Consider the following 72,089-nt stretch of genomic DNA (forward strand, 5'->3'; position numbering starts at 1 on the left):
AAAAAATCTGAAAAAGAAACGCCAAATCTGAGATAGATTGGATATCAATCACTGCAGCTACAAATTAATTTCAAATCATCATAATCTCTACTGGATGAAAGCGATTAACTGTTCAAAAAAAATCTAGCTTATGTCTGTTGCTGCTTCCTTATTCTTCTAATTTTTGTTCCATCTAAGTCTACAGCCTATTGGAATGTGTTGCCCACACTTGGGTTAGGACCTTGATTCAGTTTGCCAAACATTCCTAGAAATACCCTCACTGAGACACCTACAAGCCTCTTAATCTTATACAACTCTTAATCCAATCAAGTTGACAATTCAGATTAACCATCACAGTGTCCAAATTTGATTGTGTTGAATGTAAGCTCTTCACTATTATCAAAGACTCTACCATTATTCATTCATTTTAACAGTGTTTATTCAGTCTATACAATGTGAAAACCACTTCCCTTGACCTGAGACCATGCTTAAAAATTAATGGAAGAATAAGAGGTGAATATCAAACAAAAGGGAAAACAAAATGAAAAAAAAAAATTAGAAGATTGGAAACTAGAAGAGAAAAATATTCAATGTTTCGATTGAGATTTATAGTTTGGGAGTAAATAACTGAAGAACAATTTTTATGTAAACAAATAAAATTATATCTCTGTGACTAAATAACTAAGCTGAATCTTAAAGCAAATACATTTCCAATCATGTAAAATAGAGAAACAGCACTCTGTAGAGAAGGCACAGTATGTATATTGTTCCTGAGTTGGGAAAATGATGAATATCTGAGCCAATGAAAGAAGATTTTTTTCACGGACCATAATATGTGTCAGAAAGAATTATATGAAATAGCACTGAGGAGATAATCAAAAACCAGACATATAATGGAGGGTCTGACAGGCCATATTAGGGAGTTTGGATTTTATTTTGAGGAATTTGGGAACATGTGTGCAAAAAATTAGAAAAAAATAACCCTATTCTTGTATTTGTACCTTTTCCACATAATTTTGTCACTCTTCCTATCAAGAAATGGAGACAATTCCACTTCCTTTGAATCTAGAATGGTCTTGAGCCAGATGAGTCCCTAGGACTCAAACTCATAATGTACTTTAACATTGTCTTCCTTGATCTGCTACAATTGTCATGGAAATATTAATCAAATAATTCACTGGCTAATAAGACATGGAACACAGCCAAGACAGCTTGTTTGTTCCAGGAAAGATTCTGAGAATCTTGATTTATAGGGCTTAATCAAGATAAACAGAGACTCTTAGACTAATCAAAGATGACCACAGATGCATAAATGAGATTTCTGGATCTAGTATTGGACAGTAGAAACATATTATAAAATAAATGATTGTTATTTTAAGCTACTTGTAATTTATTGCACAGCAAGCAATAGCTTACTCAAATATAATAATTATGTACAAATATGTATAATAATATATTTAATGTTTTTTAAAAATTTTGCTGAGGTAAGAAGAATGAATTAAAATGGCAAGATAAAATGTCATTTATATTTTAAGAATATATGTGAAAAATTATGTTTTATTTACTTATTTACTTACTAGACTAATGGCCACAGAAAAAAGAAAAGGGAAGAGATTCAATATGCTATTTTAGTCAAGATTTTCTCATGGAATGGATACAGGGTTTTGGAAATAGTAGTATATAAGCTTAAGTGCTAAAATTTGAAAAATTGAGTATGTGAGGGTGCTAATTTTTACCTTATAAACACAATTTCAAGAAAAACAAGTAAAAGGAATGAGATAGGAAAGACCAAAAATTTTCCTTTGGATACCATATAAATTAGTTCCTCTTTAACCTCAAAGAACACATTCCAAGAGCTCCAGTGGATGTCTGAAAACAGGTAGTAACAAACTCTTTATATACCATGTTATTTTCCTATAGAAGAGTCCTATAAATTTACCTTATAAACTAAACACAGTAAAAGACTAACAAAAACAATTAATTTAAAAATGAACAACACACTGTAATAAAAGTTGTGTGCATTTTTTTCTATTTCTTTCAACTGTCACAAATTCATAGTGTATACAGTATGGATAATCTAGATAAAAAGATGATTCATGTCCCAGACTGGAAAGTGAAGGTTGGTACAATATTTTATCACACTACTCAGAATGACAACTTAAAATTTATTAAATTTATTTCTGGAATTTTTGATTAATACTTTTGTATGTCAGTAACTGAAACCCACAGGAAGTTACTTTCTCCTGTGAGATTAGTTGTGGTTTGCTTAAGGCAAGACTGAAAGGGTATTAATAGTGGCTGCAGAGAGAAATCTCCATGAATCTTTAAGAAACTTAGCAGTATTTGACTGTTTTTGTTAGGTTTTTATCTCTGCAATCAAATGCCTACCAAAAAAAAAAAAACTTAGAGGAAGGAAAGTTTATTTGAGTCTCACAGTTTCAGAATCTTAGTCTGTAGAGAGTCAAATCCATTGCTCTGGGTCCAGGGTGAGGGAGCAAAGGGACTAGTGGAGGAAAACTGCTCAGATCAAGGCAGGGTCAAGAAGCAGAGGCAAATAAAAAAGGGGAAGAAGCTGCAGGGTACACACCGTGACCTACTGTCTCCAGATGCATCACCTGCCTACAATTACCACCTAGTAAATCCAGTAAATCCTTTAAATGTAGTGTGAACTGTTTGGATTTTGGCTCTCATAATCTAATCATTTCACCCCTGAGTGAAATGCATCAACAGAAGCTTTTGGGGAAAACCTCAAATCCATAATTGTGATCTTTTGGAATCATAAGTTCTAAATGCTAGAAGAAAAAGGTAGTTATTATCCATTATCCTGTCCTGTTTGAACACTTTCAGCAATAAAACCTTTTTATCATGTGACAGTATTTTTGTTTGTTTTTTTTCAAACAACCTTATTTGGTGGCTTTCTTAAAATTCTTTGGAGGTCAGCTTAATAGTTTTATCACATATGAACAAGGTCTGTGTTATTTCTGTTATTTCTTGTTCTTGTGCATTCTCTTTTTTATGCCTTTCAACTGTCACAAGTGCATAGTGTATATATTATGGATAATTATATACATTTCATATATATATGTATATATATGTGTATATATATATATGTATACACACACACACACACACACATATAGTCTCTTACTGTGTTCTGTATGTATGTATGTGCATATGTATCTATGGTAGGACTTAGGTCGCCTGTGTCAATACTGATATGTGGCAGGGATTATGTTTGTCAATTACCTATCACAACATGATGTGAACATGAAAGATGTATGTTTGTGGCAGTGAACCTTGCATAGCAGACATCTGGGCCATGTTCTGGATTTCAGGTTAATATGTTAGTCACCTTTTTGCTCTTCCAGTCCTTTTGATACAAGCTTCCTAGATTAAATGCCTTTCTACTTGTAGTATTTAACGTTTGATTTATTGAGTTAATATTGAACGTATTTGAATGAAATATGATATAAAAACTTTTCTTCATTACATTGATAAGTCACATGAATGGGCAATGTGAATCTGAATCATCAAGAGGTTGTTTTAGTGAACTTTGCCTTTCAGTAACCCAAATATCCACCCCACAAAAAAATAAAGCAATGTAAAGGAGGAAAAGTTTATTTTGGTTCATGGTTTCAGAGATTTACTCAATCATTTGCTGATTCCATAACTCTGGGACTGAGGTAAAGCAGAACTTCATGGAAGAAGTACATATCACAGGAAAACAGTCAGAATAGGGCAACCAGGAAACAGAGTGTCACTCACCAGGGACAAACTACAACCGCCAAAGTCCTACCCTCAGTTACTTATTTCCTCCATTCACATCCTACCTTCCTACAGCTACTTCCTACTTTATCCATATCAGTGGATTAACCCACCAAATAGTTTGCGCATTTCATAATCTAATCATTTCTTCTTCTGAAAATTCTTGCATTTTTTTCACAATGAACTTCTGGTGGAAATCTCTTATCTAAACTAGAGCAGTGATAATTTATCAAGAATATACATTTATCAGGAATATATCCTGTATACTGTTAGTTGATGTATCATACTTTTAGCATTAAAAATAATATATCAATAGTATTTAAAGAAAAATAATGAAATTAAAATTTATAGTGAAATGTGTTTGTTTTCACACTTTATAAAATTATTTTTTTTCTCCATAAAACTAAACCAATGACTAATTTGGGGGAATATTTAAAATTTTCTGAATGTGAAAAAAATGTTCTAAATGTTAATGCAATCTAAGACTTACTCAAGAGTACATTTGGCGCTAGATCAGACTCTTTAAATGTACCTGTACCTACTTAGAGAATATTCACATGATTAGAATTTGTGCTTATAAAATAGAATTAAGTAAGAAATTTGCACAGATTCTTAACATTGTATATGAAGTATGATTCACAGGTGGCAAACAATATATCCTCATGTACTTTTTTTTTTTTTTTTTTTTTTTACCATCTACAGTTTCTCTCTTCATTCTCTTCATGATCTAATGATTAGAACTATCTCTATGCCAATGGTTTCCCAAACTATTTTTTCTAGATCAGGCATATTCTTGAAATTCAGTCTTAAAAATAAAGTTTCTCTTTTCCTTCAATAAGGAAAAAAGTTCAAATTTTTCAAAAACAACTTCTCTGACCTCTGGAAATTAACCAAAAGTTTATAATTTCAGGAGTATTTATTCAAGAAAATCTGAAATTTCCATCCTCCTCTTCCCAAGTCTGCCATGACCTGGAAAGTCACAATTCTAGCAATACAGTAGGTCTGAAGACTAGAAGCCTATCACACACAAGAGGAGAAAGACAAGGTGTAGAACTCATAATAACATCCCATTTCTAATCAACATTATCTGATCTGTCTAACAGAAGTTTAGGAAAGTCCCATTTACAGGGACTTTCATTTAAGGCATCAGGAGGAAGTTAATGACGTGAATTAGCAAGATAAAATATCCTGTATTGAATTATAAAAAACATTTGATTAAAAAACATAAATAATTGAAAACCCCATGCTTGTTAAAAATGAAAACTTTAGAAAGGCATTTTCTGTCATCAACAGAATGAAGTTCAATGGTCAGGAAAAAAAAGAGTACTTCCTTAAGAAAAGAAAAAAACATATCTCTGCAATCAAAGTTCCTTTTGGGAAGAATAAAGGCAAAGAAACTCTATGATTAAAATTTAATAATCAACCCACTATGAGACTACTAATTATGTACAAATAAAAGGCTTCTATAAGGCTAATTATGTGTGGTTTTAAATTTCATTGTCCTGAGTCTATTCTCTGTTATTATACTTCACTGATTTCTACTCAGTCTTTGTGTAGCTAGGTGCAAAGAACTTTCTTCCTATGTAGAGTCATATCATTTTATAAGGATGAATGTAATTATCACCTAGCTAGAAGCTAAGAGAATTTTTTTTAACCTAACTGGAATGAAGTGACCCAATTAACACCTCAGTAGAAATTTCTGAGTTTTATACATTTTTATAAAATGTTTGAGCCTAGAATAGCTTTGATTGATGGGCTCATTTTCTCAAGAAGTTTTTGTATCATTCTCTTTAACTTCCTGAAATTTCATTTCAAAATCTTTGCTCAACAATTGTAAGTCTTTAAAAATGTATAATCAATTAATGTGCTATTTTGCCCATGAGCCATCCTGCAGTTTTCTCCCTTCATGCTGTTTCTGTCACAGAAACATGTATAGAAGGTACAAAGTTTAGAGCTACCTGCTTACTGTTTATCTCAAACAGAAATAGATGACTATCATATATGCCCATTCTTGTCCATATTCTTTTACTCTCTAAAGGTACATACTTTTATTCTGCATAAATGCACTTAAGATCCGTTTTCTAAACAGGTAAGCAGGAAGCTGTTTTACTCACGTTAATATCTGAGAAGAGAAGATTGCAAGTTGGTAGAGTAGAGAAAGAAGGCATTTCCCACTTGCTTTGCTGTTTGGAATTTGAACAACAAGAGTACGCTTCATAATGAGGTGCATGTCTTAAGAAAAAACACCATAGATTATTATTTGTCTGTTAGAAACCCAGGGATTCTGGTGTAGTGAATGGAGAATATAAGGAACTATGCCTGAGCCTAGCAGGGGCAGTACTGTTATGTCACCACCAACTGAGGAGCAACAACACAGGAGAGAATCATAGTGGACAAATCTAGCACACCAAAATATGCTCTGTGTTTCTAAATTTCTGCATGAAGAACTGAGGTGGAGATCCAGTTCGAGAAGTTTCAGCTGAATTGGCTGAATCATTTTTTTGTTGTTGTTTGTTTGTATTTAAGAGAGAACTTGAGAAACCTTAGCAAATACATTCACTCTGTCTGGGTCATGGCTCACTGTGTGACCTAAAGCACACCTGGCAAATCATAATCCCAAAACAACTATAGGGAATGGTTGCTCCAGAGGAATTCAAGACAGAGGTACAGATGAGAGCACACAAACTGCTTCTGCCTGTGAGACTTGACACAGTGAGGAAATTGCCCAGGTAGGCATGGGAATAGGAGAGTGGCATCCAATTTTCTTTTGAGTTCTGTAGTGCATTTGACCATCTGAAAATGATTGGGGGAAACTGATCAGGTAGGCAGGATTACATTCAGGAATGGAGATTTGGAAGTTCATGTTTGGGTTGTTGGGAGGCTACAGGAAACCTGCCATGCACCATCCATCTGAAGAGGTCATACACACCACCCTAATAGAGCACTAGGAAGACATTAGAAACTCAAATGCCATGTCAAAATTGACATCTACTCTCCCCTAATTTTGGAGGGAGTTTGTCGGGGTCTTAAGCCCCCTTGCTCTTCTCCACCAGCGACAAGGGAAGGGGACACTCTCCAACAAGGTCAGACTGGGATAAGAAGGGTCGACTGAACACCGGCTCCCAGTCCTCTGGGCAGAGGACAATCAGACTCCTTTATAGAGGAAATCACACAGCTTTTATGTAGGGTGGAGGCTAGGCGGGAACCAATCAGTTTAAAGGTCAGCAAGGCAGGGGGTGGTTCACGCAGGCGAGAGTCCCATTGGACTATATGGCAAGCACGAGCTGATCACGTTTGCAGAACTGTGGTTAACCAATCCCTGATGGTGGTCCAATTCATTGTCATTAACTATTGAAACTGCCTTTGAGGCCTTGATCTTGCTCACTCGCCAGGGAGTAAGGAGTCAGCCTGAGTTAGTTAACGTGTTATTAGTCCCAACAGGAGTTGATTGCTCCAAAGTATACACAAAACAAAGGTTCAAAATTCCATTTAGGACTCAACAATAGCAACTAGAACTTCCCATATAGATTTCTGTACCACTTCCAACCAGGAAGAATCAATCTAAGTAAGAAATTCAGAAAATTCCCAGTATAAGTTACTTCCAATTCCTTTCTCCCATATTAGCATTCAGAGAACCTGAGAGCTCTTTTAACCAGCTACATTTTCAATCCACCTCAGCAGAATAGAGTGGAAAAAAAAAAAAAAACCACTAAAAAAGTTGTTTTAATATCACCCAGTCATGACTCTAAGAAGTTTATAGCCCAAGAAGTAAGGGACAAAAGGACAGGTCATAAAAACTCAACTTCAGTAGGAAAATTTAAGTTTTTAAAATAAAAAGATTTCTTTTTCATTATTATCATCATCATTATTTAGCTGTTCTGGCTCTATTTTCTTATTGTTTCATGTATATACATATACACAAGTTACTGGTTTTCATTTTTTCTATTTTGCAATTTTATTTTTATTAACCTTTACTATTTTGTTCTGTTTTTATTAGAGATAGTGACATTTTAGGAAGGGTTGTTTATTTGTTTATTTTTTTTTAACTTTGTTGTTTGACATTGCGTTGTTTTTGTTCTGGTCTACTTGTTTGCTGGCTTTATTATTCTTATTCTCCTCAGCTTTCCTTCTTCATTCATCTTTAAAGCTTTCATGCATGACCTTGCTTTCACTTTCTGCCTTCTTTTCTTTGAATATGCCAACCTTCATTTTGGCTTCCTACCCCAACTTTTTTACCTTTTATTAACCATATTTTAAACATCTTTTAATCCATGCAGGTGGTTCAGAGGAAGCCACACTGTCACAGAAGCTACCCAAGAGTCAATCAAAATATCAGTTCTGCCCTGGAGAACTGATTCTTCAAAGTTGAGATGAGTGGAAGAGCCTTTAGCTTGAAACAAGAGATCTGAATTCTGAAATTAGAAATCTGGCTAACAGTGTGGGTCGGGGTGGGAAACTAAGACCAATTAAATCTCTCAGTCATTCCTTCTAAACAAAGAAAGGGGTGGAGGATAGACTGACACATTCTACTCTCTTCCCTACTATCATATGGTCTGTGACTCCTAGAAAGAAGGGGGGCCTTAGAACTATCCCATCAAGAGGGGTGTGAATCCTTGCAGTGAAACTGGGTACAGACACCCCTAACAATTTTGACCACTTCAGGTCAGAATTTAACTAAATCCCACAAAGAAAACACCCTATTTAAAAAACAAAAAAAGCAAGAAAAATAAACTATCTCCCAGAATATGATGGAAGGAAAATAGTAAGTTTAAAATCTTCCTCAGCCCAGATTCAAAACAATGGAAAAGCAGCTGTCCAAAGAGCGAACAACACTTTAAACCAATTTTTATTTTCCTTATAATTTAATTTCTCAATCAGTTAAAAAAATTCATTTCAGTTTATCACTAGATTAGTGAACTGCTAGAAAACATTTTGAATAAGCTTTTTAAAAAAGATTTATTAGTATAAGATATTGTTCTGAAGTGACTGTAATTACTGAGGATTAGTATCTTCTCTCAATGTGGTGTGAGATGCTGGACATAGTAGTAACTTCAAATTCAGGAAAAATATTGACACCAAGACATTTGCACCACACTATAGAAAAACAGCTCACTAAAAGGTCCCTTATATAAATAAAAATAGAAGAAATAAACATTTTGGACAATGGGTAGAAATGCTAAAAATATAAAAAAATGAAGCTACTCCAAATAGTTCACAACAAAAATAACCCCATTGTCACCACAGTGGAGGAAAAATCAGAATAGGAATTTAGAAAGTTGGTAATTAAAATGTTCAGTGAACTAAAAGAAGATCTAAAGAATGAGCTAAGGGAGAATATACAGGAAGTAAAAGAACATTCAATAAAGTGATAGGGATTATTTAAAAGAACCAAATAGAAATCCTGAAAATAAAATTCTCAATAAATAAAATTAAAAATTAGCATCACCAACAGATTAGAATACTTTTTAAAAAAATTATGTAACATTGTTTGATTTTTTTCTTCTATTTTTATTTTTATTTTTACAGACTGTGTTTTGATTCATTACACAAATGGGGTACAACTTTTCATTCCTATGGTTGTACATGCTGTAGATTCACACCATTCATATACTCACACGTGCACATAGGGCAATGCTATTTGTCTCATTCCACTGGCTTTCCTTCCCCTGCCCCCTGCTGTCCCCTCATTTCCCTGTATGCAATCCAATGTTCCTCCATTCTTCCCTTACCCCTCACCCCCCCAAAAAACCCCATTATGAATCAGTATTCATTATCAGAGAAAACTTTCAGTCTTTGGTTTTTTGGGATTGGCTTATTTTACTTAGCATGATATTCTCCAACTCCACACATTTACCTGCAAATGCCAAAATGTTATTCTTCTTCATGGTTGAGTAATATATACCACATTTTCTTTATCCATTCATCTATTGAAGGACATCTAGGTTGGTTCTGCCATTGAGCTATTGTGAATTGAGCTGCTATAAACATTGATGTGATTGTGTTACTGTAGTATGCTGACTTTAAGTCCTTTGGGTATAAACTGAGGAGTGGAATAACTGGGTTAAATGGTGGGTCCATTCCAAGTTTTCTGAGGAATCTCCATACTGCTTTCCAGAATGGCTGCACCAATTTGCAATTCTACCAGCAATGTATAAATGTGCCTTTTCCCCCACATCCACACCAACACCTATTGTTGCTTGTATTCTTGATAATAGCCATTCTAATTGGAGTGAGATGAAATCTTAAGGGTGATTGTGATGTGCATTTCTCTAATTATTAGAGATGTTGAACACTTTTTCATATATTTGTTAATCACCTGTATATCTTCTGTGAAGTGTCTGCTCAGTTCCTTAGCCCATTTATTGATTGGGTTCTTTGTATTTTTAGTGTATAGTTTTTTAAGTTCTTTATAAATTTTGGAGATGAGTGCTCTATCTGAAGTGTGTGTAGAAAAGATTTTCTCCTTCTCTGTAGGCTCTCTTTTCACATTATTGATTGTTTTCTTTGCTGAGAAGAAGTTTTTTCATTTGAATCCATCCCATTTATTGATTTTTGCTTTCATTTCTTACACTCTAAGAGTCTTGTTAAGGAAGTCTGGTCCTAAGCCAACAAGATGAAGACTTGGGCCTACACTTTCTTCTATTAGTGCAAGGTCTCTGGTCTCATTCCCAAATCCTTGATCCATTTTGAGTTCAGTTTTGTGCAGAGTGGTGAGAGACAGGGGTTCAATTTCATTTTGCTGCATGTATATTTCCAGTTTTGCCAGCACCATTTGTTGAAGAGGCTATCTTTTCTCCATTGTATGTTTTTGGCACCTTTCTCTAGTATGAGATGATATTTATGTGGGTTTGTTTCTGTGTCTTCTACTCTGTACCACTGTCTACCTGTCTATTTTGGTGCCAGTACTATGATATTTTTGTTACTATTGCTCTGTAGTATAGTTTAAATTCTGGTATTGTGATACCTCCTGCTTCACTCTTCTTACTAATATTTGCTTTGGTTATTCTGGATCTCTTATTCTTCCAAATGAATTTCATGATTGCTTTCTCTATGAGGTACATCATTGGGATTTTAATTGGAATTGCATCAAATCCGTAGAGTGCTTTTGGTAGTATGGCCATTTTCACAATATTAATTCTGCCTATCCAAGAATATGGGAGATCTTTCCATCTTCTAAGGTTAGAAGAACTCAAATTATCACTATTTGCCTATGACATAATTCTATATATAGAGTATCCAAAACCTCCACCATAAAACTTCTAGAACTAATAAATGAATTCAGCAAAGTAGAAGGATATAAAATCAACATTCACAATAGCCTCAAAAAAATTAAAATATTTGGGAACCAATCTAACAAAAGAGGTGAAAGACCTCTACAATGAAAAGTACAGAACACTAAAGAAAGAAATTAAAGAAAACCTTAGAAGATAGATTTCTTTGAAGAGAGATTATCTGGTCTTGAAGACAAAGTATGTAATCTTGAAAATAAAAGTGATCGTAAAGAAAAGATGATAAGAGATCTTGACAATAATATTCAGAAATCTAGGATAACATAAAGAGATCAAATCTAAGAGTAATCAGTATAGATCAAGGCACTGAAATACAAAATAAAATAGTACACAAGGTATTTTGGATGAAATAATATTAGAATTTTTTTCAAAACTCAGGAATAATGGAAATCTAAATAAATAGGCATTTAAGCCCCCAATAGACAAGAATTTTAAAACCAGATTCTCTTCAAGACACATTATAATTAAAATTCCTAATACACAGAACTAAAATAGAATTCTAAAATCCACATGAGAAAAAATTGTAGGTCCAATGTAGTGGTAAGTCAATTAGAATTATTATTGACTACTCAGCCAAGACTTGAAAGATAACAGGTGTCAACCAAGATTGCTCTATGCAGCAAAACTATCCTTCACAATTAAAGATGTAATAAAAGCCTTCTGTGAAGGAGAAACTAAAATAATTCACAACCATTAAGCCAGCATTACAAAACAAAATCAGTGAAATATTTCACACAAAAGAGAAGAAAAATAAGATCCGTGTGGTGACTGCGCTCTCCTGGGCTGGGCCAAAGCTGTGCCAGGCGAAGGGCAGACGTGGAGAATGGATGCTCTTCTTGTCCTGCCTGCAGGCTCTCACCTCTCTTCCCCACTGGTTGGTAGTATGTGGAAGGCAGGGGTGCAGAATTAGGCCCCAATCTCTCTCTGTACCCTCGGACATAGCAGAGGCCTCTTGCTTTCCGCCCTCTAGGGACAGCCAGGCCACGTGGGTGGCCCTCTCCTTGTGGAGAAGGGCTGCAGCTGTGTCACAAGTAACAAAAAACGAACAAAAAAGATAAGAAAAATAAATATCAGAGCCAATATATAAATAAATCCAACTAGTAGGAGAGTCAAACCAAAATTAAGTATCAGAAGTAAATCAAAATGATAGGAAATAAAAACTCTTTCTGTAATAATGCAGAATGTAAATGTGTAAATGGTCTAAGCTCTCCAAGCAAAATATATAGATTAGAAGAATGAGTTAAAATACAAGACCCAACCATATTTTATTTATAACAGATTTACCTTACAGGCAAAGAAATCCACAGGCTGAACGTGAAAGAATGAAAAAAGCTATACCATGCAAATGGAGACTGAAAGCAAGAAAAGCTTGCTTGTATACTCTTATATTTGATAAAGTAGGCTTCAAGACAGGATAATCTGAAGGACAAAAGTTACTTCATACTGGTTAAGGCAATCATTTAAGAACAAGATCATAAATAGATATGTCTCTGATGCTGGTGTACCTATATATGTAAAAGAATAAAAAGAACGAGCTAGACTCTAATACAATAATACTGGGTAATTTCAACACACTTCACTCACCAATACATAGGTCATACAGACATAAACTAAGTTAAGACTAAAGACTAAGTTATGGCACCAAAAAATACTATCAATCAATTGGCCATAACAGATATCTACATAATATTCTGTCCCTCAACAACTGAATTCACTTTCCTCTAAACTGACTGTGGCACTGCCTCTAAAAGGGACATATTCTTGGACACAAAGCAAATTTTAGTGAATGCAAAATAATAGAGATAATTCCTTCCTGTCAGATAATAACACAAAAAATCTAAAATTCAGTAACAAGTTTAAAAACAAAAACAGAAATCCTGCTAACTCTTGCACATGTTAAATAGCACGTGTTTGAATGAGCAATGTATCAAACAAAAAATGAGAAGAGAAATTCTTAGAAGAAAATGAAAACAGAGATACAACAAATCAAATTCTTGGAGGCAGTATGAAGGCAGCTTTAAGAGGAAAGTTTATTGTACTGAGTGCTAAAATTATAAAATTAGAAAAATCACAAATAAATAATCTAGGCCTTAGAAATAGATGAAAAAACTAATTGTAAAATTAGTAGAAGGAAGAAAATAATTACGATCAGAGCCAAAATTAATGAAATTGAGTTAATTAAAAAAATAATACAAAGGATCAGTGCAACAAAGAGGTGGTTGCTTGAAAAGATAAGCAAGATTCCAAAACCATTAGTCAAATTAACAAAAAGAAAAACTCATATCAAAAAAAAATAGTTATAAAAAACAGATATCTTCATAGACCCTTATGAAATCCAAACAATCATTTTGAAAATTTGTACTATTTTGAAAATTTATTCACCAAAAAACAGGAAATCCTGGATGATCAAGACAAATTTCTAGACACATATGACATACTCAAATTAAACCATGAAAACATAAAAAGCCTAAACATAACCATATCAGACAATGAGACTGAGGAGGCAATTAAAACTTTCCAACAAAAAAAGCCCAGGTCCAGATGGATTCTAAGTAGAGTTCTATTAAATGTTTAAAGAAGAACTTCTGCCAATCTTCCTCAAAATATTTCATAAGATGGAAAGAGAAGGAGCACTTAAATTTATTCTATGAAGTCAGTATCACTCAAATCTAAAACCAGACAAAGACATGTCAAGGAAAGGAATCTGCAGACCAACATCCCTTATGAACATTGATGGAAAATTATTTAATAAAATATTACCAAACTGCATTAAAAAATACAGTAAGAACATTATAAAGATGATACATGACAAAACCAAAACCAATATCATAGTGAATGGTGAAAAACTGAATGCATTTCCTCTAAAATCAAGAATAAAAAAAGATGCCCACTGTCACTACTCTTATCAATATAATTCTTGTAACTTTAGAAAAAGAAGTCAGACAAGAGAAGGAAATTAAAGGGATGCAAATAGGAAAAGAAGTCAAATTATTCAAAAATCAATACCTTTTCTAAACTTCATCAATGAACCTCTTGAGGAAAAAAATCAGAAAAACTATCCCTTTCACATTAAATTAAATAGAAGTGAAGTTTCATTTGGAAGAACCAAAGACCCAGAATAGCCAAAGCAATACTGATTGAGAAAGAGTGATGTTGAAGGAATCACAATATAAGATCTCAAATTATATTACAGAGCTACAGTAACAAAGACAGCATTGTGTTGGCATCAAAACATATGAAGACCAATGGAATAGAAGACACAGACACAAAATCACATAGATATATTCTTCTGATACTCAACAAAGCAGCCAAAACATATGTTAGAGAAAAAATAGACTTTTAAGCAAATCGTGCTGAGAAAGCTGGATATCCTTCATGTAGAAAAATGAAACTCTATACCTGTCTTTCACCCTGCACAAAAGTCAACTCAAAGTGTTCAGAGACCGAGGAATTAGCCCAGAAAATTTGCAACTGTGTAGATGTTTGGAGGTAAGGGTGTAGATTTTCAGAGACTAGGGATCCCGCTGAGGGTGAGGACATCACTGTCTCCCCCACTTCAGAAATTGGAGACTGGACTCTGAAGGCACAGAACTAATTTTACTTAGGATTGTACAAGACATATATTTTACTTAGGATTGTACAAGACAAGGCACACTATCCAATCAGGTTAACACACTTGTTAAAGCATAACAGAATTAGCCTATAGGTGAGCTATATGTTGAGATAATATAAACAAACCAAGCATACCTAAGTAATTCTGCCCAGCAACAGGTCTGAGACAAAGGACTAGGGGGATGGCAAGCTCTAGCACACAGCATGAGGCAAGGCAGCGTGGGCAAGCTCACATCACAACTTGCTGGGATGCTTGATGAGCAAGGCCTTCCTTCAGCTTGTAGCTCAGCCTCAGCAACTGCAAAAGCCCTTCAATCCATGGTGAGTCTTTACCATTTCCTCGGATTCTCTGTCCAGACTGTTTGGCTTATTTAGACAATAGTGTCAGCAACTGCTGTCAGATAGGCTTGAGGAATGTTCTCTACACAACTGCTAGAAAAACATAGGGTCATAATTTCAACATGTTTGTGCAGGCACTGACTTCCTCAATAAAACCCCTGAAGCTTAAGAAATAAAATCAATATGGAATATGTAGGATGACATCTAATTAAAAACCTTCTGAACTGCAAAGGAAAGGATAAAGCATGTGAAGAGAGAACTACTAAATTGGAGAAAATCTTTGCCAATTATTTCTCCAACAGGGGATTAATAGCCACAACATATAAAGAACCCCCACAATTTAACACCCCCAAACAACAAATTTCACAAATAACCCAATCAATAGATAGGCATAAGACTAAATCAACTTTTCTCAAAAGAAGGAACAGAAATTCCCAAGAAATATAGAAAAAGGTTCAATATCCCTAGCAATCAGATAAATGCAAATCAAAACAACCCTAAGATTTCATTTCACTTCATTTAGCATTGCAATCATCAAGAATACAAAATGCTGCAAAGAATGTGGGATAATGGGTACACTCATACATTGTTGGTGGGACTGAATTAATATAACCATTTTGGAAAGCAGTATGAAAATTCCTCAAAGAACTTGGAATGGAATCATTGTATGACCCAGTTATACCACTCCTTCGTATTTATTCAAAAGAATTACAATCATCATACTGTATTTATACACATGTCAGTGTTTACAGCAGCACAATCCACAATAGTCAAGGTATAGAATCGGTCCAGGTACCTGTTAACAGTTTAATGGATAAAGAAAATGTGGTATATATACACAATAGAGCTTTACTCAGGCATACAGAAGAATGAAATCATGGCATTTGATCATCAATGAAAGGAACTAAAGAGCATTATACTAAGTGAAATAAACCAGACTCAGTAAGTCAAGATCACTTTTTATCATATGGTAAAACTGAAGAAAAGTAAGGGAAAAAATGGGTAGGATGAGAGATCCCACAAAAATAGGAAATACAAGGGAAATCAGTATAACAGAGGAAGAGGGTTGATGGAATGAGGGGGGATGAGAAAAGGGAGAACTGTGCAATGCAAATGAAACTATTATGCCATATAAATTTATAAATATACCACAGCAAATTCCACTTTTATATATAGTTCTAAAACATCAATTAAAAATATATAAATAGAAGGAAGACCAGTAGAGTAGAGGAAGAGGATTAGGGGGAAGGAGGACGGGAGGGAAATCAGCAATACTAGTGTCTAAAATGAACAAATTTTATTCTGTGCCTGTATGGGTATGTCAAAACAAACCCACCATCATATATCATTATATTGCCCTAATAAGAACATTAAAAAACAGAGAAGGAAAATAATTAGAGGAATTCCAATAGAATGCTTATATAAAAAGAGTAATGATATCAGAATTTTGAAATAAAACTAGTTTTGATGTTAAAATCCACAAGTATTATAACCGACTTTTCTATCTAGAGATTATAGAAAGTTAAATAGTTAGATTTCTCCTGAAATGTACCTCAGTACCGTGCAATAAATTTATTTCCAAACACGTTTATCCAAACTTTGCAGTCAGACTTTCTTTTCTATATCACTTCTTGAATGACTGCTTACGTTTTCTCCATTGCACTTAGGAGTACTGGTCAAGACTCAAAGTTTCACTCTGTTTTCATTTATTTTCTTTCACACATCTGTCAAATTTTTCTTCCCTCTTGCTGTTTTTATTCTCTACTTCCTGGATTCTAAATGTCAGTGGTTTTTCTAGGCTCTATCTTTGATTCTACCTCATTTTTGCTTTGACTTTCCAATGATTTCACTTATATGATAATGATCCCCCAAATATTTCTTTGCCCCTACCTCCAAAGAGTCTCAGTATTTACACCTACTGCTTCTTTTATAATAATATAGGTTGTTCTTAGTTCTTACAATTTCATGATAAAAATTCATTTATAGCTGTAAACTTTGATAAATGTAAATTAAAATGCATGTTTTAATTTAAAATTTGTTATTTATAGTAATTATTTGTCAGGGTCTTAGCCCCTTGCTCTTCTTGACCAGAGACAAGGGAAGGGGACACTCCCCAACAAGGCCAGACTGGGAAAGGTAGAGCCCACTGACCGCCGGTACCCAGTCCTCTGGGTGGAGGACAATCAGACGCTTGAGGGAGACCAGTCACAGCAGGAACTCGTTTATTGAGGAAGTCACACAGCTTTTATGTAGGGTGGAGGCTAGGTGGGAACCAATCAGCTTAAAGGTCAGCAAGGCAGTGGGGAGGGGGTGGTTCAGGCAGGCAAGAGTCCCATAGGACTATATGGCAACCAGATGATCACTTTCACAGAACTGATTGGATTGTTAACCAATCCCTGATGGTGGTCCAATTTATCGTCATGAACTTTGAAACCGCCTTTGAGCCTTGATCTTGCTTACTTGCCAGGGAGTAAGGAGTCAGCCTGAGTTAGTTAATGTGTCATTAGTCCCAACAATTATTCACTGAAATATTTATCACTAGAGAACGATAATCAGTCTATTCCAGTGGCTACAACTGAATTCATAACAACCTAGCCACTGTCATCACTCTGATTTAATCTCACATTTCAAGGATTTTCTTGACTGAAAGGTTGTTTTCTTAACGTTACTCGGAAATTTTATCCCCTAGATATCTATGTTAACTCATTACTTCCCTTCAGTTATTTTCTTGAATATCACCCTATACAGTTTGCTTTCACTGCTTCCAGTATAAAATAGAAGGTATTCAACTGCTGTGATTTTTTCTGCTTAGTTCCTGTTCTGTCTCTAGCAATTAAAACAATGAATAGTGTAAAATTTAAAAAAAAAAATAAGGAAGGAATCAAACAAATTGATAAAAGAAGATTTAGTTGATAGCCCTGGAAAATAAAATTTAGTGTGTGTGTGTTTTTAAATGGGTAATAGAGATATAGTGTGAGTGTGTAATCACCATTTACTGTTAAAGGCACAATAATTTTGATATTTTGTTTAATTTCCATTATTCTCTCTTATTATCATTTAATAAAAAGTATATATGAGAAATGTTTTTAATTAAAAACAAATGATAATTTTATAATATTTTCAATTTATCTTAAAATTAAACAAAATATTGATTTTATAATAAATATATGCAGTAATTAAGAAAATTATTTTAAGATTTATAAAATAATATGTTGAATTTCAAGTGTGTTTTTAAGCCTCTGTCAATATGTCATTTTAAATTTAATCTATTTTTTAATCTTATAACATGAATACATTAATATTATTATATAATATGTATTTGTAAGTTGTTTCTGGTTTTTAGATATTTTACTGGTGCAAACAAATTTTAGACAATTTATTTACTGAAAATATCATTTTCATAAAATATTTGTTATCATATATACAGGTAGTCCAGAATCAGATAATTTAGTATGCATCAAGAGCCTGAAAACCTAATTTATGTAAAATAAACCTTAGCTCTTAAATGATTACACTAAATGCAAATATTGGGTGAAAACTGTGATATATTTGAGAAAATCAGCCATGATAAACAGAGGCAATAAGTTTAACACCACTAACAGGCTAAGAAAAGTATTAACAATCTTTCTTGTTCCTGATATGACCTTTGCACATCCTTGGTACAGCATGCAAAGAATGCGGACTTCTTGATGGGTCTGCCTTACTCACTAGAACACAGAGTCTTTTACTTACCAGAAGGCAAACACTCTCTTCAGGGAATCTGGCAAGTCCACGGGGGATGAAATGTCCTTGAGGATAACACTAGGTCATGGAGGTTGTTAGAACTGAACTTTCTTTGTTCTAACTTGTACATAAGGAGCCCCACTGGAATAATAAGACTTTGGAGAAGACTCTCTATGTGGAACTTCCTAGGCTGGATCCTGAAAAGATGTCCTGGGACTCCCCAGTTACATGACTTCAGGCGGTTGGTGTTTTCCCCTCATCTGTTGTATTTTTCTTTCTTTCTCTCTCAACTTTAATTTTTGCTTTCATATTACTGCTAAAGAAAATGCTACCTTGTATACAGTGTCTTTATTGTTTATCAGATCCACCTGCTAAATTCAGTAGCTGCAGACACATGTAGTGCTTTAGTGTTACAATCGCAGGCAGTTTTAATTTATTATTAATTTTTTAATTTATTTTCTTTTCATTTCTTTTAATGGGGTTTCACTTTGTTCCCTTGGCTCATCTTGAACTCCTAGACTTAAGTCATCTTCCCTCCTCAGCCTCATGAGTAGCTGGGAATACAGGCATGCATCACTGTGCCTAGTGATACAGACTATTTTTTGAATTACAAATAAAGTTGAAACATAATAAAAATATTTTCTAAAACCTCAGATGAAACAGGATTTAAATTTTAAATATAGTAAAATAGTAAACATACAGTTTTGCTTTTTGTTAGAACAATTGAAAATTCAGGAAGATTAAATAAAATTGGCAATATCAATGCTCCAAAAGAGAAAATTGGCTTGCAAGTATTTTTAAGTGTCCATAGCTATATAAATGTAAAATATAGCATATAAAATAATTAACCAGTTCTTAGTTTTAATTTAAATATAGTTATCCACAATAAATTTCCAGTCTCAGATATAATTTGAAGGTATTTGTTAATGTTAATGTTTTTTCAAAAACTCTAGATTTTAATATATTATCTTTGGTGTCTGTAATGTCAACTGAAGAAAATTTAAGTGTATACAATTGTATAAGAGAATAAATGTCTTAAAAATGAGCCCACAGAAACTTACATGGACTCCAAAAGAGCTGCACAATAACCATAAATTGATGGTGCTTTTATTCCAAATATTTTTCCTAAAATTTTTTACTGTATAAATACTAATAAACAATCAACACACACAAAGCACTCTGCTATAAGTGAATAGAAAAACACAGATTCTTTGTACCTATAATTTATAAACATTAATGCATTTTAGAAAAGACAATTAGATAAACATAGGTCCATAAATGATCTTTTCCTCAGTAACCAGTTCACAGAAAGTGATGAAAATCTTTTGTATGAAATTATATAAAACAAAATATTTAATCTTGAGAAATAATCATTAAGAATATAAAGAAACTAAAGTAAAATCCATTTTTGGCAATGATTAATAATAGTTAAAACAAAAGACAATAACTTGCAGTCCATCGATCTATATTAGAATCTTATTTTTTTACCCAGGTACATGAGTATCAAATTGTATTGTGTGATATGCAGTTTGTGCAACTGTAGGTCAATCAGTTTTTATCTTATTTAATTTTTATGCTTTATATATGCATGCATGAGCATAGGGGGTTGATTTTAACTCCATCAACTCAAAATACTTGTGATAAATATTTGGATATCACTCTCCTGGTTTGTTTTTTAATGAAGCAGTCTGTGCTTCTAGCAAAGTTGAATTTGTATTGCAACCCATCAAGATTGATAGAAATTATCACAGCTCAAGTAAGTTTGAGGTGATCTTAATTAATCATAAGCCACAAAATATTTGTTCTCCATCCATTTTCTGTATGTATTATAAACCTATGTTTCTACCTGTTACCTACATTAATCTGATATAACTAACTCATATAGGAAAAATTTTGCTTTTTTAAGTTTTTCTAATTATTAGTAAACATATTAAACATCATTGATATTTTATTTTAGATATTTATTACTAATAAGATAATTGTATATTCATATAACACCAAGGGAGATTAACTGGTGTTACATGCAAAGAATTCTGTTGATACCAATTTTTATTGTTCCAATGAGTGAAAATCTATAAAGTCATCATGTAGTTATTTACTTCACTAATCCTTAAAATAAGTAAAGACTGAATTTCCAAATGGCTTCATGAAACACAGCATAGAGATAGGGTTATCTTTGTTATTTAGAGAGTCAAGAGTGCAGAGTTATGAAGCAGATATAGAAGCATACAGTTTCACTTAATTTTACTACAAATGTTCATTAATCTGAATAATTTCCTCTATTTCTCTCCTCTAAGTAATCAGAGGACAAATGCTCAACTTGTAGGTTATAGAAACAAATATGCCTGATAACTTTAAAAAGGGTAGTCTCAGATGAATATTTATGTGCCCTACAACTCATTTTCTTTACGATAGTTGCACTAAGGAATATAGGTAAAAGAGAAGCAAAGTGCTTGCATGCTAAATTTAAAATAATCTAGTAGTCCAATCTTTATTACAAAGACCCATATACAGGAAGGGGTCTATGAACTACATTTTGTTACTGTGGTAGATATGATCTTTAATATAGATTTACACAGATTAAGAATGGAATGATATTTGTGTGTGGATCACTTTATTGGTTTTGTTTTTCTTTTTTTCAGGTTTTTTTTTTTTATTCATTTTTGTTGTAAACAAATGGGATACATCTTTTTTCTCTGTACATGAAGTAGAGGCATACCATTTGCATAATCATAATTTTACCTAGGGTAATAGTTTTTGATTTGTTCTGTTATTTTTTTTCTTCCTCCACCCCTCCCATCCCTCTTATCCCTCTATACAGTCCCTCCTTCCTCCATTATTACCCCCTTCCCACCTCCCATTATGTGTCATCATCCGCTTATCAGTGAGATCATTTATCCTTTGGTTTTTTGAAATTGGCTTATCTCACTTAGCATGATATTCTCCAATTTCATCCATTTGCCTGCAAATGCCATAATTTTATCATTCTTTATGACTGAGTAATATTCCATTATATATATACCACATTTCTTTATTTATTCATCAGTTGAAGGGCATCTAGTTTGGTTACACAATCTAGCTATTGTGAATTGAGCAGTTATAAACATTGTTGTGGCTGTATCTCTGTAGTATGCTGATTTTAAGACCTTTGGGTACAGGCCAAGGAATGGGATAGCTGGGTCAAATGGTGGTTCCATTCCAAGTTTTCTAAGGAATCTCCACACTGCTTTCCAGAGCAGCTGCACTAATTTGCAGCCCCACCAGCAATGTATGAGTGTACATTCTTCCCCAAATCCTTGCCAACACCTATCATTGCTTGTATTCTTGATAATTGCCATTCTAATTGGGGTGCGATGGAATCTTATAATGGTTTTGATATGCATTTCTCTTATTACTAAAGATGTTGAACATTTTTTCATATATCTGTTGATTGCTCATAGATCTTCTTTGGTGAAGTGTCTGTTCATTTCCTTAGCCCATTTGTTGATTGGGTTATTTGTATTTTTGGTGTAGAGCTTTCTGAGTTCTTTGTATATTCTGGAAATCAGTGTTCTATCTGAAGTATGAGTGGCAAAGATTCTCTCCCACTCTGTAGGTTCTCTCTTCGCATTGCTGATAGTTTCTTTTGCTGAGAGAAAGCTACTTAGCTTGAATCTATGCCAGTTATTGATTCTTGCTTTTATTTCTTGTGCTATGGGAGTCCTGTTAAGGAAGACAGATCCTAAGCTGACATGTTGAAGATTTGGACCTACTTTTTCTTCTATAAGATGCAGGGTCTCTGGTCTGATTCCAAGGTCGTGATCCATTTTGAGTTGATTTTTCTGCAGGGTGAGATAGAGGTTTAGTTTCATTCTATTGCATATGGATTTCCAGTTTTCCCAGCACCATTTGTTGAAGAGACTGTCTTTTCTCCATTGCATATTTTTGGCACCTTTGTCTAGTATGAGAAAACTGTATTTATTTGGGTTTGTGTCTGTGTCCTCTATTCTGTACCATTGATCTACCTGTCTATTTTGGTACCAATACCATGCCGTATTTGTTACTATTGCTTTGTAGTATAGTTGAAGGTCTGGTACTGTGTTACCCCCTGTTTCGCTCTTTCTGCTAAGGATTGTTTTAGGTGTTCTGGGTTTCTTATTCTTACAGATGAATTTCATGATTGATTGCTCTATTTCTGTAAGGTACGTCATTGGGATTTTAATTGGAATTGCATTGAATCTGTATAGCACTTTTGGTAGTATGGTCATTTTGACAATATTAGTTCTGCCTATCCAAGAACATGGGAGATCTTTCCATCTTCTAAGGTTTTCTTTCATTTCTTTCTGTAGTGTTCTGTAGTTCTCATTGTAGAGGTCTTTCACCACTTTTGTTTGATTGATTCCCAAGTATTTTATTTTTTTCGAAGCTATTGTGAATGGGGTAGTTTTCCTAACTTCTCTTTCTGAAGATTCATCAGTTATGTATATAAATGCATTGGATTTATGGGCATTGATCTTATATCCTGCTACTTTACTGAATTCACTTATGAATTCTAAAAGTTTTCTAGTGGAATTTCTCAGTTCCTCTAAATATATAATCACATCATAAGCAAATAGGGATAGTCTGAGTTCTTTTCTCCTATTTGTATTCTTTAATTTCCTTGGTCTGTTTAATTGCTCTGGATAGAGTTTCGAGGACAATGTTGAATAGAAGTGTTGAAAGAGGGCATCACTGCCTTGTTCCAGTTTTTAGGGGGAATAATTTCAGTTTTTCACCATTTTGAATGATATTGCCCATGGGCTTAGCATAGATGACCTTTGCAATGTTAAGGAATGTTCCCACTATCTCTATTTTTACTAGTGTTTTGAGCATGAAGGGATGCTGTACTTTATCAAATGCTTTTTCTGCATCTATCACAATAATCATGTGATTCTTGACTTTAAGTCTGTTGATATGGTGAATTACATTTATTGATTTCCGGATGTTGAACCAACCTTATATTTTTAATATATTTTTGTATGCGATTTGCTAAGATTTTGTTGAGACTTTTGGTATCAATGTTCATTAATGATATTGGTCTGAGATTTTCTTTCCTCCATGTGTCTCTGTCTGGTTTAGGTAAAAGGGTGATATTGGCTTCATAGAATGATTTTGGGAGGGTTCCCTCCTCTTCTATTTCATGAAATACTTTGAGAAGTATTGGAATGAGCTCTTCTTTAAAGGATTTGTAGAACTCGGCTGAGAACCCATCTGGTCCCAGACATTTCTTTGTTAGTAGGCTTTTGATGACTTCTTCTATTTCATTACTTGAAATTGATCTATTTAAATTGTGTATGTCCTCCTCGTTCAGTTTAGGCAAATCATATGTCTTTAGAAACCTGTTGATATCTTCGAGATTTTCTATTTTGTTGGAGTATAGATTTTCAAAATAGCTTCTAATTATGTTTTGTATTTCAATCGTGTCTGTTGTGATATTTTCTTGTTCATTCCAAATTTTAGTAATTTGGGTTTTCTCTCTCCTTCTCTTTGTTAGTGTGGCTAAGGATTTATCAATTTTGTTTATTTTTTTCAAAGAACTATTTATTTTGTCAATTTTTTCTATTGTTTCTTTTGTTTCATTTTCATTGATTTCAGCTCTGATTTTAACTATTTCCTGTCTTCTACTAATTTGGTGTTGCTCTGTTCTTTTTCTAGGGCTTTGAACTGTAGTATTAGGTCATTTATTTGTTAATTTTTTCTTCTTTTTATTGAATGCACTCCATGAAATAAATTTTCCTCTAAGTACTGCTTTCATAGTGTCCCAGAGATTTTGATATGATGTTTCTTTGTTCTCATTTACCTCTAAGAATTTTTTAATTTCCTTCCTGATGTCTTCTGTTATCCATTCATCATACAATAGCATATTATTTAATCTCCAGGTGTTGGAGTAGTTTATGTTTTTTATCCTGTCATTTATTTCTAATTTCCATCCATTATGATCTGAAAGAATACAAGGTAATATCTCTATCTTCTTGTACTTGCTAACATTATCTTTGTGGCATAAAATATGGTCTACTTTAGACAAAGATCCATGTGCTGCTAAGAAGAAAGTGTATTCGCTCTTTGTTGGATGGTATATTCTATAAATGTCTGTTAAGTCTAAATTATTGATTGTGTTATTGAGATCTATGGTTTCTTTGTTCAATTTTTGTTCGGAGGATCTATCCAGTGGTAAGAGAGGTGTGTTAAAATCACCTAGTATTATTGTGTTGTGGTCTATTTGATTTCTGGCATTGAGAAGGATTTGTTCGACATACATGGATGAGCCACTGTTTGGGGCATAGATATTTATGATTATTATGTCTTCCTCATTTATGCTTCCCTTAAGCAGTATGAAATGTCCTTCTTTATCCCTTCTGACTAACTTTGGCGTGAAGTCCACATTATCTGATATGAGGATGAATACACCAGTTTTTTTGCTGTGTCCATGTGCATGGTATGTTTTCTCCCATCCTTTCACCTTTAGTCTGTGTGTATCTCTTTCTATGAGATGAATCTGTTGCAGGCACAAATTGTTGGATCTTTCTTTTTAATCAAATCAGCAGTCTGTGTCTTTTGATTAATGAGTTCAGGCCATTAACCTTCAGGGTTTATTATTGAGATATGATTTATATTCCTGCTCATTTGGCTCATTTTTTTTTTTTTTGACATGACTTGGTTTCTTCTTTAGTTGACTGTTCCTTTAGGGTAGTTCCTCCCTTTGCTGATTACATTGTTGTTTTTCATCTCTTCCTCATGGAATATTTTGCTGAGAATGTTCTGTAAAGCTGGCTTTCTTTTTGTAAATTCTTTTAGCTTTCATTTATTATGGAAGGATTTAATTTTATCGTCAAATCTGAAGGTAAGTTTTTCTCAGTATAAAGATTCTTGTTTGGAATCCATTTTCTTTCAGGGCTTGAAAAATGTTTTTCCAGGCCCTTATAGCTTTTAGGGTCTGGATTGAAAAACCTGCTGATATTCATATTGGTTTCCCCCTGAGTGTAATTTGATTCTTCTCTCTCACGGCCTTTAAAATTCTGTCTTTATTTTGTATGTTAGGTATTTTCATAATAATGTGCCTTGGTGTAACTCTGTCATAATTTTGTGTATGTGGAGTCCTACAAGCCTCTTGTACTTGATTTTCCATTTCATTCTTCAGATTTGGGAAACTTTCTGATATTATTTCATTGAATAGATTGTTCATTCCTTTGGTTTGTTTCTCTAAGCCTTCCTCAATCCCAATAATTGGTAAATTTGGCCTTTTCATGATATCCCATAATTCTTGTAGATTCTGTTCATGATTTCTTACCATCTTCTCTGTTTGGTCAACTTTGTTTTCAAGATTAAATATTTTGTCTTCAATGTCTGAGGTTCTGTCTTCCAGGTGTTCTATCCTATTGGTTATGCTTTCTATGGAGTTTTTAATTTGGTTTATTGTTTCCTTCATTTCAAAGATTTCTGTTTTTTTTTTTTTTTTGATATCTGTAACTCTTTATTGAAATGATCTTTTGCTTCTTGTATTTGCTCTTTTAACTCTCTATTTGTGTGATCATTCAATGCCTGCATTTGCTCTTTCATCTCCTCATTTGCTTCCCTGATCATTTTATTTATGTACATTCTGAACTCCCTTTCTGACATTTCTTCTGCTATGCTTTCATTGGATTTTATTGCTGTACCATCTAGGTTTGTTTGGGACATTTTCTTCTCTTGTTTTCTCATATTGCTCAGGTATCTATCCCTCTAGTAGTGAAACTCTGGGATATTGCAGATTTCTTCTATTGGCTAATATTGTCTCTGTAGATTTCCAATAACTCACCTCTCAGCCTTCAGTAGCCTGAAGTATTGGAGGAACTTGATAATGCGGTGCTCCACTAGGAAGTTGCCCATCTAGGGGTGGTGGCCTTCAGGTGGGATATATTCCCTGTCAGTGGGCAAAGGCACCTCCACTTGTTGACTGATGGTCATCCAAAGGGGGACTTGACTGCAGACTGGGGCATGTCTGATCTGGGTCTGTGTCTCTGGTTCTACTGCCCTGGTGGGACAGCCTTGCCCAGCAGGGATGACTTACCCAGTGGGGAAATTTTGCTGGGCAGTTCTCCTCTGAGCAGTTCCCTTCAGTCCAGAACTACCACCTGGACTGGGAAGCCCTCCTCTGCTACGTTCCCTGGGGACCAGATGTACCGCCTGGGCCTTGGACCCTCTTTCTGCATCAAAGCCTTTCGCTGTGTGACCCTCCTCTGCAATGCTCCTGATTGACTGGGTTCTGGGCTCCAGCAGGGGAATCTCAACTGGCCCACCCTACTCCAGGAAGTTCCCTGCATTTCAGGACTACTGCCACAACCTGGACCCAGACCAGTGGGAGAGACTCACCTGATGGCGCTGAGTTGGTCCCGAGTCTCTCAATACTTTTCTTCTTGACTCCTGGGTCTTGTCAAAGGTCCTCTAGCCTCCTGTAGGTGTCTCAGGAAGGGAGCTGCCCTTCCAATGATGATGGCCACGCCCTCAGGTATAATTCAAAATGCCTGCACCAGCCTATAAAGAAGCCTCTGGCTAGCTCCGTGACGCAGGCTGGCTAACTGGTCTGCCGGTTTGCTTCACAATGGCAACAGACCTTGGCATGGTGGTCAGGCAGGGTCGCTCATGATGGCATCTGTCTTCGGCCTGGTGGTTGAGCAGGTTGGCTGCCTGCCGCTTAGCTCCACAAGGCAGGCAGGTTGGGTGCCCACCTGCTACCTCCGGGATGCAGGCGGCCTGACTCATTCGCCAGCTCGCTCTACGACTGTGACCACCCAGGGATGGCACCGTCCTTGGTGCAAGGGTTAGGCAGGGTCTGATCACTTTATTTGTGATATCACATTTACTTAGAAAAAATATAAAGTAGTATGAATAAATAATTGCAAATTTATTAATATTTCTTATTCCTATGCAAAATTTAGCCATTGAATAATTTTGTTTTTATAAATCTCAGAATAAAACAGCAAGAGATGTTTCTCTGCTGATCAATGACAGTGAAATCAAATTGTCTTATTTAGCTTTAAAGTTTATAGAGGAATATTTTAACTTAAAGGTGAAGCAATATAATTTTTGATATATAGAAAGGAAATTTTCTGCATATATGAAACATATATGAACAATGGAAACAATAACAAAGCTTCATTATGAACATTTCCATTGTATCAATTTTTCCATTATCATCTTCATTTTTGATATTTTGAAATGCCATCTTATTCACATATTAATGCAAATTTTATTTTTATTTGAAGAACACTTAAGCTGGATAAAGTAGTAAGACTGATTTCTATGCAATTAACAATGATATTAACATCCTTGGTCATTCATCATACTCAGTCCTGCCATGGACCATTTTTTGACTATTCATATGTATGGATAGACTTAATTGCTCTCTACAAATATGGACATCTAAATTTTCTGATGCACATCCATCAGTCAGAAGGGCTTTTTGTCCCAAGAGGTAAAAAGACAGACTTAAGAGTATAGTATAGCATATACCTTCCTTGTCAAGAGTGATGGGCCCTGTCTTGTCAGTTGTCATACCTACTTCAGGAAACTTCTGTCTTCTATGAGTGTATTTTGCCTCCAAAAGAGAAAAATAAAAGTGTGCAATTATGACAAAAGTGTTGCACTGACTTATCTTTTCCTAAGAGGTTTTAGTTGTATTCAGACTATATAGTAGAGCAAGCAAAATAGTAATGATGCAATTTATTAAAATAATTGCTTTTATTTTCTGAATTATTTAGTAATTCTTTAGCACCAATTATATTTTATCAGTATTTTAAATAAAGTAGTGAATTAATAAATCAATCTTGCATGTGTTCTTAGTTTATTATAACTCCTACATGAATTTCTAGTCACATAGTGTAGTTTCACTTGCATTATTTGCCTACATGTCTTTTCTTATATTTCATACAAACTATATACATACATACATGTAAGTATGTGTATGTACATGTACACATATACATATATGGAATTTGTTATACATAGTAGATAAACACAAATAAAAATTATGTGAAAAATACTATTACCCACAACTTATTCATGAAGAACAGTTTTGGCTGTAGTTCAGAAGCTTATTTGCTACCAAGATATTGTATTTGCATGACTAATTGTGCCTTGCTTTGAACCTTTATGAACTCAGGTTGTTCTAAATTTCCTTCACTGTCTTTTTCACTTCTACTTTTAATTATTAATGCTTTCTAAACCTGCTTTTTATAAAAGCTCACATTTATGTAGGAAAATTAATATTGATGACAAAGATTATATTTACTGAAAACAAATTTTAAAAATTTACCAAATTTAAATTACCTAGTATAATAAGGTATGTGGGAATAAATGGTATCACAGACACACTCAAATTTCCACTTAACAAAAGAAAACAACATCACAGTCTTACAATATGCCATAAGCCAATTCAAAATTGAGTTATTTTTTTAAGAAATTATTTTTTATAGAATGGAATGCATTTTATTTTAATAAAATAATGTGTCAGAAACAGCAACTGAACGGTTCTGAACTGTCCTGTGGCAGAGGTGACTCTCTTCTGGAAAACTCTGATGGGAAGGCGCTGAAGGGATGGCCCAGTTGCTATGGTGATGCCCTGTTCAATAGGTGGTTCTGTAGGGACCTTGAGTTCCAGATGCCAGCTGTTGGGGGTAGAAAGCTGATAATCATAATTAGGCTGCTCATACTTATGACCTTGGCTTTGCTTGCTTTGAAGAAACTTTCCCACAATAACCCTTTTAATATTAAACTTACATAATAAAGGTGCTGAGCTTGCTTGTGGTGGGTTAAGCCCCACCAGGGCTTGATTTTCCCACCAAGCCCATTTTTTTCTCTCTCTTTTGTGTCTATCTTTTCTCCATCTCCTCCTTGCTTGATCTGGTTAACCACCTGGAATAAACTGTCATGCAGGTTGTGATAATAATGCTATGATATCTTTTATATCTGTATGCGTACACATACAACAAAATTTAAATTACTTTCTGTTGAACTTTTTTCCAACATTTAATCTATAATTTTTTTTTTTTTTTTGCGGTGCTGGGGATCGAACTCAGGGCCTTGTGCTTGAGAGGCAAGCACTCTACCAGCTGAGCTATCTCCCCAGCCCTATAATTTTTTTAATATGACAAGGAGATATAGTAACAGAGAAGAGGATACTGTTATTCAAAAGTGCACAATAACATTTTTATATATGATTTTCTTTAACAAAATATGAAAAAATAAATACTTTCACACTATTATAGCACAATTGATGATAATACAGGAAAGTAATAGTATTATAAAAGCAATTTTTATATGGCACTGTAGCAGAATATAATGCTTGACCCTTTTTTACAAATAATTATAAAGTAGCTAAAAATGTGGAAGTATTTAGTGTTCTTTTGGAATCATGTTAGAAAAGTTGATTTTGGAATAGAATTAACAATAAGGAAATGTAATATACTGGTATGATATTGTAATATACTTGAATTTATGTGCAAAATATGAAAACTGGAAAAACTGTTATGCTGAATACTGAAAAAATTGTAATCTACTCTAAAATTATTTTGTCTAATGAAAACTTTATTTATTGCTAATCACCTTGAGTAAAAGTTAAAATTTTGATACCTTAATACTTAAGAAAATCTCAGATATTTTATTATCCTCAAACTGAAACATCCATAATACTTTATACAATTTAAAATTGAGGTACAGAAACCAAATTGAAAAAAAATAATAATAAATTTAGAATATGTTATGCAGAGAACTTCAACAAGATGTTAGAGTAAGAATATCTATCTCATGTTAGTATTTGTTTAAGGATAAAGATTAAAATATGCTTATTTTTAAAATATGAAATTTAGCCCAACATAATAATGGTTATTCATTCTTATTCTGGGTAGTATGTAAGCCCTGCTTGCATATCTGTTTTTATATTTATAGTGAGGAATTATTCTCAACATTGGTCTTATGACTTGTGTTAATCATAATTTTTTTTTACTTCTATAATGGAAATATATCTTCTGTAATAGATTGTGTTACAGGGGATTGTTCATAATCAATAACATCACTTGGTTGTTCGTCAATGTTGTTAAAAGTCCCCAGAGTCAAACATATTTTTTTTTTTTGGTATATTTCATTTAAGCTTCAGTAATGAAAAATCACCAATAAAAATTTTAAGAGTTGATAAAACCTTCTCTCATCCTCAAAATTTAAAATTTATTGAGACTTGGTGAACATTTACAGTTCATATACACAAACACTGATGATTACCCTCCACTGAATTATTTTAAGTAAATCCTATCATAGGATCTGTAGACATTTCAATATGCATCTCCAAACATTGAGGACTTATTAAACTATAATATCATTATCATACCATAAATTAACAATAATTTCTTAATTTATAAACATTGTTCAAATTTCCCTGATTTCTTATTTACTTAAATCATATTCTAAACATAAGCATCACTATGATCATTTTTAGTTTTCTTTTTAGTTTTTGGTTGATTTTTTAATTGACAGATAAAAAGTGTATATATTTGGCATGTACAACATACTGTCTTAAAATATGTATACATGTGGAGTAACTAAATTGAGTTCATAAATATATGCATTACCCTATTGTTATTTTTCAGTTACAGTACTTAAAATCTACTTAGAAATTTCCAGAATGTAATATATTGTTATTAACTATAGCTAATATATTAATTTTCATTTTTCTTATATATGGTTAATATGTAAGTTCTCTAGTTCTGCTTTTTGTTTTTTCTTTTAATTCGTTTTTTGATGAAATTCAGTATCTCTTAAGAGTTTCCCAAATTGCCACATCTTTGCCAATATGAACCTTTTCAAACTGACTTCTGAGGATCTAAAAAGAAGGATCTGAAAAGCTTGCCAATAGACTGACATACTGTCGGTGATTACAGGTAAAACAAGAGGTCTCATCCTTGTCTTGTAGATTTCCTACATCAGACCTGGAGATTTCATCAACAACTTATTGAATGCTATTTAGAGAATATAGCCTAGAAGCTAGAGATGCCCATGAAAAGTGGGTTTGTCATCTTTTTTAGGATATTTACAACATTTTCTAGGTCTGTGGGTTTTTTAATCAGTTATAGGATCAACAAATACCTAATCCACCATTATTTTGATTTAAGATTCTTGAATAGCTTCTTTGAAATTTTAAATACATTTTCTCTAATACTGATGATATTGTTTCCTAAAAATACTAACATAATATCATTTAGTTTCAATTCATGTATGTGTTAATATCAGTATGATTTATCAACCAGCAGCAAAACTGACAAATCCAGAAGAGAGAAGACACAAATGAAACAGGAGTTAACACTGTAAGTCTTATAGGTATCAAAGGATAATTTTAAAATATTCTGAACAACTTAGTATAAATATGACAACTTAGATAAAATCAACTAATTCTTTAAAAACAATATAAAATGAATAATTGAACTAGCCTTACAGCATTTGAGTGAATTGAATACATAATATAATAATACTCCAATGACAGAAATCTCTAGAACCAGATGTTTTTGATGGATAATTATTGTGTTCAAAGAAATAACACCAATTCTTCATAATCTCTTCCAAAGAATACAAGAAACACTTTCTCTTTCCTGTTATGAATCTGTAGTCTAATACCAACACCAGACAGTAACAGTTCAAAAACGAAGTCAATTTCAACTCTACATCTGTCACGAATCTCATGAATATAGACTCAAAAATCTTAACCACAAAATTAAGAAAATAGAATTCTGCAGAATATATCATGACCAGATGGGATTTTGAGGTTCAATATTTGAAAAAAATCAGTCATTTTAATGTGCAACATTAACACCTGACAACAGCAACATAGGATGTGTGATCTTATAAATTGACCCACAGAAACAAAATGAATGGAAAATCTCTAAGTTAAAAAATTAAGTTTGCTTATAGATATAGTTAAGAAATTAATTTGTCCAGTTATTTAGAATATTTCTTTATCATTGGATATCTATAAGATTGAAAGTGCTACCTCTAATTCCCTTTCTGTCTTCTCTCTGATTTGTCAATTTTGCTACAAGTTAATAAATCTTATTGTTATTTTCCAAGAAAGGATTCATGTTTCATTAGTTTTTTTATATTTTTTCCTTTTCTAATGTCATCAATTCTTGCTCATATTTTCCTTCTACTCATTGTAATAATATTTTGCTCTTTTTTTCTAGATATGTTAGGTGGTAGATTATTATCTCACATTGACATGTTTCTCCTTTATAATATTAAATTGAATGTTGAAAATTTCTTTCTCATCACTGCATTAGTTTTATGACACAAATTTTGATATGTTGTACTTAATTCTAACAAAATTTCACAATTGAAAAATTCCTCAGCAATGCATGGTGGCACACACCTGTAAGCCCAGTGACTCAGGAGGCCAAGGCAGGAAGATCAGAAATTTAAAGCCAGACTCAGCAACTTAGGGAGGAATTAAGCAAGATCCTGTCTCAAAAAAGAAGGAAAAGAAAATAGGGGGGCTAGAATGTGGTTCCGTGGTTAAACGCTTTTCACCTCAATTCCTAGTACAAGGGAAAAAAATGATTTCCGTAAGATTTTCTTTTTGATCTATGGATTTATGAATTATTGAAAACAAATCATTCAGTTTACACGTAGAGATTTTCTTGTTTGTTTTGTTGTTGTTGTTTATTTTCTGTTGTTTTTGTTGAGTTTTATTTATAGTTTCCTCTGCAGTTGGGTTTTATTTCCTAGAAAATGTTTTTTCTTAATATATGTTTAGACATATGACATATGCTTAAAAGAATGAGAATTATTCTATTGTTGAATGTAAATGACAATTAGATTCTGCTGATTGATGGTATTCTTCAATTCTTTATATCATTATGGATTTTCTGTCTAGTTATTCTATCAGTTTTTGAGAGAGGAATATTGAAGTCTTCAGCTATAATTATGGATGTTTTCTTCTTTCTTTCTGTCTCTTCTCCATTTCTCTCACTCATAATTATCTTTCCTCTGAAGCTTACTTTAGCTCACATTAATTAATCTACTCCTGCACATATTTGAATGTTTTAGCTTCATCTTTTATCTTTCTCTTTCTTTTCTTCTGTATAAATGGAAAGGAAATTGTCAACTTAAACACCATCAAATGAAGGGTGAGTAAGGAAACTTCATATTGTTAGGTAAGTATGACCTTAGTGATATGTGATATACAAGAGGTATTTTAATTTGTGAACTCCAACCCAGACATGTCAAGTGCTTTCCCCATTCAAGTTAACACTTATAGATTCCTACTAAAAAGGATACAGAAATGGTATGGAAAAGTTGCTTAATGAAAAGAAAACCTCAACATTACCCTATGTTACATGTATGATTACATGAATGGTATGAATCTACATCGTGTACGACCATAGAAACGAAATGATGTACCCCATTTGTGTATAATGAATCAAAATGCAGTCTATAAAATATTAAAAGATAAATACAAAAATTTAAAAAAGAAGGGAGTGTAGAAATTAAAAATTATGTGGAATACTCTTTAAATTATAATTAACCATATTTTCATATCTTCACAGTAACACAAAACCCAGTCACTTGCAGAACAGGTTCATATTACTTAAATACCAGATTCGTCCTTTTCATGGTTTGGATGTGAGATGTCCCCAAAAATCTCATGTGTGAGACAATGCAAGAAAGTACAGAGGAGAAATAATTGGTTTGTGAGAGTCTTAATCCAGTCAGTGACTACTTCCCTGTCAGGGATTAACTGAGTGGTATCTGAAGTGGTAGGGCATAGCTGGAGGAGGTGGGAATTGAGGCTATGCCTTTGAGGTATATATTTGTATCTGGCTAGTGGACACTGCAATCTGTGCTTCCTGATCAACATGTGACTGTTTCCCCTATACCACACTAGCCTGTCATGATGTGCAACCTCACCTGGAGCCTGAGGAATGGTGCTGGACTTCTGTGGACTGAGACCTCTGAAACCGTGAGTCCTTAATTAATTTTTCCTCCTCTGCATTTGTCATGGTTGGGTCCTTTAGTCAAAACAGTCTTTTACTGAACGTTCGGAGGTTACTTATGTATGTATGAAATGAAGTAATTAATATTTTCCTACAGCAGCAACGGCACACCAGGAAAACCAAGAAGAATACAAATTAAGGGGTGTGGTTGGCTTTCCCAGAGCTGCAGTGTAAAAATACTATAGGTGATTCCATAAACATGGATGAGTTTCTTTGCTATAGGAAATATAAATGGAATAAGGAATGAGGTTGTTTTAAAAGGTTATTTGAAGGGAAGAAGGATGGCACCCTGTTTGCATTTAGTTTTCACCCCCTTCTACCACATCACATTCTTCTCTTGCACTGTTTGATGTCCATGGTGTTGTCTGTAAACAGCTAAACGATGAGGGTGTTATCTTTGTATGGGTCTTCATTTGGTGTTTCAAGTTTTTCAATGGCTTTATCATAAACTTTTGGCCAGTGTGCAAGCAAGCTCTGGGTTATTGCAGACCTCATAGCAAATACAGAAATGTTAAGAACAGGTGCAAGCAGATTGTTTGTGTGGGTTACATTTGTTTCTTAGGTCAAATGCCTTTTGCTAAATTCCTTGTGAATTATCTATCATTTATTTTCCATCACCACCACATGCAAATTCAGCAAGGTACCAGAAATCATTTCCCTTCATTTTCAGGTAGAAGATCTAACTGCCTGGATTAGGTGCCCTAAGTATTAAACACTAATCCAGCCATTCCAGGACTTGATTCTAATGGATCTCAACTCCAACTCCACTTTCTCCGAATAGTCCATTGTCAGTTACACTTCTTGTGGGAGGTGTAGGGTTTCAGCTAGACGCTTGAAATGACTCTCAAGGCAGACTGAAGGCTTACAACCACTTTCTTGTACACAACCAAGAGCAAGCAAAGCTCCCTTTTAGACAGTTGGGCACCTGTTTTTTCACAGCCTTCTTACAGGTGGACTTGTGGTGCTTGTCGTCTTTGGCCAGTTTGAACCCCTGTATCAGCTTGGTCTTCTCCTTGGCATTGAGGCCTGGGAGAGGGCTAGGTGAGTGAGGGGATCTGCTGGAGAGGTACTCCTCTCTGTAGCCATGAATCATCTTTTAACTTTTAATATCATTAATATTAAATTATTATCTTATTAATATTAAATTATTAATATCTTAGTTTGAAATTAGTTTCTAATTAGTACATAATTGAGTAAAATTCAAAAAAATCTATCTTTTAATACCATTTACATTTATTATCATCATCATCATTATTATTAGAAAATTAATTTGACTCATTTTGACGAGATCATACATGTGTGGAATGTAATTTTAATTCCTTCCCCCTGCTTTTCCCTTCCACTTCCCCCACATCTGTTCTCCTTCTTGTACTTTCCTTACCTTCCTTTCACTTGTTTATTTTTGATTGGTGCATTCTACACATACATAAAGGTGAAAATGCTTGTGGTATATTAACATATGCATATAGCATGCTTTGTTAAATCCTTGTTTCCTCTCTACTCTTATCTTCCTCTCTCTCACAAGATCTCCTTTTTCTACTCCACTATCCCTGTATCTTTATAATATTTGATCCCTGCTTCTGTCTGTTCCTAAATTTGTTCTAAATTCCACATACGAGAGAAAACATTCAATTCTTGATATTCTGAGTCTGATACTTCATTTAGCATGATGTTCTCTTTTTTCATTCATATACCAGCAAATGCCATAATTTTATTCTTCTTATAGTCGGAGTATGAATCCATTGTATACAAATACCAAATGTTTTTGAACCAGCCTAGGTATTCCATAATGGGCTACTGTGAATTGTGCTGCTATAGAGGTTGAAATGGCAATATGACTATAGTATGCTGATTTTAGTTCTTTTGGAAGAATACCAAGGAGTGGGAGAGCTGATTCATATCATGGTTCCATTCCTAGTTTTTTCAGGAATCTTCACAAAGTTTTCCAAAGTGATTATACTAATTTGCAGTCCAAAATAGAATGTATGAGTATAACCTTTTACCCCACATCCTCCCCAGAATTTATAATTTTTTCTGTTCTTGCAAATTGCCATTCTGTCTGAAGTGAGATGAAATCTACTTTCCCTAATTTCTGGAGAAGTTGAAATTTGTTGATATATTTATTGGTCATTTTTGCTTTTTCTTTTGAAAGTTTCCATTTAGTTCTTTTGCCAATTTATTTGTTGGGTTATTTATTTATTTATTTATATTTGGTGTTAAGATTTTGGGTTCTTAGTATGTTCAGGCTATTAATCCCATTAGAGGAGTAGCTGGCAAAGATTTCTCCCATTCTGTAGGCTTTCACTTCAAGCTCTTAATCATGTCTTTGGTTGTGCAGAAACTTTTAAATTTGATGCTGTCTCACTTATTCATTCTTGGTTTTATTTCTTGAGATTTAGTGATCTTGTTAATGAAGTTGGTGCCTGCAACATGATGGAGTGTGGACCCTATGTTTTCTCCTAACAGTTGTAAGGTTTCTGGTCTATTTCTACGTCTTTGATTCATTCTGATTTGATTTTTGTGCACAGTGATAGGATATAATTTCATTCTTCTTCATGTAGATGTTTAGTTTTTTCGCACCATTTGTTAAAAAGACTGTTTCTCTAACATATTTTTGGCACATTTGTCAAACATCAGATGACTGTAAATGTGTGGATTTGTCTCTATTTTCTATTCTATTCCATTGATCTTAATGTCTATTTTGATGCCAAAACCACATTGTTTTTGTTACTATAGTTATGTAGTATAATCTGACATCAGGTGTTTGATGCCTTCCACAGGTCACTCTCCTTGCTCAGAATTGCTTTGAATATTCTGGTTTCTTATTCTTCCAAATGAATTTAAGGACTGTTTTTCTAGTTCCGTAAAAAGTGTTATCGATATTGTTATGGGTATTGCTTTGAATCCATATATTGCATTCGGGAGTATGACCACTTGACAATATTAATTCTGCCCAACCAAGAATATAGGAATATTTCCATCCACTAAAATCATCTTTAACTTTTTTCTTCACTGTTCTATAATTTTCATGACAGAGATGTTTCCCCTTCTTGGTTAGATTGATTAATCCTCAAGTAGTCTCCCCGCCCCCCCAAGGATATTTTGAAGGGATTTGTTTTCCTGACTTCTTTATCAACAGAATTACTATTGGAATATAGGAAAGTTCTGGATTTGTAAGTGTTGATCTTATAACCTGCTACTTTACTGAAAACATTTATCAGCTCTAGAAGTCTTCTGATGGAATTTTTGAGTCTTCTGGATATAGGCACATGTCATCAGGAAACAGTGATAGTTTGACTTCTGATTTGTATCCCTTTAAATTCCTTCCTTCACTTGATTACTCTTGCTAGAGTTTTGAGAAATATATTGAATAGAAGTGGTGAGAGTTGATAGTCTTGTCTTGTTCGTGAATTTTTGGGTTTGTTGTATTTAGCTTTTATAATCTTGAGGTAAGTTAAATAACTCATATCCCTAGTTTCTCCAGTGTTTGTAACATGAATGGGTGTCAGATTTTTTCGAGGGTCATTTATGCATTTATTTAGATTATTTGATTATTGTTTTTAACTCTATTTTAAGTGGTGAATTATAATCATTGATTTGTGTATGGTGAACATCCCTGGGATGAAGTCCACTTGATCATGGATCATTATCTTCTAGTTTTTCTTTTTTTTTTCTTTTTTCTAATTACTTATACATGACAGCAGAATGCATTTTGACACATCATATATATGTGGAGTATAAATTCTCATTCTTCTGGTTGTACATGCTGCAGAATCACACCAGTCCTGTAATCATATATGTATATAGGGTAAAAATGTCTGATTCAATCTACTATTCTTCCTCCAGACAGCCTCTTCTCTTCACTCACCTCTGCTTAATCCAAAGTAATTTTTCCCTAACACCTCCCCCCTGTTGTAAAATATCATCCACATATAAGACAAAACATTCAACCTTTGGCTTTTTGGAATTGGCTTACTTCACTTAGCAAGATAGTCTTCATCTGTTTACCTGAAAATGCCATAATTTCATTCTTCTTTAAGGTTAAGTAATATTCAATTGTATATATATACCACATTTCTTTATCCATTCATCAATTGAAAGGCATTTAGGTAGTTTCTATAGTTTAGCTATTGTGAATTGAGCTTCTATAAACTTGATGTATTTGCATCACTGCAGTATGCTGATTTTAAGTGCTTGTGTATAAACAAAGGAGTGGGATAGTTGGGTCAAATGGTGGTTCCATTCCAAGTTTTCTGAAGAATCCCCATACTGCTTTCCATAATGGTTGCAACTATTTACATTCCCACCAGCAATGTATGGGTATGCCTTTTTCCCCACTTCCTCACCAACATTTTTTGTTGCTTTTATTATTGAAAATTGCTATTCTGATTGGAGTGAGATGAAATCTTAGACTAGTTTTGATTTGCATTTCTCTAATAGCTAGATGTTGAACATTTTTTCATGTTTGTCAATCAATTGTATTTCTTATCCTGTGAAGTGTCTTTTCAGTTTGTTAGCCCATTTATTGGTTGGGTTATTTGGTTTTTTGGTGTTAAGTTTTTGGAGTTCTTTATTTTCCTGGAGATTAGTGTTGTGTCTGAGATGTGTGTGGTAAACATTTTTTCCCATTTTGTAGGCTCTATTGTTTCCTTTGCTGAAATGAAGCTTTTAAGTTTGAATCCATCTTTACTGACTCTTAATTTTACTTCTTGTGCTTTAGGAGTCTTTTAAGGAAGTCAGTTCCTAAGATGACATGATGAAGATTTGGGCCTACTTTTTCTTCTGTTAGGTGCAGGGTCTCTGTTCTATGGCCTAAGTTTTTGATCCTTTTTCAGTTGATTTTTGGGCAGGGTGAGAGATAGAGGTTTAATTTTATTTTGCTACATATGTATTTCCAGTTTCATCACCATTTTTTAGAGAGGCTATCTTTTCTCTAATGTATGTTTATGGCAACTTTGTCTAGTATGAGATAACAGTACTTATATGGGTTTATCTCTGTGTCTTTTATTCTGTACTATTGATCTACATGTCTGTTTTGGTGCCAATACAATGCCATTTTTGTTACTATGGCTCTGTAGTATAATTTAAGGTCTGGTATTGTGATTCACTCTTCTTGCTAAGAATTGCTTTGGCTATTCTGGTTCTCTTATTTTTCCAAGTGAATTTCATTATTGTCTTTTCTATTTCTATGAAGGATGTGATCAGAAATTTAATAGGAATTGCATTAAATCTGTACAACTCTTTTGGTAGTGTAACCATTTCAACAATATTAATTCTGCCTATCCAAGAGCATGGGTGATCTGTCCATCTTCTAAGGTCTTTTTAAATTTCTTTCTTCAATGTTTTGTAGTTTTCATTGTAGAGGTCTTTTGCCTCTTTAATTAGATTGATTCCCAAGTACTTTTTTTTTTTTTTTTTTTTTTTTTTTTTGAGGCTATTGTGAATGGGATAGCTTTCCTAATTTCTCTCTCGGTGGATTTATCACTGATGTATAAGAACTCATTTGATTTATGGATGTTGATTTTATATCCTTCCTACTTTTTTGAATTCATTTATGGGTTCTAGAAGTTTTCTGGTGGAATTTTTTGGATATTCTAAATATAGAATCATGTCAGCAAATAGTGATAGTTTGAGTTTTTCTTTTCCTATTCAAATCCTTTTAATTTCTTTCATTTGTGTAATTACTCTGGCTAGGAGTATGTTGAATAAAAGTGGTGAAAGATGGTGTCCTTTGTTTTTACTTTAGAGGGAACGCTTTCAATTTTTCTCCATTTAGAATGATGTTGACCTTGCGCTTAGCATATACAGTTTTTAAGATGTTGAGGTCTGTTCCTACTACCACTAGTTTTTCTACTGTTTTGAACATGAAGGGATGCTGTATTTTGTCAAATGTTTTTTCTGCATTTATTGAAATGATCTTATGATTCTTGTCTTTAAGTCTATTGATGTGATAAATTACATTTATTGATTTTCATATGTTGAACCAAACTAACATATCTGGGATGAACCCCACCTGATAATAGTACACTATTTTTCAATACGTTTTTGTATGTAATTTGCCAAAATTTTATTTAGAATTTTTGCATCTATATTTATCAGGGACATTGATCTGGAGTTTTCTTTCCTTGATGTGTCTTTGTCTGGTTTTGTTATCAGGGTGATACTAGCTTCATAGAATAAGTTTGGAAGGGTTCCTTCCTTTTTTGTTCATGGAATAATTTGAGGAGTATTGACGTTAATTCTTCTTTGATGGTCTTGTAGAACTCAGCTGAGAATCTGTCTTGTACTGGGTTTTTCTTGGTTGGTAGGCCTTTGATGACATCTTCTATTTTGTTCCTTGAAACTGATCTGTTTAAATTGTGTATGTCCTCCTGTTTCAGTTTGGGTAGATCAGCTGTCTCTAGAAATTTGTCAATGTCTTTGAGATTTTCTATTTTATTGGAGTATAAATTTTCAAAATAGTTTCTAATTATCTTATGTATTTTAGTAGGGTCCATTGTGATATTTCTTTTTTCATCACAAATTTAAGTAATTTGAGTTTTCTCTTGCTTTGTCTTCATTGGAATGCCTAAGGGTTTATCAATTTTATTCATTTTTTGAAAGACTTAATTTTTTGTTTTTGCAATTTTTTGGATTCTTTCTTTTGTTGCAATTTCTTTGATTTCAGCTGATTTTAATTATTTCCTGTCTTCTACTTCTCTTTCGAGAGTTTTGAGATGTAATGTTAGGTCATTTAGTCATTGATTTTCTATTCTTTTAATGAATGAGCTCAATGCAATGAACTTTCCTCTCAGCACTGACTTTATAGTGTCCCAGCAATTTTGATATGTTGTATTGGTGTTCTCCTTTACTTCAAAATATCTTTTTATTTCATCCTTGATTTCTTCTGCTATCCCTTATTCATTTACTATTGTATTATTTTTTCTCCAGGTTTTGGAGTAGCCTCTATTTTTATGTTTTGATAATTTCTAATTTCATTTCTTTATGATCTGATAGAATGCAGAGTAATGTCTCTATTTTTTGTATTTGCTGAGTTTCTTTGTGGCATAACTTATGGTCTATTTTAAAGAAGGATCCATGTGCTGCTGAAAAGAAAGTATATTTGCTCATTGATGGGTGAAATATTTTATATATGTCTGTAAAGTCTAAATTATTGATTGTATTATTCAGTTCTATAGTTTCTTTGTTTAGTTTTTGTTTGGATGATCTATCCAGTAGTGAGGGATGTGTGTTACAGTCACCTAGTATAATTGTATTATGGTCTATTTGATTCTTAAAATTGAGAAGGGTTTGTTTGATGTATGTAGATCCTCCATTGTTTGGGGCTTAAATATTTATGATTGTTATGTGTTGTTGATGTATGATCTTTATCCCTTTTGACTAACATTGGATTAAAGTCCACTTTATCTGATATAAGGATGGAAATCCCTACTTGTTTACACAGTCCATATGAGTGATATGTTTTTTACATCCTTTCACCTTGAATCTGTTGATGCCTTTTCCTATGAGGTGAGCCTTTAGGAGACAGTATATTTTTAGGTCTTTTTAAAACACCCAGCCTTCCAGTCCATGTCTTTTGATTATTGAAATTAGCCCATTAACATTCAGGGTTATTATTGAGATATGATTTGTGTTCCTGGTCATTTGGTTTATTTCTGATTTTTAACTTGACTTAGTTTCTCCTTTGATTGACTTTTCCTTTATTGTAGTTCCTCCCTTCGCTTGATTTAACTGTTTTTGTTTTTGTTTTTTCTTCATTTCTTCCTGATGGAATATTTTGCTGAGAATGTTCTGTAGGACAGGTTTTCTATTTCTGAATTCTTTTAACTTTTGTTTATCATGGAAGGTTTTTATTTGGTGTTCACATCTGAAGCTTAATTTTGGTTAGCATTCATTTTCTTTCAGAGTTTGGAATATGTTATTCCAGGACCTCCTAGTTTTGAGTGTCTAGATTGAGAAATCACCTGATTTTCTAATTAGTTTACCTTGTATATAATCTGATATTTTCCTCTCATGCCCCTTAAAATTATATCTTTATTCTGTATGCTAGGCATTTTCATTTTATGTTCCTTGTTCTTTTGTAATTTTGTACTTTGGGATCCTGTATGCCTCTTGTATTTGATTATCCATTTCATTTTTCAGGTTTGGGAAATTTTCTGATATTATCTCTTTCAAAAGTTTGAACTTTCCATTTGTTTGTATCTCAGTGCCTTCCTCTGTCCCAATAAATCTAAAATTTTGTATTTTCATTTTATCCCATAATTCTTGGAAGTTTTATTCATGGTTTCTTACCATCTTTTCTGTGGGGTCAACTTTATTTTCAAGATTATATATTTTGTCTTGTTACCAGAGGTTGTCTTTCAAGTGGTCTAGTCTGTTGGTGGTACTTTCCATTGAATTTTTAATTTGGTTTATTGATTCATTCATTTCATGGTTTTTTGATTGATTTCTTTTCATAATCGCTATCTCTTCATTGAATGATCTTTCACCTCCTGAAATTTATCTCTAATTTCATTCTTTACATCATCCCTTATATCACAGATCAGTTTAACTATTTACTTTCTAAACTCATCCTCTGACTTTTCTTCTACTGTGATGTAAATGGATTCTATATTGGATCATCTTGGTTAGTGTGGGGAGCTATGTTTCCTTGTATTTTCATGTTGTTCATGTGTCTTCCCATCTAGCAGTGTGGATCCCAGTTTTAGTTTCTACCCTGTGGACCTACAGGTTTCCAATACCTTGCTTTAAGGGAGAGACCAGTATTAATAGCACCCAATGCAAATAATAGACAGCCTTAAACCAAACATCCTATTAAGATGTTTACAGTTGTGTCATGATACAGAGAAATGATGTGTTCAATTATTTTTTGTAATATAAACAGGAGATTTGCAAAAGTGTTTACAACCTCTAATCATGGACAGAGAACAAGAGTGCTGTAGGATGTGATGTTTATGAGGAAAGAAGATAGAAGTATAAGATCGTAGCAAGAGTGCAAGAGGATTGTTAGCAGAAGAAAAGAGAGAAAGAGATTCCAGGAAAATTGATATGTGAGAGAAAAGAATATATATATGAAGAAAAAAAAGAAAAGAAAAAAAAGTTAAGAAAAAGAAAAAGGAAAAATAAAAGAGTACACAACAATACTGAAATTTACTATTCAGATATCCCAGTCCTCAGTAATCTGATGCATGAAAAATACTTGGTTTTAAAAATGTTGGGGATGTAAGTGGGAAAAGAAAAGGAAAAAAAATCTCAAAGGAAAATTGAACGATTGTTTCCACTGGAGTTCAAAATCTTCTCTACTGCCCTTCTCAGCAGATAGGTGGGGTTGTCTGGACTTTGCTGGTAGCTCCACTCTCAGGAAGGTGAGGGTTACTAGGGTGGGAAGGTTTTTCCTGGAGGTGGAACTCCTGGAGGCATGGTATAGCAATTTCTGGTCCACTTTGGAAGATTGCACCCCAGGAATCTCCTTTGGGTTCCACTTGTGTGATACAGAATCCTAATCTTAGCTCGTTAAGTAGATTGAGGACCCCACCTGGTCTCTGATTTAGTCTCCAAACTCAATTTCTCCCACCACATCCCTTTCAACTTCCTGGTCAGGTACCTCTCTCCCTGGCCATCCTGAGGACTGAGCACAGAGAACTGTGTTCCTGTCATGGAGAACTGTTCTGTACCAGGCAAATCAGGGTCAGGCACTGAAAGTTGCCAGCTGGCCATGTAGCTGTGAGTGTTGGGTGGGGTTGTGGCCATGAAGTGCTGGGAAAATGGGAATTGGGGAGCCAGAGGGTCTTGTTGATTGCCAAACCTGGCAAGACCCAGGGATCAGTGGATGCCATAGTGGGGAGGGAGTTGTGGAGTGGACTGGTGTCAGGTCCCAATGAGTACTGGCCCAAATGGGCCCTGGGAACCCAGTGGATACTGAACCCATTGACTGGGTAAGCAAAGAGTAAGATGCTCCCATACCCTCTTCCAATCTTCTGACCCACTGAAGCCAGTCCCCTCTGTCCCTGTGTACTTCAGCACTCACAGAACTGAGGATGGTGGCTAATATCATACCTAGCAGGAAGACATCAATTATAGCCAAACCTGTAGGCACCTTGATATTGTACTTCCAGGACCTACCCAGTGCCCCAAGATTATGGCTGCCACATCTTATGATGGCTATGATAATGGTGGAGGTGTCCCAAGATGGCCATGTTCAGAATGGGGCAGCAGCAGCTGGTGGAGCAGTGATGGCATGTGGTCTCATTCAAGAAGTGTTGCTGCAGTGGGCAGTACTGCAGCAAGTGGTGCTGCCTCAGGCCCTGGTTGGTGTTTCCAGGAGGCTGCCTTGTCTCAAGATGGCAGTGTCAGTGGCAGAGGTGTTCCACTATGGAGGAGGCCATGTTCAGAGATGAGCACACAGTGAGTGGCATGGAGATGGTTGGCAGCTGTGTTATCCTCTTAATATGTTTTTGAATTCTGTTTGCTAACACTTTATTAAGAATTTTTACATACGTGCTCATCAAGGATAGTGGTATGTAGCTTTCTTTCCTGATGTGTCTTTGTCTGGTTTTTGTATCAGGGTTATACTATCTTCGTAGAATATATTTGGGAATGATCCTTCACTTTCAAATTTAATGGAATAATTTGAGAAATACTAGGATTAGTTCTTCTTTAAAGGTCTTTGAGGATTCAGCTGAAAAATCTTTGTCCTAAGCTTTTCATTATTTGTTGGTTTTTAAATTAAAACTTATGGTTTCAATTTCATTCCTTATATTGATCTGTTTAGATTTTCTATATCTTCCTGTTTCAGTTTGGACAGGTCATTTTTGTCTAGAAATTTGTCAATGTCTAGATTTTATAGTTTATTGTAGTATAAATTTTCAATGAATATTATTTAATTTCCATGTATTTATGTGATTTTGATTATTTGTTGTTCATTTTGAATTACATTCCATTATGATATAATAGGATGGATGCTTGGGATTATCTTTTTTTTTTTTTTTTTTTTTTTTTAGTATTTACTTAGGATTACATTATGACCTAGAACTTAGTCTATTTTGGAAAAGTTTCCACAAACTGTTTAAAAGAAGGTCAATTAAGCTGTTTGGGGTGAAATATTCTGTAGATGTTTGTTATGTTCATTTGATTTACAGTGTTAGGTTGGAATATCTGTATTGATTTTATGATTAGATGACATGTCTATTGGTGATAAAAGTGTGTTAAAATCACCCAATGTTATTGTATTGCAATTTAATGTCAAGAAAAAAGTATTTTTATTTAATTAGGTGCACTAACATTTGGTGCATAAATATTTAATATTGTCATATCTTCTTTTTAAGTTATTCACTAGGATACAGTGGCCTTCTTTGTCTCTTCTGATTAATTTTTGTTTGAAGTCTGCTTTGGCAGATGTGAGAATAACTACCCTTGCTCATTTTTACACTCCTTTTGCATGAATATTTTTTATTCTTTTAAATTCAAACTGTGAGTATCTTTGCCTATGAGATGAGTCTAGCAAATAGCATATAGTTGGATTCTATTTTTGATCCATTCTGCTAATTTGTTTCTTTTAATTGGGGAGTTGAGAACATTTATATTTAGTGATTTTTGAATCTTTTTTTTTTTTCAGTTTCCTCCCATTTAAGTTTGTTGACTATAATTATTTCTGCCTTAGTTGATCATGCTCTTCTCATGATCTTCATGTAATTGGAAACTTTGGGTTTTGTTTTTGTGTTCTTTGGTATGCAATTTATTTCTGAGTATTCTTTGAAGTGCTGGTTTGGTGGTAATAAATTCTTTTTATTTTTGTCATGGAAAGTTTTTATTTCCCCATCAATTTTGAAAGAGAGCTTCACTCGGTATAGCAATCTCATTTGGCAGTTGTTTTCTTTTAGCTTTTTCATTCCAGGTCCTCCTTGATGTTAAGATGTGAGTTGAGAATTCAGAAGTGAGACTTACTAGTTTGTCTCTAAATATGACCCAACATTTTTCTCTTGCAAATTTCAATATTATTTTCTTATCTTCTATGTTAGACATTTTGGTATGTCTTGAAGAGTTTACCTTTTGACCTTATCTGTTTAGAGTCCAATATTCCTCCTGTATGTTGATGTCCATGTCATTTCTACTATGGGAAGAGTTTTCTTTACTATCTCATTGAAAACATTCTTACATGTTCTTTTCTTATCCAGTGAATCTCATCTGTGTTCTTTTGATGCTGTCCCTGAGTTCTTGTATATTCTAATTATGTTCTTTTAGTTTTTCCATTTGCTGTATACTGAGTAAGTTCATGTACCTCGAAGTTCTGTCATCCAGGGCTGAACTTCTGTTTCCTATGCAATCAAATCTGTTCATGATGATTTCAATTGAAGTTTTAATTTAATTGTGTCTTTCATTTCAAGTAGTTCTGATTGGTTTATTTTCAATATCTCTATTTCTTTGTTGAAAAGCTATTTTATTTCCTATTTGATATCTTAGTCTATTTCCTACTTTTTTTTTGTTCATTAAACATTTATTAATCATTTTTTTATAATCTTTCTCTGTAAATTTATCCACTCTCATATCTGTAGGATCTTTTGGGGGGAAGGTGAATTTTGGGGGATATTTGTTTGCCTGTTTTCTTATGTTTCTCTTTTATATGAACGTCTTTTCTTGTGTGTTGTTATTTTTATTTGTTCTGGGACTTCTTTCAGTTTTTGATATATGAGTAGATATCCAGAGATGTGACCTCAGGGCCCCTTCTGATTGTTCCTTCTTGGGGCTTTGTTGTTGGTCTGGTGTTTTTGTCTCCCTAATTCTACCTGATGAAGTAATGTTGAGTTTCAAGTGGGTCTTCATAATTTGTTAAGTAAAATTCACTGTTACTTGGCTAAGTTGTGAGTATTGTTCTGCAGCAGGATCTCAAATCTGAGAATTTGAAATTCCCCAGTCACTTTCCAGTCCTTTTTAGAGTAAGGGGAGATCCAGGAATAGCACTAATGTTAACAAGAGAAATACAGTCTTAAGATAAATGTCTGGTTTTTCCTATGATGTTATAACTCTGATTGTTAGTTCCATAGGAATGGAGGGTCAGCATTTAATATTAGCAACAATAATAAAAATTACTGTGAACAAGTTGAGGCATTAAATAGCAGGTATCTAATACATTGTCTACTGTATTTATAATCAAAACAACAGTCTCATATCAAAGAAACATTCCACCTTTGGTTTTTTGGGAAGATCCTAATACACCATAAGGAGGGGAGCTAGGGAAGAATAGAGGTACTTTGGATTTGGCATAGAGGAGGGAAAGGTGATGAGGGAGTATAGGGGTGTAATGATTAATTTGAATTGTCAATGTGATTGAATTAAGAGATGTCAATCTAGGTGTGTCTAGAAGAGGGCTTCTAGGTGTATCAATGAGGGTGTGTCTAGGAATGATTGGAATATGGGATATTGAACTGAAGTGGAGACCCTCCCTAAGGGTGGGCAGCACCACCCAATAGGATGTTGGCCTGGATGGAATAAAAGTTGGAAGAACAAGGAAGCAGATGCAGATGCAAGTTTGACTCTTCTTGAACAGGTTCTTGGTTGCTGTTTTGATCATCTGAGGATGTCAGACTCTTGTTTCTTCACTCCAAAGCAGACTCTGCCAGTGATTCTCAAGGTAGTTTCCAGAAGCCTTGGTCTTGGACTTCGGTAGCACCGTTGATCCTTCTTGTTCTGGGGCTTCTGCCTCTCGGGCTGTGCATCTACTGGTTCTTCCACCACTCTAGCCTGTAGATGGCCATTGTGGACTATCCAGTATGGTGGTGTAAGCCAATCTCTAAATCCCCTTTTTATATTCATACTTCCTGTTGATTCTGATCCTCTAGAGAACCCTCATACAGGGAATATGAAGGATAGTAGAATTAATGGAGCATTATTACTTTATGTGCATACATGACTACAGGACAGTGTGATTCTACATCATGTATAACTAGAAGAATGAACAACAATAATAAAAAATCTGAACAGTTCAGGCATTAAAGAGCAGGTATCCGTTTATGTATGATGTATCAAAATGCCTTCTACTATCATGTAAAACTAATTAGAACAAATAAAAATATTTTTAAAAAAATTAAAAATCCAAACCTGTGCATAGTTGTACCCCATTTACATCAAACCAATACTAAATAATAAACACTACCAAAGAAAACAGTTAAAGTGAAAGTCAATTTATATGAATATGTAAATATTTTTTAAATACATCTACACAGTGAGAACATAGCTATCTCCATTCCAACACAATACACAAAATCTTACAGAATGGAAAATATGAATAATAATAAATTACAACAAAATGATGCAAAAAAGAATTTAGAAGTTAAAATTTTAAAAGAAAATATTTGGCCTTTGGTTTTCTGGATTTGACTTATTTCACTTAGCATGATATTCTCCAATTCCATGCATTTATTTGGAAATGCCGTAATACTATTCTTCTTTATGTCTGAATAATATTCCATTGTGTATATATATCACAGTTTCTTTATCCATTCTTCTGTTGAAGGGCATCTAGTTTGGTTCCACAATCTAGCTATTGTGAAATGAGCTGCTATAAACATTGATGTGGCTGCATTACTATAGTATGTTTATTTTAAGTCCTTCGGGTAAAAAACAAGGAGTGGGGTAACTGGGTCAAAAGGTGGGTACATTCCAAGTTTTCTGAGGATTCTCCACATTGCTTTCCAGAGTGGTTGCACCAATTTGCAGCTCCACCAGCAGTGTAAAAGTGTGCCTTTTACCCAAATCCACGCCAACATCTATTATTGCTTGTATTCTTGATAATAGTCATTCTAACTGGAGTAAGATGAAATCCTAGAGTTGTTTTAATTTGCATCTCTCTAATTATTACTAGAGATGTTGAATGCTTTTTCATATATTTTTTAATCACCTGTATATCTTTTGTAAAGTGCCTGTTCAGTTCCTTGGCTCATTTATTGATTAGATTCTTTGTATTTTTGGTGTAAAGTTTTGTAAGTTCTTTATAAATGTTGAAGATTAGTGCTATATCTGAAGTGCATGTGGAAAACATTTTCTCCCACTCTGTAGGCTCTCTTTTCACATTATTGATTGTGTAGAGGGAAATGAGAGGGAAGCGGGGTATGAAAAATGGTGGAATGAGACAGACATCATTACCCTATATACATGTATGATTACATGAATGGTATAAATCTACATTGTGCACAACCATAGAAAAGAAATGATGTACCCCATGTTTGTACAATGAATCAAAATACAGTCTGTAAAAATAAAAAAATTAAAAAATAAACTTTACCTCCTCTAAAAGAAAATAAAATGATGGACAATAAATATATGCAAATGGGTTCAAAACTTTTAAAAAGAAGAGTAAACATAAAATTTTAAATGGAAATAATGCAGAGTAAAAAAAATAGGAAAATATAAAAATAAAAAAGGAAAATGTAAAAAATGATGACATTCATTACCCTGGACGTCATCAGACAATAATGGTGAGCATTACAGTCTGCTTTTTTTTAACCACTGTGACAAAAACACCTGAGAAGAACAATTTTAGAGGCGGAAAAGTGTATTCAGGGGCCTACAGTTTCAGAAATCTCTGTCAACAGACGGCTGTCTCCATTCCTTTTATCTTTAAAGCAAATGTAAATCAATATTTCATCCTAGTTAATAGTAGATGTCACTCCTATAATTTTTATCAATTGTGGTAATGACTGGACTAAATCATTTTAATTTGGTGTATAATGCTTTGATACTTATATGTAGATTACCTGTCTGTTGTTAGTGCCTAAAGTTGTGGTAAAGATGAATTTCCATAAACATGAGGGAGGATGTTGTATTTGGTTAATATTGTATTTAGTTAATATTACATTTAATTTTTAGTGTTTACAGTACAAATTGTCTTAAATTTGATTTCAAGCTGAGAATATTCAATTATATCACCCTCTATATATTTATGTTTGTCATAAGTACTAATTGAGAGAAGATTTAAAGTTTTTTTTCACTAAAGAATTGAACTGTTTTTCTATCTTTTTACTTTGCAACCTTTGTGTGTTCTTAGAAATATCCTTTTTTTGTTGTTGTTGTTTATTTATTTATTTTTAACGTTTACATAGGGTAATGATGTTTATTTTTTTCCCTTCCCCCCCAACCCCTCCCACCCCTCTTTTCCCTCTATACAGTCCTTCTTTCCTTCATTCTTACCACTCTCCTTAGCCTAACTCTAAACCTAACCCTAAACCTAATGCTAACCCCTCCCAACCCCCATTATATGTCCTCATCCGCTTATCAGCGAGATCATTCTTCCTTTAGTTTTTTGAGATTGGCTTATCTCACTTAGCATGATATTCTCCAATTTCGACCATTTGCCTACAAATGCCATAATTTTATCATTCTTCATTGCGGAGTAATATTCCATTGTATAAATATGCCACAGTTTCTTTATCCATTCATCAACTGAAGGGCATCTAGGTTGGTTCCACAATCTGGCTATGGTGAATTGAGCAGCAATGAACATTGATGTGGCTGTATCTCTGTAGTATGCTGATTTTAAGTCCTTTGGGTATAGGCCAAGGAGTGGGATAGCTGGGTCAAATGGTGTTTCCATTCCAAGCTTTCTGAGGAATCTCCACACTGCTTTCCAGAGTGGCTGCACTAATTTGTAACCCCACCAGCAATGTATGAGTGTTCCTTTTTCACCACATCCTCGCCAACACCTATTGTTGCTTGTGTTCTTGATAATCGCCATTCTAATTGGGGTGAGATGAAATCTTAGGGTAGTTTTGATTTGCATTTCCCTTATTACTAGGGATGTTGAACATTTTTTCATATATCTGTTGATTACTTGTACATCTTCTTCTGTGAAGTGTCTGTTCATTTCCTTAGCCCATTTGTTGATTGGATTATTTGTATTCTTGGTGTAGAGTTTTTTGAGTTCTTTATAGATTCTGGAAATTAGCGCTCTATCTGAGGTATGGTTGGCAAAAATATTCTCCCACTCTGTAGGCTCTCTCTTCACATTTCTGATAGTTTCCTTTGCTGAGAGAAAGCTTTTTAGTTTGAATCTATCCCAGTTGTTGATTCTTGCTTTTATTTCTTGTGCTATGGGAGTCCTGTTAAGGAAGTCTGATCCTAAGCCAACAAGTTGAAGATTTGGACCTACTTTTTCTTCTATAAGATGCAGGGTCTCTGGTCTGATTCCGAGGTCCTTGATCCATTTTGAGTTGAGTTTTGTGGAGGGTGAGAGATAGGGGTTTAATTTCATTCTATTGCATATGGTTTTCCAGTTTTCCCAGCACCATTTGTTGAAGAGGCTATCTTTCCTCCATTGCATATTTTTGGAACCTTTGTCTAGTATGAGAAAATTGTATTTATTTGGGTTTGTGTCCATGTCCTCTATTCTGTACCATTGATCTACCTGTCTATTTTGGTACCAATACCATGCCGGTTTTGTTACTATTGCTTTGTAGAAGAGTTGAAGATCTGGTATTGCAATACCCCCTGCTTCGCTCTTGCTACTGAGGATTGCTTTAGCTATTCTAGGTTTTTTATTCTTCCAGATGAATTTCATAATTGCTTGCTCTATTTCTGCAAGGTACATCACTGGGATTTTAATTGGAATTGCATTGAATCTGTATAGCACTTTTGGCAGTATAGCCATTTTGACAATATTAATTCTGCCTATCCAGGAACATGGGAGATCTTTCCATCTTCTAAGGTTTTCTTTAATTTCTTTCTTTAGTGTTCTGTAGTTCTCATTGTAGAGGTCTTTCACCTCTTTTGTGAGATTGATTCCCAAGTATTTTATTTTTTTCGATGCTATTGTGAATGGGGTAGTTTTAGAAATATTCTTTTGAATAAAATAACAACCACTGTATAGCAATTACTTAATATCTGTCCATCACACTAAGGAAAAACAATCAAATCAGCAGCTAGAGTAATATTGCAATTACTTCTCCCAGAACCATATCCCATGAAGAACAAAAGTATGAAGAGTAGAGAGAAACATCCAGGAAAAAATAAACTTATTATGAGTAAAGCAAATTAAAATTCTGATAATTATAAAACATGAGTAAAGACAGAACAATAGAAATTTCTGAAATGGAAAGAATATAAACTTTTAAAAATAAAGTAATGGTAAATTCTATTCAATTATGCTATTGGTTGTATTTAAATATATATTGCCCCAAAATTATAGATTCAACTTTTATTCACATTTTCCACAAAATATAACACATTTTATTTTCTTAAGTTCTAGATTAGTCAACAGTTAATATATAGTTTCATTTAATCAAGAAATTTCAGTTTAAAAGTAATGCTATAAATATGTTAAGACATTAGGAAACTACTGAATTCCAATTATCTAATGTAGCTGGATACTAATTAAATATATTAAATTACATCTACATGTTACAGCAGTACAGCTTCAAGAAGTTTAACATATGCTGACTCTGACATTCAAGTCTATTAGTTTGCTAAGTGATTGCAAGATATTAGACAGATTACAAACTAGAAAAGACAAGGATACTCACTACTGAAGAAAACATAGCTTTCTTTGACTTGTCCTTTTAGTTAATAAGGACACATTATTGAAAATAGAAAAGTTTTTCCATTCAAGTTTACGTACTATTGAATCAAGTGTGTCTCATTTGAAAAAGACCTTAACATGTCATATTCCTAGAATTGTACTTGAAACAAGTTATATTTCAAGAAAAAAAAAAGACATGTTTATATATAAAAAAAAAAGCTTGTCATCCAAAAACAAAAAGCAAAAACAAAATAGGCATAATTTTGTACACACCATCATAACTAATATTATTATTTTCTTATGAAAGTTTTAATTATATAAAACATGCATTTATATTTGAATAATATAATGACATTATTTGTATAGGTTTCTTGAAATGTATATACATTGTAATGTACCTTTAATTTTGAAATGAATATGTCTGATACATTTTATAGCCTATTCACAAGGTGTATTTCACATAAGTAGACTTGTATATTTAGCTAAAATTTATATTGGTTAATTTATAAGTTTTCTTGCCATGATTTAGGTCAGTGCTGAAATGTTTTTTTAAAAAAATAATTTTTAAAAAAACATAAAAAAATCCATAGAGGATAATATGAGTTTAAGTTATAGATCTATTTTTAGTGTTCAGTTTTTTTTAAATCTATTACAATGATTATTGAATCTGACAAGGTTTAAATTTATTTTCTTTCAATTACACCTAATCCTGAGAAAAGTTGGTCAATACCTGTCAACAGGCTTGTAAAACTAGGCAACATTACATGTGTTGTGTGTTTTTGTGTTTCTGTATGTGAAGGAGGTGGTATATAATGTTTTAAGGTTTAAAAGAACAATCAAGATACTACACAATAAAAGAAAAAATTCATACTTGCAGTAAAAGAGAAGTAACTTTATTGAAGCATGGAAGAAAAATGTTTTCATAAAAGAAGCAATCTCAAGGAAGCAGCAATCTTTAAGAACACTGTGACATAGTCTATAAATCTTTGCAGTTCATTTTTCCATCTATCTTAAAAAGAGAAAACTTCACTAAAAATAGTAATCTAGTGTGATGTGAAAAACTCAGGGTGAGCCAGAATTTGAGCCAGTTAAAATATTTATAAATTGTTTTCAGAGTTTTTAATCTATTAAAGAAAATATGTAGAAAATGATTTTTATATTCTTATTATACTTTACAGGTTACCCTATGTTAACACATTTATTAACCTAGGATCCTAAATCACATTCAGCTAACAGTGCATTATTCATGGTTCTCAGAGGAAAAGAATCAATAGGGTATACATGCATTTATACAAAGAGATTTTTTTGAGAAGGATTAACTCCTTTTATTATGGAATCTGAGAATTTCTATAATCTGCCATCTCATGCTCAGTGCTCAGGGGAGCCAAGAATATACTTGTAGTTCAAACCTGAAAACCAATCATTGCCCAAGAGACCCAAATCAAATCTTTGTTGCTTTGGGACCATGTTTAACACACATGAGATTTCAGGGAGCTTTCCAGATCCAACCCATAAGAGTGAGCATCATATAATACAGTGAGGACCTGAATAAAATGAAAAGGAAGGAGGAGTGAATTTACTTTCTCTTTTGGAGCTGGTATATCCATCTTCTCTTGGCTTAGGACATCAGCCTGATTCTCAGGATTTTCGACTCAAATCAGAATTTTTATCACTGGCTTTCTTGGTTAGGGTTAGGGTTTTAAAAGCTGATCAAACAACCCTTAACTCAGTCAAATTGAAATACAAAATTAACCATCCCTCACAACTATTAATGCATGATGATTATCTATTGATTTTCTGTAAATAGTATTTTCGATAAGTCAGTTCCCATGTTTCAGTGATTATAGATTAACAGTGGATTCTCAGGGAATAAGAAAGGGATTAGGACATAGGGAAAGACAAATTTCACACTTCTTTTTATACGGTGGGAGCCCAGAATATGGTACTCAAAATTGCATTTTAAATACAGGATTGTTATGTTCTGAAGATAGTTAAACAGCAGAATCAGACAAGTTTCCTCTCCTCCCTCTATTTGCCTGAAACCAGAATACAAATTCACAGCAGTAAAAGGTTACTCGGTTACTCATCCTTTCTGTCCTTAATCATGGAAGTAAACTTTAGACCCTTAGCCTAGGAATAGATAGCACCAGAGGAATCTACTTTAACAAGTTTTTTAAATTGATTCTTTTTAGTTATATATAACATTAGAATACATTTTGTCACAATCATAAAAGCATGGAATATAATTTGCTCTGATTCAGTCCTCAGCTCTTCCCCCTCACACCTTTCTCCTTTCCCATGCTTCCTTCCCCCTACTTATCTTTTTGCACTTTATTTATTTTTTAATTTTTAAGAAATTGTTCTAATTAGTTATACATGACAGTAGAATGCATTTATGCATTTTGATATATCATGCATAAATGGAGTATAATTTCTTACTTTTCTGATTATACATGTTGTAGGATTACACTGGTAAGGTAATGCAGTCATATATGCACATAAGGTAATGATATCTCTTTCATTCTACTCTCCTTTCTATGCCCCATTCCCTCCCCTCCCTTCACTCTCCTCTACCTAATCTAAAGTAACTCTATTCTTCCCTAGGGGCCCACCCTTATTGTGAATTAGCATTCACATACCAGAGAAAACATTGGGTCTTTGGTTTTGGGGGATTGACTTATTTTGCTTAGCATGATATTCTGCAATATATCCATTTATCAGCAAATGCCATAATTTCATTCTTCTTTAAAACTGAATAATATTTCATTATATATATATATATATATATATATATATATACCATATTTTCTTTATCCACTGATCTGTTTAAGGGCACCTAGGTTGGTTCCATAATTTAGCTATTATGAGTTGAGTTGCTATAAACATTGATATGGCTGTGTCACTGTAATATGCACATTTTAAGTCCTTCAGATATAAACTGAGGAGTGGGATAGCTGGGTCAAATGGGGATTCCATTCCAAATTTTCTGAGGAATCTCCATACTGCTTTCCAGAGTGGTTGCAACAATTTGCATTCCCGCCAGCAACCTATGAGTGTACGTTTCCCCCATCCCAGCCAACATTTGTCATTGCTTGTATTCTTGATAATTGTCATTCTGATGGAGTGAGATGAAATCTTAGAGTAACTTTGATTTGCATTTCTCTAATTGTTAGAGATGTTGAACGTTTTTTCACATATTTGTTGACTGATTACATATCTTCTGTGAAGTGTCTGTTCAGTTCCTTAGCCCATTTATTGATTGGGTTATTTGGTATTTTGGTGTTAAGTTTTTTGAGTTGTTTTTATTTCCTAGAGATTAATGCTTTATCTGAGGTGCATGTGGTAAAGATTTTCTCCCAATCTGTAGTCTCTCTCTTCACACTATTAATTGTTTCTTTTGCTGAGAAGAAGTTTTTTAGTTTGAATCCATCCCATTTATTGATTCTTGATTTTACTTCTTGTCCTTTAGGGATCTTGTTAAGGAACATGGTGAAGATTTGTGCCTACTTTTTCTTCTGTTAGGCACAGGGTCTCTGTTCTACATGTAAGTCTTTGACCCACTTCAAGTTGAGTTTTGTTCAGGGTGAGAGATAGAGGTTTAACTCATTTTGTTACATGTGGTTTTCCATTTTTCCCAGCACCAGTTGTGGAATAGATATCTTTATCCCAGTGAATGTCTCTGGCATCTTTGTCTAGTATGAGATAACTGTATTTATGTGGGTTTGTCTCTGTGTCTTCTATTCTGTACCATTGGTCTTCATGTCTGTTTGGGGGCCAAACCCATGCTGTTTTTTTTTTTTTTTTTTTTTAATATAACTCTGTAGTGTAGGTCGGGGTATGGTATTGTGATGCCTCCTGCTTCACTTTTCTTGCTAAAGATTGCTTTGGCTATGCTGGGTCTCTTACTTGTCCAAATGAATTTCACGATTGCTTTTTCTAGTTTTATGAAGAAAGTCGTTAAGTTAGGATTAGGTAATTAGTGTCTTGTAGATATATTTGAAGTTAGGGATTCACTGTGGTATATTCATGTATGTACACATGAAAATTCAGTCAGATTCATTCCACTTTTCTTCTCCTATCCCTTCCTCTCATTCTTCCTCCTCTACTCTACTGATCCTTCCCTTCTCCATTCCCTCTCCATTTTTTCCCTTTCTCTCATTCTTTCTCCCCACTCACATTTTGGATTAGTTTTTGCATATCAGGGAAAACATTTGACCTTTGACTTTTTTTGGATTGGTTTATTTCACTTTAGCATGATCATCTCCATTTCCATCCATTTACCAGCAAATGCAATAATTTCATTCTTTAAAATTATACTGAATAGTACTTCATTTTGTATATATACTACATTTCTTTTTTCCATTTATTTAAAGGACACCTAGGTTGTTTCCATAGCTTGACTATTGTAAATTTTGTTGTACTTTAACATGCTAGCATTTATCTGCCATTTATTTGTCTTTTCACCAGCTGTAGCAGCTAACGACTCAGAATCTTTTCTCCCATCTTTTGTTTCTCTAAAAAATTACTGTTCCTTTTTAAAGATTCCACATGTTGAAATCTGGAGTCACTTCATGGAGAATGACTCATTCTCTGAATATCTTTCATCTATATATGAAATACAGATGTTAACAAACTTCTGTTTATTTCTCTCCTCTTGACTTGTCATTTGTTATAGGAGTTCATTCCAATTAAGAATACATGACACTTGAGGAAAAAAGATATGTTTTTATTCCCTATCATAGGTAAAACTGTACCCGTTTGCTATTTTTCTTTAATTATTTTGTTTTAAATTTATAATGAATAAATATCATCCACCTTTAGAATTAACTCAAATGTCTTTTGAAAGTTACAACGGACCTTTATCAAAACAATTGAAATTATACTTTCTATACATTTTTATAGTTGATCTACCATTTCTGGATTAAATATATCATTGAATTCTCACACCTGGTGGGAAAATGAGAAATAATGTGGTCTATTAAAAAGCACTTTATCTGGAGTCAAACTTCTGTAACTATTTCTGGGTTCACCTTTTCCCTGAAGGTATGATTTTTGGTACAAGCATTCAACCTCTGGAAGTTTTCAATTGCAAACCTGACACCTAATAATGGCACTGAATTCACAATATGGAAATCAAATAAATTCATATATATTAAAATAATTGACAAAATATTAACAACCTTTAGCAATATCGTTATTTTTTACCTAACTTCACATAGCTAAAAAACGTGCAACTGGGGACAGGTTTCAAGTGAACTACCTTCTCATCCAGCACTCTTTAAAGAAAAAAGTCTCTTCTTTCCAGGCATAGTTATAAAATAGAACATACTATTTTTCTAATAAGACATCAAGTAGAAATTAAATGTCCCATGTCGCTTAATAACTTTTAACACATCCATTATAAGACAGACTTGAAACTGTCAATATGGGGCTTAATTGTGCATGTATACATGTATGTTAGAAGTGTTTTTCAAGGATTAACAAGTTTTGAGAAACAAGGGTTATCAAGTATCTAAAAGTTTATGTATGATTTAGTTTTTGTTTTGTTTGATTTTGGTTTATTATTTTAAAGAATTAATTTTTTATGGGCTAGTTTCTGCTTTCAATATTGGTCTATGAAAAGTATTAATATATTCTGAATATTATACTTTGATAAAGCTGTATAAGCCTTTCCTTATGTGTTCTCTTGTCTTGAAAATTACATTAGTTTTTATCAAGAATATATTCTGAAGACATTTAATAGAATATTATTAATGTCTGTATTCCTAAAGATCAAATACCTGATTTAAGGAGCATTTCCAATTCTTCTTAAATTTTGATGGGATAATATACTAAATGAACTACTTCTTTCCCTCCACACAAAGTTAAACAATCTCTAAAAAAAATAACTAAAAACAATTTATTTAACAGTGCTATGCTTTCTCAGATTCAGCCTTAGGAGAGAAAAATAGAACCTATCTTCTATAATTGTCAGGAGTAATATATACAGTAGTTAATAATAAATGAAGCATTTATAATAAACTCTGAAATAAATGCTTGCTAAATAGGAATATTTGTAGTACTACTTAGCATTATTCATAGTTTTTATTTTTTATTATTACTGATGTTATTACATTGCTTTGTTACTAATATTGCTGCTATGTTTTCTATTTCCATGCTTTCTTGTTACTTCTACTATTCTATCGGTCCTGTTTTCTGTTTCATTTTCCCTCACCCTTTCATTCTGCAGAACTTTTTTCATTAGTGTCTCTTTCTCTTTGAGTTGTTTCCCTTGGATCCCCTGCATGTCCTGTGAAGTCCTGAAAAGCTATTCTACACTTTACTTAGACATCTACACCTGCACTAATGGGGCTGCCTGCTTTCTTTAGAGTGTTAGCTTCAGAGATTAGCTTAGGTCAAATGGCTCTGAGCAGGGCTTTTTTCTCCATTAAGCTGTCAGTAAAGGCTATCAGTGAAGGTCAACTGATTGAGCAAGAACTGAGAATGCAACTTTGTAATCAACAGAGTGATTATGCTGTTTCTTTTCCTGATTTTGTGTGTGTTCTTTTGGGGTGGGCACTTGGTTAGAATCTGCTATTATCTTTACCTGCCTTTCTCCCACAATGTGTTTATTGTACTTCATTTTCTATCCTCTTTGTCATTTTTTATATTCATCTGCTTACTGTCTACTCCTATAATTTCCTGTTTGCAGATGACATTCTTTCCTCCATTATGTGATTTTTTTAAACTATCTTAGGAATTTTTGGTAAATTCCATAGAGTCAACTATTTTGTTTTTTATTATGTTTCTTTACTTTTTATTGTATTATGACTACTTTTTAATTCTTAGCAAACTTCAATTAAATGCTAAGATAAGACTTCAGGTGTTTCATACTACTTAATGATGTCTCATAATATTAATTAGCTTATATTTCTTGACATCTATAAAGTCTCCATAACTTAAAAAAAAAAGCAATGAGGAAAAAGTACCTTGATGATTATATTTAAAAAGAAATTTCTTTTTAAGTATTTATAAAAATATTACTATAAAAGCATACAATTTTAGGAAATAATACATGATTAAATTATGATTTTGAAGAAAATTTTATATGAAGTCCAGCCTTAGCTGTACTTTGTTTCCTGGCCATTTCTCTGTATTGATTTTATTGCATTTCTCTATTTCAGTGTCAAGAATCTAATGGCATGCATTTGTCTGCTTCAGCTTCATTTGATTTCAGGTGTTTTCGTCAATAAATAGCTTCTACAGCATTTTAACATCTTTTTTGATAGACATCTCTTTTAAGGATGTTGGTTGCTGAAGCATTTTACATTTTCAGTACAAGCTAACATGTATCTCAGGAAAAGAGATTTTCTCTTACTGTATTTGCATTTCTTTTGCTTTTTATTTTCCTGTGCACTTCCTCTAACTATGATTTGCTATAATGAACAACAATAAGCAAAAACTAACTTTAGTAGTTTTAAGTAAGAAGTATAGTCATTGTTGCTTTTACTCACTCCTTTACGGGTGGCATCTGTAGGGTCCTTTTTTAAATATCACCATTTTTAAAATATGCAATGAGATTCTGAAAAAATAAGTTAGAGACATTTCTATAAATAAATCTTACATAAAGCAAGCTGATTATTAATCAAATAATGTTTTCAATTCTCCTTGTATTTTTATGCAATAAAGAAAAGAAAAATACTCTGCCACAGTTCAGTTTAAAATTGTGTTAAGCTAAAAGTTGCATGTTTATGAATTATAAAATAATGTAGTGATGGAGAGCTTGGAGATATTCTTATTATTTCAGACAAATAAGAATTAATTAAATTTGCTTTCACCTGGCAATATATCTACAAAGTTCAATAAGAATTTCCAAAGCAAGTATTTATTTTCTAATGTGATTGTTTAGGTATGCATTTTTAAAAGAAACAATACCATGCCATCGTTATATATATTTTAACTTACATGAAAATTTCTTTTGCTCTGTTGTTGGCTTTCAATTCAACTTGTAGACAAGTTTAATTCAAATATGGATTGAATTTTACATAGCACATTTGTCAATTTTGCCCTTGAATTTTCATTATTAAAAATAAAAATAAATATTCAATATATTGCCATCAGATTCTCATTCAATTTATTTAATGTTGGTTTATTTTACTTTTTCCATGGAAATGTAAGCTTCTGGAAGGCCAAGAATGATATATATTCAATTAGAAATCCCTAGTAGATAGACATATATTTGACATTTAATGTTTGTTGAAAATACAATTAAACATTCACAATTTGTTGAAATGTTTCATCTTAATTGAGCAAGCAATATAGAAACATTAAAAAGTTTAGATTATATATTACATCTAGAGGAGATTAAGTAAAATGATAACAGTGATATTTTTTTGTTTCCCTAAACTCCCCTCCGGTAACCTATTTGTTCCCAGGATAAATTGATGGGTCAAACACATTTTTCATCACTAAGGTATATTCAGTGTATGGTGTTCTTGTGTGTTCTTGAAAAATACTCAGCTATGCAGATTCTGCCTCTTCTAACTAGTGTAAATGCAAAGAGTAGGGAGATAGCGCCGATCCCATCTGAACAGGAAGATACAACAACCACAATAAAAACATGTTCCAACTGTTCCTTACATAGCTTATGTTTAATGCTTTCCTCTACCTGTTATTTCTCCCAACCTGTCCATTTGAAGCAAGACAAATTATGATTTAGTGAGTCCACAACTCCATGATCCTTTCATCAGAAGCCATTTCAGTAAATATTTATTAGCTTCTACACCGGCATTAGGTACCTACTTTATTTTAGGTATAGAAATATCAAGGATAATGTGATTGTCAAATGTTTTCTTTCAAACCCCAGCAAATTTATTAGTAGGAAAATAAAGCAATAGAAATAACAAAGTAAAACTAAAAAAAAAAAAAATTAGGCTAGGTCCTAAGAAAACAAAAAAGAAAATGTTAAAGGGATATAAGAATGTGAAAAGTGACTCCTAGACCAAGCCACACACCGCGCTTCTCCTCTTCCTCTGGGCAGCCCCCCGGTGTTCAGAAGCGCTCGTTCTGAGTCCAAACAGCTCGCCACGCAGCTCCTCCTCAGGCAGCCGTCCGGAGCCCCAGTGGTTGCTCCGAGTCCAAGCGCTGTGCTGAGCCGCCTCCTCTACGATGATCCCAGTTGTTCGTGTTTACCGCTCCAGTGGGGGGAGGGGCGTCTCGCCGAGCAACTCTACTTCACAAAGTTCCCTGCAATCCGGGGTTACCGCCCGATTCGGGATGCCTCCCCAACAGGAGAGACTCACCCAGCGGCTTTGAGTTGGTCCCAAGTCTCTCACTATCTCCTCTTTTGAATCCTGTGTCCTAGAGCAACATGAAATGCAACCACCCTCTAGTCCACCATCTTGAAACCTCCTTTTCAGTGGTATATATATACAATGGAATATTACTCAGCCATAAAGAATGATAAAATTATGGCATTTGCAGGCAAATGGATGAAACTGGAGAATATCATGCTAAGTGAGATAAGCCAATTTCCAAAAAACCAAAGGACGAATGATATTGCTAATAAGTGGATGATGACACATAAGGGGGGGTGGGAGGGGTTAGTGTTAGGGTTAGAGTTAGGGTTAGGGAGGGGTGCAAGAATGGAGGAAGGAAGGACTGTATAGAGGGAAAAGAGGGGTGGGAGGGTTGGGGGGTAAGGGAAAAATAACAGAATGAATCAAACAACATTACCCTATGTAAATTTATGATTACACAAATGGTATGCCTTTATGCCATGTACCAACAAAGAAACAACATGTGTCCCATTTGTTTACAATAAAAAAAAAAAAAAAAGAATGTGAAAAGTGTCTTCCAATTTGGGACTCAGTCCTCATTGATCTAAGATCTTTCTGGAGTGAAATAATAATAATATTAATAATAATATTATCTCAATTTATCAAATTGGGAGAGTGATAAATATGTTTTTACATCCAAATCTTGATGATTAACAAATCATATATATGAATCAAGGTATATTTAAAAGTGAAACATGTTTGATAGCTAAACAACAAATATTTTATTTTTGTAATTTACTATTTTTTCTTGTAAATTTTGTTTTTTAATTTTAGTGACTCTTGGAATTAAATCTAGACTTGCACACATTCACAAGCACTCTTCACCAAGCTACCCCAGCAACCTTTATTTTTAATTGACATATATTTAATTATTTATGGGATACAGTATTATAATTCAAAGCATGTATAAAATGTGTAAAGATCAAATCAGTGAAGTAAGCATTTCAATCTCTTCATATATGATAAATTTTACATGTTCTGAGTGTTCAAACTCTTCACTAGTTTTTTTGAAAAGTGTAATTAATTGTTGCATAATTACCCTAATGCACTATTTATTAGATTACTTCCCCACCTCTAACTATTTTGATATTCATTACCTACCATCTCATTGTCTACCCCTTTCCTCCCCTTTCTGCCCTCTACTAAACTCTACACTGCTTTATATTTCTGTATGATCAACTCTTTCAGTTTCTGCAAATGAATGAAATGTGGGATTTGCTTTTCTGTGTCTGACCTATTTTATTTAATACCCATTTCCATCCATGTTCCCTGAAATGACAATATTTCATAATTTTCACAGTTGAATAATATTCCATTTCTATATTTATAACATTTTAATCCTTTCTTATGCTAATGAACAATTGATTTCATATCTGTTATTATAAAGAGTGCTACATTATAAATATAAGATACAGGTTTATCTTTTCCATAATGATTTAATTTCTTTTTTATATATACACAGTACTGGGATTGATAAATTGCATCAGTTTTTTGAGAAACAGTCATACTGTTTTTCATAATGGCTGTACTAATCTACAGTTTGCATGTTCCCCTTCTCCACATGCTCATCAGCATTTATCATTTTTTGTGTTTTTGATAATACTCCTTTTAACTAGGGTGAGGTGACTTTTCATTGTGGTTTTCAATTTGATTTCCCTCATCATTAGTGCTGTTGATCAGTTTAACATATACTTATTGGTTATGTGTACATGTGCTTTGGAGAAATGTGTATTCAGATACATTACCCATTTTTATTTTGGTTATTTGAAATTTGTTTATGTTTTTACTATTGAATTTTCCTTATACATTTTAGATATTAACTCCTTTTCAGATGAGAGAAACCAATTAAAACTCATATAAATATATATATTTATGGTTTTGATTTGTATTTCTCTGATATTATCCATTTTCTGTTGGTCATCTGTGTGTTCTCTTTTGAAAAATGACTATTTATTTCTATTGTCCATTTCATAAGTGAGTTATTTGGGGTTTTGCTATTGAATATTTTTAAGATCTTTACATTGTGTTCATACTGAAGCCTTGTCTGACATATAGTTTTAAAATATTTTCTCCAATTTTTATTTTGTCTCTTTACTCTGTTGTTTCCTTTGTTCAGGAGAAGCTTCTTAGTATGACATAATCCCATTTAAGCAATGATATAATTCCATTTAAGCAATACAGCCTGTGCTTTTAAGACCTTATTTAAACCCCTTCTAATGTACTAATAAGTTTCCCTATGTTTTCTTCTAATAGTTTTACACTTGCACATGTTATATTTATATACTTCATCCTCTTTAAATGTGGTGAGAAATTGGTATCTAATTTTATTCTTCTGCATGTGGATATCCAATTTTTCCAGCATTATTTATTGAAGGGACTGCTTATTCTCCAGTGCATGTTCTCGGTATCTTTGAAAAAGATCAGTTAACTCTAAATATATAAATTAATTTCTGGATTTATATTGTTCCATTGATATATATGTCTGTTTTTATGCAAGTGTCAGGTTGACTTTATTGCCATAGTTTTATAATATGTTTAGAAGTCACATATTATGAAGCCTGCCCTGCCCCAGGGTAGATTTTGCTATTCTGGAGCTTTTGTTGTTTCATATAAATTTTATGATTGTTTTATCTAGCTCTATGAAAAATACCATTGGTATTTTGATGACTATTGGATTGAATCTGTGTATTTCTTTGGCTACTATGGACAGTTTAACAATATCAATTTCTCTAATTGATGAGCATGTGTGTGTGTCCTATAATTTTTTGTCACTGTTTTGTAAATTTATTGATATCTTTTATTTCCTTGGTTAAATTTATTCCTAAAGTCTTTTTTATTATGTTATGAATATGATTGCTTTTTCATTTCTTTTTCAGCAAGTTTCAGTTTTATGGAAATGTCACTTTTGTAATATTTTTTCTGTATCCTGTAATTTTATTGAAGTTATAAGTTCCAACAGGATTTGGTGGAATTTGAGGTATTTTCTATAAATAAAATCATATCAACACAAAGAGGGATAATTCCATTCCCTCTTTACTAATCTGGATGCTTTTACTGTATTTTTCTTGCCTAACTAATTGCTTTAACTGACTTCCAGTACTATGTTGAATAGTGTTGTTGAAAATAACATCCATGTTATGTTCCAGGAGTTAGAGAAAATATTTTCAGTTTTTCTCCATTTAGCATATCCACTTTGGGTTTCTATAACCTTTATTTTGTTGAGGTATGATCCTTTCTTGTTGGTTTTCATTATTATTAAAGCATACTAAATTCCCTTGAATTTTTTTCCTGCGTCCATTGAGATAAACATATGGCTTTCTTCTTTAGCTATAGCCTATAAAAATACACCTGCTACAACAGTAGTTCTCAATTCTATATTTGTGCTCTTATATTTGGAAATAACATATTATGTAAAGTCTTTCCATTTACTTGCCTCAAAGCAGCTAAAGTTTAATAAACATGTATCTACCTATTCTATATAATTTTTCTAAAGATTCATAGTTATTTTGAAAAAATAATTGTGAAATAAACTAATTGAATTTTATAATAACTTATACACAAGTTATGGATATAGAAAACATCTCCCAGATAGTATTTTAAAACAGTATATTACCACTACACTTTAAAAAGATGCTACTTAAATTTGTCAAGGAAATACATAGTCAAATGTTAAAAAATGAGGATAAGGCCAAAGGAAAGATTTAAACAGATTGAATGATTAACAATAATTCAGTATAAAGTTTGAGTTTTTTTCAGTTTGGTATATTTTATTCTATAATATTATAAAATTGAATTTTTGACAATATGAAATTCTTTTTAATCTCTGCATTTCATATCCATTCCTTGGTTCCAAGATAGTCAATGTGGTTCTCTTCTTTCATCTCAATATCTTTCAGGATTTATAAAACAAATTATGCCAAAAATTTCTGTACTGAAAGGTATACCAAGTCAAAATTTAATAGGCCAAAACACATAAAAATATTTTGAAAAGTGAGAAACTGAAATTTTCTCATTCAACAACATAACATCAACCATCAATTTATCGTACAGAAAAGGAAACAAAAGGTAGAAGTGAGATAGAGTAATTAATATATGATATATAATTATCCCTAGGTGTACGTGTGTGTGTGTGTGTGTGTGTTTCTTTCTTTTTTTCTTTCTTTTTGGCCAGAAACTTGATTAAAAATTACAAATACTGTACTTAACTCTTGTTTCTCAGTGAAAAACAGCAAAATTCAGGTAAGCAACAAAATAATGAAAATATTACAAATTTTGTAAGTCATATCTTTTCATTATTTCTATATTGAGGAAACGGTGTTACTCTGTGCTTCAATTATTGTCTTCATCATTAGTCATGTGAATTTATTGGGTAAACTCTATTGATTCACTCCACTTCTCAAGTCTCATCTAGATGTACTATATATTTTTGTGGCAGAGAAAGATTTAGTCAAGGTAAGTGACATAGAGATTACAGGGAATAATCATTTTTGGTGGTAACTATGTGTAAAAAAGATCTGTGTAAATGAGTAGCAGTGTGGAATAAAATGTTCAAACTAAAATTTTGCTTAAAATTTTTCCTAAAGTAAAGATTATCACATATGTCTGGGTAGAAATACAAAATCAAAGAACAGTTTGTAGTAGGCAAGACACAAATCTTTTTTCAAAATATTTTACAGATATAATTTTTATTGGTGCATATTAATTATTCAAGATTATGGGTCTCATTGTGGCATGTTCTTATATGCATAACATATTTTTTACTATTTTCACTCATTGGTATCTCACAATGTTACTGTCTTCCCAATAAAGTAAAATGAAAACAAAGGAAATGAAACAGACTTAAATTCATCACTGAATATTTAATGATACACCGTAGCATCCCATCATGAAATGTGGAATAATTTGATATTTTTCACTCATTTATGGTCCAAAGTAATTCTTGATTCACAAGGGAAAGTAAAACAAGACTGGTCACTGTGTTAGCCAGTTAGAATTTTATAGTCAACGTTTTTCTATCTGACTAGCACTGTTTAGCATTATATGGCTAATAAATTCAGCTTGACTTCTAGTTTTTCAATAGGTTTGAATCTGTTTAATGTTAAGCATAATTTATACTTCAAATAGTAAATTCCAAAGCACTTCAAAATTCAGTAACAAAATCCTTTCAAATATTTTTTATTGCCTCCTATTTATTTTTTACTGCCTCTTTTTAGTTATATGTGACTGTAGAATTCATGGGACCACATTATTGTGGACATACATAATGGTGGAATTCACTTTGGTGTATTCATATATGTATATGGGAAAATTAAGCACCATGTATGTGGTGCAATCTTAGGTCTTTATTCAATAGGATAGAGAGTACTGCATATAAGTGATACCAGTGAAAATGTATGCACTTCCTTTTCTTCTTCTACACAATATCCATACTAGAAGGAAAACTTGGCTCATGAACATTTGTATTTGCATAAGATAATGTCTCTAAGTCGATCAACGCAGCAGAAAATCCATTCTGAATTTAGTTACCAAATGCTATTATAAGTTCATTTGCTTCAATGATCCTGTTTAAAAAAGGTTCAAACAGATGAACAGAATTCCTCTGGATGAATGTCAGCTGCACAATTGAGCTATGTACTTACTTAGCAAACACAAGTGGAAATGTTAATGAAAACAGATATCATAGATATTATTTTGTACTTTCTGCTTCTTTAATACCTTCTTACTGATGGAATTTAGAAAATTAATATTACAATGACTACCATGAAAATTAAAGTGACTTGACTCTTTATAATTAGCAATTTGAGAATACAGTCATCTCAAACCATCTGTTTCCTTTTGTTTGTAGTGGATTGTGCCAGTAAGTTGACTTAATGTTCAAAAATGGTGATGAGAAAAAGTAATAAGAATAAGGGTGTTAAAGTTGTTTGGAATGGTAAAATAAAATGTATCTAGGGTAGGAAAACTGTACATTGTAACAAACAATTATAACAGGGAGAAAAGATAGCATGATATTTAGTTAAAAGGTGAAATGGCTCATGTTTTTACTTTTTATCTAGGTTTGTTTTGTTTTGCTTTCCCCACCATGAAGTGAAGTGTTGGTAGAACAGTCACATGGATTAATGGCTCAAGAAATATAAGTAGTTCTCATCCATGCACTGCATTCCTGAACCTCAGTCTTTCCTCTCTGTAAAGAAGTGACTAAGCAATATGATTTTCCAGGTATCATGTACTGATCCTCAGGGATTCCAGAATAAAATTTTGAGTGGAAAATATTAAGATGATTGATATTTTTAATCTAAGATTTTATAAACTTGCATGTTATAAATAATTATTTTGATGGATCTGTGAAGCACTCCTTGAAATGGGAAATATTTAAAAACATATCCTGATTATCACCTCTATGGAAATGGCATTAAACATATATTCTTCATAAAACATTTATATAGTTAATGTACAAGGGAATTTTTAGCTATTTTTAAATTGTCAGAACCCTTAACTATGGCTAAAATAGTATACACGTTTCACAGAGACAATTATGAAGCATAGTTTAGAACTGAAAATATGAAGGTCTTCTTTCTTCTTTTTCTCATTAATTATTTTTGAAGACAAAAAATATCCCTGTAAACACTAAATGAATTCTTGGCACTTTAAACAAAGGGATATGTCTTTCTTGGTGTCGTATGATGTTGAAAATCACAGAACTAATTCAATGAATCCTCACCAATTTTTAAAGCATTGTAAGATACAGATTACAGAAATGCATAATATAAAAGAAAGATGACCATAATTACAATAACAATTATAATAATTTATGATAAAAGGAACAATTACAAATATTTTAGAAAGTGATAATTCTCAAAGCACTTAACTCTACATTAAGAATATGGTAAGTACCAAAGAAAAAATTGTTAGTTACCATTACTAGTACTTATTAGTAACATTACTATTTAAAAAATTTTAGAACTACTTTAAAAGAAATACATATTTATTTTAAAGATCTCAGTATACAGTGATATATCCTACAAAGTTATAACTTAATAATAGTAGCAGTTTTATTTTACATAATCATATCAAATATGCCAACAGATGGTATTAAAATTAAATACACCTATAAATGCAGTAATAAAAATTGATGGCATACTTTGAATGGGCAAAACTCCACTCATTAGTCAATTTTGTTCTATATGTGCCTACATTAACAAAGTTGTCATTAATAATTTGAATACTTTTAAATGATACATTTTTATTGCCAATGCATTTTTAGGGATTAATTTTATATTACATTTCTTTTAAATACTGCATGCAGAATTCTAACTAAATTTTTCAATGCAATAACATATATGCTGAAAGAGAATTATATTTTCTCATTAAAAATAATAGGAAAGTGTTTTAAGTCAGAATATGAAAGACAAAACAGTCAATAGTCGGAGACTATTTTGGAATCAAACCAAAGGCGATTGATTATAACTGATCAAATCAAGTTGAGGGTCAAAACAAAGAAGGTATATTAGCTTAGATCAGGGACCAATGGCTGCTACAGGTCACATAGGCCACACTGGCCAGGCTCTGCTGTTTTGCTGTAGAACTCATGCACTAAGACTGGTTTTACATTTTTGAGTGATCAAAAGACAATCAATAGAAAGCATTTTGTGATAGGTAAAACTCACATGAGTTTTAAGTTTCTTATCACCATGTCCATTCACTCATATATTGTCTATTCACCACGGTGGCAGATTTTAGTAATTGCATATGCTTCCAAAGCTCTTGAGCTATAATGATCAGTTACATTGTAAGCTATAAACACAATATATACAGCGGAAAGATTTCACCCAACACCTTATTGCAATGTGTTTCTCTTGTACTCTACTCTATTCTATTTCGTTTGAACAATATTTTAAATATCATTTCTGATTCTGGCCCACCAATGATTGTACAGTTTGAAAAACATTAGATTTGTTTTCTCAGTCTTGGTTGTATAATAAATCATCTAGGAAGCTCTGATTTGGAGGTGAGGTCTTTTGTGGTTGTTAGTAACAACAAAAAATGAAATGAATGTGAACTATGTTTTATAGAGATATATTATATTGATGACATACACTGTAATGCTTCATGAAATGTATTGACATACCAAAAGAAGTGTTTGTATTGTAAGTATATGACTTTAATATTAAAACAATATGTATTTTAAACTTAAGATATATGTATCTCTTAAACTTATTTAAGAATTATATATATATATGTATATATGTATATATAAAGAATCAAGCACATGGATTTTTGTTTGTATTGATAGCCAGAAAAGTAAGTGCTTTTTATAAAACTGAATGTCAGTACACTGGTGAATTTAAAGACCAATAAGAAGATTTGTAAGTTACCACTTTCTGTGAATGTGGTAAAACAATATGAAAAAATGAAAAATATTAAATTAATACCAGGTCCATTCTCTGTTAAATTTATTTGTAATCCAATGACATGAATGTATTTTCTTATAAGTACAAATTCAGATATTATTTCTATTGACTGAACTGGAATAAGAATTCAGTGAAATGTAATCATATTTATTTTAGTTAGTATTGATAAAAGGTATTACTATAAATTTTTACAATTTCATTTGGGTATATTGAAATGGTCTATTTTGACATACTTACTGTCATGATATTCAGCACAAAGGAATTTAACAAATCTAAAATTGACACTAAAATTTTCAAGATTTTTACTGTTTGAAATGTAAGTGTCAACTTATGGAAATCTATGAATAATAATGTGAAACTCTTCCACTATGCTAAAGTTAGAAGCAATTATTGCAAAAGTATGTATAATTCAAGGAGCTGTTGATACCTACAATTTTGCCCTTTGTTTCCACAAATGGCATTTGAGCATGACATTGGAATGACAGTCAAAACTTAAGAGAATTAAAAAGAATAAAGAAAATTTAAAACTTAGCTCTTGAAAATTAATGAGTGAGTACACTAAGGTTACTAAAGAAATTTCCCCCACTAGGAATTCAAGATATAGCAATACTTTACTAAGATAAATAAAGCAATAACTGACATTTTTTAAAAGAAGAAATGTTAAAAATTGAGAGAACTCATATAGTGATTGGGAAAAGCTAAACAAAGGAGATCATGAATTAAGACATAAGAGAAAATATGAATAAAGAGAAAGCATGTGTTGTAATCTACCTATAAAAAGCATATTCCATAATTTTTATAGTCCATAATCCACCATAATATTATAATTTATACATATATATGTATGCACTAAATAATGTGGTAATCAAAATGGTAGGCATAAATTAAGAAGATATATTTTGAAGTTAAATCTTTGATTCTTATTTTCTTTCCTTGTGTAAAAAATAAAAAACAAAAGGGACTTTTGACTTTGTTATAAGCAATACATATTACTCAGATAAGGAATTTAGCAGGTATCCTCACACATTGAATTTTTTAAAGAAGAATTAGCTACTATTATTGAAAGAATAGTGTTGTGGTTTGGGAAATACTATCCCCCCAAAATGACAATTTGACACATT

The sequence above is a fragment of the Sciurus carolinensis genome, chromosome 10 (genome assembly GCF_902686445.1).
Source record: "Sciurus carolinensis chromosome 10, mSciCar1.2, whole genome shotgun sequence".
NCBI classification, from domain to species: domain Eukaryota; kingdom Metazoa; phylum Chordata; class Mammalia; order Rodentia; family Sciuridae; genus Sciurus; species Sciurus carolinensis.